At 41.4% G+C, this 68,026-nt stretch overlaps 1 protein-coding gene across 1 annotated transcript; it reads right to left on the minus strand.

Moving 5' to 3' along the window:
* Window positions 1-301: 301 nt before the first annotated feature.
* On the minus strand, window positions 302-55,580 carry LOC106579088 (speckle-type POZ protein). Its single transcript, XM_014158635.2, has 10 exons — window positions 55,469-55,580; window positions 16,857-17,050; window positions 16,622-16,743; window positions 16,226-16,377; window positions 15,161-15,288; window positions 14,078-14,255; window positions 13,900-13,955; window positions 11,435-11,557; window positions 4,417-4,559; window positions 302-4,270 (listed from the first exon to the last, which is right to left on the minus strand). Exons 2-10 carry the CDS (start codon window positions 16,932-16,934, stop codon window positions 4,126-4,128), a joined length of 1,125 nt encoding a protein of 374 aa, XP_014014110.1. The 5' UTR covers window positions 16,935-17,050; window positions 55,469-55,580; the 3' UTR covers window positions 302-4,125.
* Between the last annotated feature and the right edge of the window lie 12,446 nt (window positions 55,581-68,026).

Here is a 68,026-nt window from a genome sequence, read left to right on the forward strand (position 1 = left end):
GTACAATCAAGTGTGCAAAGCTCTTAGAGACTTACCCAGAAAGATTCACAGCTGTAATCGCTGCCACAGGTGATTCTAACATGTACTGACTTACGGGTGTGATCTTAAGTATTGGAGATATCTGTATTTTATGTTCAATAAATTTGCAAACATTTATAAAAACATGTTTTCACTTTGTCATTATGGGGTAGTGTGTGTAGATTGGATTAAATTGATTTGATCACCCTTTTGAATTCCGACTAACAAAATGTGTAATACAAAACATTTTATCACACAATGAACCAAGACTGTGCTGCATTCATTACAAAATAGCTGTGGTTTATTCCTTTGGGAAGGAAAAAAACAGCAATAACTAAGCATTACCAGACATGTCTACAGGAAAGAAACGGTTAATTTGCAGCCAGGTAAAAACCGTAGTGAAATATTAGATTTTATACTTAGTTTTCACATTCTGGTTATTCTCTCCCAGGGCTGAGCCCCCCCAAAAAAACTGCTTTTCAATTTTATGGTTGAAAATGTTTGTTTACATTGTTCAAAAATACTTTGTGTGTCTGTACAAATTCCTATGAAAAACAATGAGGACAGTTCTGAGGAAAAACAACTAGAAAGTAAATCACAAAAAAAATATATACAAGCCTGATTGAAGCCCAATGTAAAATTGTAACTGATGCACATCTTCTCTGGGTTGTTTTCCAACAGAAATCCTGAGATTTCAAGACAGATCCACACACAAAACTACAATTACATCATGACCCCCAAAAAACACTTTACGTTGTGCATTGCTCTTTTACAACCCCTCTACTTTCTTTTCTATTGATAAAATAAGATGCAGATCAAGCAACATTCCATATGGGAGAGAGTTTTCTTTTCTTTTTGTGTCTCTTGCAGAGAATTTAGCTTTAATCCGCAAGCTTCCATCATATTTTACATATGTGGATTACCAACTGCTAGCGAAACAATGGGAGTGGTAGGGGTTAATGCATGCTTAAAAGAGTAAGCCCAAATCCTCAAAGTCACATTAAATCAAATTGTATAGCAACCAAAATATCTTAACAAGTGACATGTACAATATTATACAGATGTAGGATCTTAATTTGATCACCCTGTTGTTGCAGGAAATGTCTTGCACAGCAGGTAATGTTAACTCGTAGTGTAATCGAGGTTTAAAAAGGATTCTAAAGTTTATAATTTACGCATAAAAATTCAGACTTTATTTGCTTTAAAACATTTATCAATCCCTACAAAAAATGTCCATTAATTATAATCCACATAATAATTCACATTTCCTGTTGCTGCAGGATCACTTTCCTGATGTAGCAAACTGTCTCAAATTAAGATCCCATATCTGTAGGAATTTATATAGCATTTCCATAGAATATTTTTTTTCTCCAGAGAATACACACCAATACAGCACTATATGTACATTCAGAGAATAGCTGGTTTCTGTATTACAGTTCTACCAAGTATTCATACCACTGACAGACTTTTATAAAAGGTGTTTTGACTGCAACTATATCAATTGTAATTTGGATACGCTCATACCTAGGAATAACCAGTTATAACCAAGGCAAGTACTTAAGGTGCTCCATCTCTGCAGGTGATCCGTCTTTCAGGACAAGATCACTGCAACAGGTCCCCCTCCACCCTCTGATGATATGCATTACTTAATATTATGTCTCTAGAGAAACCTGAAATCACAACTTTCTTAGATTTTCCCTACAATAACTACTTTTTGGATAATGCACCAATACAGCTCTCTGTGTAGATTCAGAGTATCTGAATTACAGTTCTATCAAGTATGTATACCATTGGCAGACTTTGTATACCATTGGCAGACTTGTATTATGCACAAAAATAAGGAAATTTTGGTTTGTACAGTCATAAGATATGTGGTATAGAAAAGTACAATCTTAGGTGAGTACATGGATATCTACAGGAAACTGTCAAAATAAAGGAAACACTTGAGCAAATGAGGAATACAAAGTATATTGAAAGCAGATGCTTTTACACAGATGTGGTTCCAGAGTTAATTAAGCAATTAACCGCCCATCATGCTTAGGGTATAAAAGGCCCAGTTGCCTATTATTTTGGCTAACATGGCTAGAAGAGATTTCAGTGATTTTGGGTGAGGGGTCTCAAAGGAGCATAGGACGATAAACCTAAAATTAGACACCGACATTGCTTTCCTCTTACTGAAGCATTTTGCATACGTAGGTAATTTTCTGCTTTTCTGTAGCTTGTTCTAAAATCATTATTTGGACAACAGTAATAGCCTGTGCATTATGCTGATTCCCTGCTATGAAAGTATCTGCCTGTCCACTCACTCTCCCCACTGTGCGCACGGAGGAAGGAGATGCATTCAGAGAAGCACAAGCATATGACCAATGCCCAAACTGCAATTGTGGGGGGGAAAAAAAAACAGTTTTCAAAGCATCTACTATCGTTCTAGTTAGAGAGGACAGCCAGAGCTTTGTGAGTATATCATTTATTTCTCACTTCTTAATATTGAGTTCAAGGCAACACTTTACAACCGGAGGAGGCTGTAGTATGGTTTCGATGCAGAGCACGTCATGTGCAGTAAACAGGCCAACATCACATAGCCTAGGCCTAGCGCTGGAAAGTGTTTGTAGGATATTACCTGATGTTTACTGCTATATTAATAAATAAGCCTAAATGGCTATATAGCAACAATATCATATTTAGAGTTAGCAATCTAGCTAAGTGTTTTGAGTTCCCCACTTCCTCAGGTGGTGATTAATATAGCCTATAAGCCAATATGCACAATAATGTCAGCAAATTCTCTGATTAGCCTAAAATAAATCTGATCGTTCGGGATCTTATTTTGACAGGTTGCAAATAAAAATATAAAATCATGCATTCCCTGGATGTTAAATGAAATAGCTTACTTTTCGAATCATAGGTTACCAAGAGAGACAACTGAGATGGTAGCCTATCTGTCTTGACATCCTATTAAGACACGTTATGTTGGCGTTTCCTTTATTTTGGCAGTTACCTGTATACAGCATCTCTGCAAATGATCTGTCTATCTGGTCAAAATCACAGATACAGGTCTCCCTCCACCTTCTAATGGTATGGCTAACTTGTTAAAAAAAAAAATGACTCCAAAGCAGTATACTTTTTTTTAAGAGTCCATATTGATACAGAAACACTAAACAATGACTTAGATTTATTAAGAACAAGTTGATTGACAAAGTCATGAAAAATTGAAAGAATTTAATAAACCATCTCTGGGCTATGATAAAAAATATGCCTCAGGGGTCAAAATGACCCATCGCTAGCTTGAAGGTTAAAGGGTATTTGTCCTTGGCAGTCCAACGGTTTCGCCCACTAAGCTTGCGTTATGTGTGCTTCTCTACTACAGTACTCTGTATCGCTGCTGCTGCAGCGGCATTTGACAAAGGGCTGACCTGTAACATTAGTGCAACATTTTCCCCACTACTTTAAAAACAGGGTTTCCAGTCTTTGAACAGGCCCTTGGCCCTGGGCTCCTAGGTCATCATGGTAAACAGGCCCATTCCTTCATGCTGCGTCTACTTAACCAGTCTATCAAATAGGACCTTTTCGCCCTTTTTTCGATTGACACCTGCGCCTATGGTTGTCAACCAATGAGAACAGAGAAAGGGACAGACAAAGCTAATCTACATATGTGCAGTGAAGGCCTTGCTTTGCGTTGCTCCACTTTGCTCTCTTGTATCCTCCATGTTCGAAAGAGTGTTTCTTGTGGGCTTGGTTGGATTTGTCAATTTCTTCCCCCCTTCAATCTCCTATGCAGTTGGTAGACTCCACATCATGGGATGTGGCTGACCCATGTCATCGAAGGACGCAGGTCTTCTTGTGGTTACGGGTTCACAACAACAAACACCGACCTCATTAAGCCAGAGCTGAGGAGAAAGAGGGTTTTTAGCGTAGCCTAGCAGCTCATTGTAAACAAAACATCCCCTTCTTATCCTGACTGTTGGCCCTCTCCTCCATTTCCCCCCTCTATCTCAGAAGACAAATACAGCAGGTTCAGATATGGGACGGAGGGGTTGAGGGAGATGCGTTAATTGTGGTGGGGAGGGATTTCCCCTGTGCGTGCGAGGAGGGCGGGTGGTGGTATGTGTGTTAAGACTGTTTGAGGCGTTTCCGGGGCGGTCCCAGGAAGGGGCACTGGGCCGAGGCCAGCGAGCGGTAGGCTTCGGCCACTAGGTGAGGATGGGATGCCACCATGGACTTCCAGCCCGCCGTCTCCATAACCTCGGCAGCATGGCTAGAGAGAGAGGGGGGGGGACAATTTCAAAAACTAAAAAATGTGCACTGGGTACCCTGGAACAAGATTAAGAAACACTGGTATGTATAGGAGACTGCTAGCTCGTTGTGCCCCCCCCCCAAACACACACAGTAGTTAAAACTCACTAGTTGATGAAGTCCACAGCCTGTGTTTTAAGCTGGTCGGCGCTGTGCAGGTCTGCCAGGATGAGGATCTCTGCAGCGTTCTCCACAGACAGACTGGTGCACAGTGCATCCTCACACATCACCTTCAGCCTCTCAAGAGCATACTGAGACGCACAGAAACACAGATGGATGAGGTGGATTAGGTAGAGAAGGAACATGAAAATGAGGACAAACAGATTAAGGAGTAGTATATCTATAATTCTTAAAATAATTGTTATATATTTTGTAAATGTTTATGATGAGTATTTTTGTAAATTGATGTGCTCATTCACCGGAGGTTTTGGTGGGAATACATTTTCTGAACATCACGCGCCAATGTAAAATGCTGTTTTTGGATATAAATATGAACTTTATCGAACAAAACATACATGTATTGTGTAACATGATGTCCTAGGAGTGTCATCTGATGAAGATCGTCAAAGGTTAGTGCTTCATTTAGCTGTGTTTTAGGTTTTTGTGACACATATACTTGCTTGGAAAATGGCTGTGTGGTTATTATTGTCTATGTACTCTCCTAACATAATCTAATGTTTTGCTTTCGCCTTACAGCCTTTTTGAAATCGGATAATGTGGTTACATCAAGGAGAAGTGTATCTTTAAAATGGTGTAAAATAGTCGTATGTTTGAGAAATTGAAATTATTCGATTTTTGATGTTTTGTATTTCGCGCCCTGCTGTTCCATTGGATGTTGGCTAGGCGTTCCGCTAGTGGAACGGCTATAGCCAACAGGTTAACCTGTCTGGGATAGGGGGCAGTATTTTCACGGCCGGATAAAAAAACATACCCGATTTAATCTGGTTACTACTCTTGCCCAGAAACTAGAATATGCATGTAATTAGTAGATTTGGATAGAAAACACTCTAAAGTTTCTAAAACTGTTTGAATGGTGTCTGTGAGTATAACAGAACTCATATGGCAGGCAAAAACCTGAGAAGATCCCATGCAGGAAGTGGCCTGTCTGACAATTTTTAGTCCTTCTGTTGCATCTCTATCGAAATTACAGCATCTGTGCTGTTAAGTGACACTTTCTAAGGCTTCCATTGGCTCTCTAAAGCCTTCAGAAAGCGGAATGACGCGTCTCCTGTCTCTGGGCAAAGTACAGCAGCAGAGTTTGTAAGTGGTCTGCCTGGGGACAGTGAGACTGGAGATGCGCCTTCACGAGACCTCGCCATTTTTTTTATTTTCCTCTTTGAATGAATACAACGTTGTCCGGTTGGAATATTATCGCTATTTTACGAGAAAAATTGCATAAAAATTGATTTTAAACAGCGTTTGACATGCTTCGAAGTACGGTAATGGAATATTTTGACATTTTTTGTCATGAAATGCGCTCGCGCGTTACCCTTCGGATAGTGATCTGAACACACGAACAAAACGGAGGTATTTGGATATAACTATGGATTATTTGGAACCAAAACAACATTGGTTGTTGAAGTAGAAGTCCTGGGAGTGCATTCTGACGAAGAACAGCAAAGGTAATCCAATTTTTCTAATAGTAATTCTGAGTTTAGGTTGCCCCGACGTTGGCGGGTGTCTGAATAGCTAGCCTGTGATGGCTGAGCTATGTACTCAGAATATTGCAAAATGTGCTTTCGCCGAAAAGCTATTTTAAAATCTGACATAGCGATTGCATAAAGGAGTTCTGTATCTATAATTCTTAAAATAATTGTTATGTATTTTGTCAACGTTTATCATGAGTAATTTAGTAAATTCACCGGTAGTTTTCGGTGGGTATGCTAGTTCTGAACATCACATGCTAATGTAAAAAGCAGTTTTTTAATGTAAATATGAACTTGATTGAACAAAACATGCATGTATTGTATAACATAATGTCCTAGGAGTGTCATCTGATGAAGATCATCAAAAGTTAGTGCTGCATTTAGCTGTGGTTTGGATTTTTGTGACATATATGCTTGCTTTGAAAATGGCTGTGTGATTGTTTTTGGCTATGTACTCTCCTGACATAATCTAATGTTTTGCTTTCGCTGTAAAGCCTTTTTGAAATCGGACAATGTGGTTGGATTAACGAGTGTCTTATCTTTCAAATGGTGTAAAATAGTCATATGTTTGAGAAATTGAAGTAATAGCATATTTGAGGTATTTGTATTTCGCGCCACGCGATTTCACTGGCTGTTGAATAGAGTGGGACGCTAACGTCCCACCTAGCCCAGAGAGGTTAATGCAACCGCTGTGTCAGATTTTAAAATAGCTTTACGGAGAAAGCACATTTTTCAATATTCTGAGTACATAGCTCGCCATCACAGCAAGCTATACAGACACCCGCCAAGTTCGGGGTCAACTAAACTCAGTAGTATTACAAATATTCTCTTACCTTTGCTGATCTTCGTCAGAATGCACTCCCAGGACTGCTGATCTTCGTCAGAATGCACTCCCAGGACTGCTACTTCCACAAGAAAATGTTCTTTTTGTTCGAAATAATCCATATTTATGTCCAAATACCTCCGTTTCGTTCGTGCGTTCAGATCACTATCCAAAGGCATAACGCGCGAGCGCAGTACCAGAGACGAAAAGTCAAAATGTTCCATTACCGTTCGTAGAAACATGTCAAACGTTGTTTGCAATCATTCTTTAGGGTATTTTTTACGTAAAATTGCGATAATATTCCAACCGGACAATAGCGTATTCATTCCAGGGGAAAAAGAAGGAACGGCGCGCTCGCGGGATCGCGCATACCAAGCCCTTTGTCCATAGGCAGTCCACTGATTGACTGAGCTACTATTATCTGCCCAGTAACAGGAGAAGGCTGAAAGAACTTTCTGAAGGCTGTTGACAGCCAATGGAAGCCTTAGGAAGTGCAACGTGACCCCACAGACAATGTAGTTTCGATAAAGATTAAAAAGAACTACAATTCTCAGATTTTCCACTTCCTGATTGGATTTTTCTCAGGTTTTTGCCTGCCATATGAGTTATGTTATACTCACAGACATCATTCAAACAGTTTTAGAAACTTCAGTGTTTTCTATCCAAATTTACTAATAATATGCATATTCTAATATCTGGGCCAGAGTAGTAAGCAGTTTAATTTGGGTACGTTTTCGTCCGGCCGTGAAAATACTGCACCCTATAGCGAACAGGTTAACAAAACACTAAGGAAGAATGTATCTTCTACGAAAATTGTTCTTCTAAGTGGCAGGCAATGTGCTCAGGTGGAGGCATAGGGTTTTTACAGACACAATCTTTCCATTAGAATCTTTCATGGGTATTGTACAGGGCTCGATAACCCTCCACAGCAGTCAATCATCCTTGTCAGAGGCCCGCCTGGGCTTGTAACATTTTGTTTTGTAATAATGCCATTTTCAATCTAGGCTAAATAATTTATGAAAAAAAAAAAAGAAATTCCTGAAGCCGTTAGTTCGTTAAGTAGATGATTTATTGCACTCGCGCCGCACACATAACCTAGTTTGAGCGGCATAATCTGTCAGGTAGCCAGAGAGTGCAGCTCTTAACTGGTTGTTGCGTGGAGCAGCTCACAGAATTCGAAAAGTTTGGTCTGAAGTCTTGGGTGAGTCTTTATGATGCGCAATTCAGTCATCATTCTCTGTTTGAATGAACATTTCTAAAGGCTTTCCCAACAAATCTTTCCAATGAAATGTTTTTTGCAAAGTAGGCCTACCTGGCAGAATGATACTACTATCAATCTTGGGGTATTGGTTGTGCAAACTCTGCCGTCACATGTAGCTTACACTTTTAGTGCATTGGCGTACAGTACAAAACACAGTACAAAAATACAGATAGCCAAACAACGGTCTCTTGCTAGGTGCAATTGAATTTAAGGACAACTACACCTCCTAAATGTTTATTTTTTATTGTTCCATGAATTTAGCAAAAGATATGATTTTATAGTGCCCTACAACAATAGACTGTTCAAATTCGCTAACAATAACACCCTTTTTATCCTCCAAAAAAAATCTGTTAATATGATATTGTCAAGTTAAAATGTAACTTTTTGTGTATGGAGGGTAGGTCATTATAGGCTATAGGCTACTTACTCAGCCAGAAAACTAAAGATAAAATGTAAATTATGCTCTGAGTTGGCACTGGCCCAGTGTACTGGCAAATTTACCTGAATGTCAAGCCCTGTTTTAAGAGTAGATTCAGCCCAATTGCGTAATTTTATATAATGGGGTACGCTGTAGATTTCACGTGTTTATAAACATCAGGTTTGAAACCTATCCTTCAATGTATTAGTGTTATTGAGGGGGAAGAAGGGGAAGGGAGGCATTTCAAGGACATTGTTAGAAGGAATATTTTGAACGGTGAGGAACTGCCCGATTCATTCGCAAACAGAAGAAAACCGACACACAGAGGGACTATCTGCATTTGTACAATAAGAAACACTTGAATTCATTTTCTGTGTGCCCTAATGAATACGACCGTGAACTTGTCCACAGAAAAATACAGTTTCGTTTTCCATTGTGAAACGTTGCTACAGTGGGCTCTACCAAAGATCACCCTCATTTTTTACTTGACACCACAATTTGCATACCACCCCAACAGATCCACGGAAGACGCAATCGCACTGCTCTCCCGCCTGGACAAGAGGATTACCTATGTAAGAATGCTGTTCGTCAATTACTACAGCTCAAGCCTTCAACACCATAGTGCCCTCCAAGCTCATCACTAAGCTCAGGGCCCTGGGTCTGATGCCCTTCCTGTGCAACTGGGTCCTGGACTTCCTGATGGGCCGACCCCAAGTGAAGGTAGGCAACAACACCGGGGTGTGTGATCCATCCCCTCCTACACTCCCTGTTCACCCATGACTGCGTGGCCATGCACATCTCCAACTCAAGTTTGTTGATGACAACAGTGGTAGGCCTGATTGCCAACAACAACAAGACAGTCTACAGGGAGGAGGCGAGTGCCTTGGCGGAGTGGTGCCAGGAAAATAACCTCTCCCTCAACGTCAACAATACGAAGGAGCTGATTGTGGACTAAAGGAGACGGAGAGAGCATGCCCTCATTCACATCGACGGGGCAGCAGTGGAAGGTCAAAAGCAGAGGTTGGGACTGGATCAAGGAACAGAACACCAGAAAATATCTAAATCAGAAAACGGGAACGAAAGTGATATCTATACTGTTCCGGAAACAAACAGCTTTTTTAAAAGCATGAGAACCGGTTAATGTTGTTTTACATTCCAGGCATTTTTTTCAGTCCCACAAAACACGGAACAAAGCCCTCACTCTGTCACTCAGAAAGGTATTCCAGTGTCTGCCTGTCAGTTGAAAATCTTGTGTGTGTGCATGTGTAGGCAACATGGATTAACTTTTTCCAATGCTAGTTATCGATACGATAGGTTTCATATTTCACATTGAATTTATTAACAATAAAAAGGCAAGTCGTGTTTTTAATTCTGGTTCCGCTCTGCACACACACAAGCTTGTTAGCTCTGGTCCAACTCTCAGAAGTTCAAAGACATTCAAAAAGTTCCCCCATAGAATCCACTCATTCCATAGGTATAATTCTATGGGCCTAATTAAGATAATGTATGTCATAACAAGATCCCCAGCCCTTCAAGCCAAGCCTCCTACTCCTCCCACCCTCTCTCGCAAACCGCAAAATTTCAGGCAGCCGATAGCGCCCATGCCTAGGCTAAAACAACTATAGTTAGCCCGCTCCATAGCAAGCTGTCCTATCCCCGGTGAAGTAATTTAAATGTTGAGCAAGTGTAAAAAAAAATAATTAAAAAAAGACACTTAAAAAGAACAGAAAGCAACTATATAAACCGGTACTTTTTTGTTGTTGTTGTTTGAACCAGTACAGAAATGCATTTTGTAGGTTGGAAGAGTGGAATGGAACTAAAAAAAATAAATGATTCTGTTCAGAACAAAATGATTGGAAAACTATTTTTGGTTCCAACCCCTGTTCAAAAGCTTCAAGTTCCTGTGTGCACATCACATCAATGGTCCCTTTACACAGACAGTGTGGTGAAGAAGGCACCTCGGGAGGCTGAAGAAATTTGTCTTGGTCCCCAACACCCTCAAAAACTTCTACAGATGCACCATTGAGAACATCCTGTTGGGCTGTGTCACCGCCTGGTATAGCAATTGCACCGTCCGCAACCGCAGGGCTTTCCAGAGGATGGTGCGGTCAGCCCAACACCCTGCAGGTTTGTAGTGTAACAACCGCAGGGCTTTCCAGAGGATGGTGCGGTCAGCCCAACACCCTGCAGGTTTGTAGTGTAACAACCGCAGGGCTTTCCAGAGGATGGTGCGGTCAGCCCAACACCCTGCAATTCTATCCATTTTGCTATGGGGGTTTGTAGTGTATTTATATACTGTATTCTTCACATAGCTCATTCTAATATTTCTACTACTGTAAATTGCATTTTAGTTACACACACACACACCACAAATGTAATGATATTCTGAATTCTTGAGCTTACTAATGCACTGTATCTACTGCTGTACATTTAATTCCTAGTACATCTGGTGTAAATGCATCTGGTGTAAATGCATCTGGTGTAAATGCATCTGGTGTAGATTGCATCTGGTGTAGATTGCATCTGGTGTAGATTGCATTTGGATTACTGTTAGTGCTATTCGGGTTGTTAAATTGGACTCGTTCCGACATTCGAGTTGTTGTTCTTTCTTTTTTTGTTATATTTAATTGCTTATTTGTGTACCTGTCTTGATATTTTACTGCATTGATAGGCGCTAGTAATAAGCATTTTGCTGCACACGCTATAACATGTGCTAAGCTGTGTACGTGACCAATAAACTTTGATGCTTCCATGTCGCTACGGGGTGAAGTTTCGCCTAGGTATAGATTTGGATCAGCTGCACATTTAGTTTTTGCCCTAGCAATACAGAGTGGATTCAAATAATAAAAGCTTAATAATGAGTTGATTATTTGAATCCGCTGTGTAGTGCTAGGGCAAAAACAACAAATGTGCGTGCACCCCTTAGGGTCCCCAGGACCAAGAATGGGAACACTAGTCAAGGGTCAACTTCACCCTACCTTGTCAGCGGCTGCTAGAAGGTCGTCAGCCATCTTGTCCAAGTTGGGGGCCTTGTCTGTGTAGATGAAACACATCATCTCCTTGAAGACCTCTGGCTCCACGTCATTGATCTCCACTCGGTTCTAGAGAGGTGGAGAGAGCAAGTGAGAAAAAAAGCGGTGAGGCAGAGAGAGAAAGGGGGAAGGAGAAAGCCAGAGAGAGAGATACAATACATGTAAATTGCACGTTTTTAGTAGTTTAATATTGATCCACGTGAGAGGAAGCCGAAGTGGAATAATATACAACATGTGCATGATACATGTTTGTGGGGAACTTTGAGAGCTGCCCTTTCAATTACAAAATAGGAAATACCACTAAAACATCAAAGAGAAAATAGATTTGGGCATCTTCCCCCTCCTTGCTGTTCATTGATCATTGTGTGTCTGAAATTGTAAGGTGGACCATTTCTTTCTCCGTTTCAAAAAAGTTCCATTTGAAGAAGAAAAAAAAACCTTGCTCCATGACTGAAAAATGGCCTTGTTTTCTAAAAAGGATTTCAGAATGGTTGAGGCATCACACACAATTTAATTTCTAAGAAATGCTAAGAAACGCAATTCCTGGGATCGTGCTGCTTTGACAGCAAAGGATGAAAATGTTGACCTCACATGTAGTGAGATGATTTTATTTTAGAAACCCTCTTGTTGGGTTTCGTCAAACAGCCTTGTGCAATAGAATGGTCTACGAAACGCCTTTCACTATGAACTGACAGTAAGTCGCTGCAGATACTATAAGTCTATCTGCATTCTATCTGTTAACCTGTTAGGGCTAGGGGGCAGTATTTGCACGGCTGGATAAAAAAAATGTACCCGATTTAATCTGGTTACTAATCCTACCCAGTAACTAGAATATGCATATACTTATTATATATGGATAGAAAACACTCTAAAGTTTCTAAAACGGTTTGAATGGTGTCTGTGAGTATAACAGAACTCATTTGGCAGGCAAAACCCTGAGACATTTTCTGACAGAAAGTGGATACCTGATGTGTTGTATTACCTTTAAACCTATGCCATTGAAAAACACAGGGGCTGAGGAATATTTTGGCACTTCCTATTGCTTCCACTAGATGTCACCAGCCTTTACAAAGTGTTTTGAGTCTTCTGGAGGGAGATCTGACCGAACAAGAGCCATGGAACGATGATGGCCCATTAGACACCTGGCGCGCGAGTTCATGTTGGGTACCCTCGTTCCAATACGTTATAAAAGAGTATGCATTCGTCCACCTTGAATATTATTCATGTTCTGGTTAAAAAAGGCCCTAATGATTTATGCTATACAACGTTTGACATGTTTGAACGAACGTAAATATATTTTTTCCCCTCGTTCATGAAGTGAAGTCCGGCGGGCTTAGATCATGTGCTAACAAGACGGAGATTTTTGGACATAAATGATGAGCTTTTTTGAACAAAACTACATTCGTTATGGACCTGTGATACCTGGAAGTGACATCTGATGAAGAGAATCAAAGGTAATGGATTATTTACATAGTATTTTCGATTTTAGATCTCCCCAACATGACGACTAGTCTGTATCGCAACGCGTATTTTTCTGGGCGCAGTGCTCAGATTATTGCAAAGTGTGATTTCCCAGTAAGGTTATTTTTAAATCTGGCAAGTTGATTGCGTTCAAGAGATGTAAATCTATAATTCTTTAAATGACAATATAATATTTTACCAATGTTTTCTAATTTTAATTATTTAATTTGTGATGCTGACTTGACTGCCGGTTATTGGAGGGAAACGATTTCCTCAACATCAATGCCATAGTAAAACGCTGTTTTTGGATATAAATATGAACTTGATAGAACTAAAAATGCATGCATTGTCTAACATAATGTCCTAGGAGTGTCATCTGATGGAGATTGTAAAAGGTTAGTGCACCATTTTAGCTGGTTTTATGGTTTTGGTGACCCTGTCTTTGAATTGACAAAACATTACACACAACTCTTGTAAATGTACTGTCCTAACATACTCTAAATTTATGCTTTCGCCGTAAAACCTTTTTGAAATCGTAAAAACGTGGTTAGATTAAGGAGATGTTTATCTTTCAAAGGGTGTAAAATAGTTGTATGTTTGAAAAATTTGAATTTTGACATTTATTTGGATTCAAATTTGCCGCTCTTGAAATGCACCTGCTGTTGATGGAGTGCACCACGGGGGGGACGCCTGCGTCCCACCTAGCCCATAGAGGTTAAATTATGCCATTACACCAGCAGATAGGGAATAAAATAGTGAAACAACCTTCTTTTACAGAAATGTTTTAAGCCAAGAACAAAAAAAACATGACTTTGAAGTCAATATTATAAAGAGCATGATTTACCTGGCTAAATAAAGCAAAACATTTTTTAAAAAGTTGACCTGCACTGATATATTTTTGGACGTACAAACAAGTGAAGGAAGATTGAGGAAAGGGGCCCCTGACTCACCTTTTTGCTCTCCTCCATCTCATGCTCAAACATGGCACTGAAGACAGGAGAGCGTGCTGAGGAAAATACAAATAGATCTTTAGATTAAAAGATTAGATCATGCCACTGGGCCTCAATAGAAATTGGAGGCGTCTGCATTTTATGAATGTGTGTGTGTGTGTGTGTGTTCTGTCTGTACCTGCTAATATGGCTTTGTGGGCCTGGAACTCCTGCCCGGCCACACACAGGGAGCAGTCGGTGAAGCGCGAGTTCTCCCACAGCCCACCCAGCTCATCAGCCAGTCTGCAGTCAGGCACCTTCACCATGTTCATGGTGTTCTGACCCGAGATGTTCACGGAGTCCTGCACCACACTCACCTTGAGAAAACAGAGGCTGCGTTTAGACAGGCAGCCCAATTCAAATCTTTTTTCCGCTATTTGGTCTTTTGATATCAGATCTGAAGACCAATTCTTGAAAAAAATAAAATTAAAATAATTTGCCTGCCTGCCTGTCTAAACGCAGCCAGAGAGTAAGCCCACCAAATCAACCTGGTCACAATTATCAACAATGTGAAGCCACTAAAGCTGCTCTGTCTACATGCATACTGCCTTAAGCATAAATCAAAGTCCACAGATGAAGAGAAGCGATAGTCCGGCGTCCCATTGTGACATATCTACGCGGCTCTGACACCACCATCCGTGGGGGACGCACAGCACGGACATGCACCTCCCCACAATTCCCAACCAGCATGGCTCCGGTAAGAGTCCTGTTAACAGCTGGAAAAATAGCTTGAGCTGCACTGAGAAATCTAAAAGTATGAAAACCAAAGGTCCAATATTCTAGAACATTGCTGTGCGTACATGTTTTGGACTATGATAAACGCTTTTCCCAACGATCAAACGGATCCCATCAAAAAGAGACGTTTATATGAACTAAGCCTTCCAATGTGCTCCAATGAAACAAAGACAACCACATCAACCCCCCAAAAACAACTAAATAATTTAAAACGATGACAAATCGCAGCAGCCCACCCAACCTCAGAGACATGAATAGCTGAGATACAGGGGGAATGTAAACCAGGCCACCTGAAATTAACACAAAGGACAGTCTGTACACTCTTGAATTTTCCCCATCTTGTTTAAAGGAACATTTCACTACCAAATCAAAGTTTGTCAGATGTATCCAGACCTGAAAAATAGCCTAATGTCTAAAGATGATTAATTGATTTGACATGAAAATTTCCCCTTTTAAGCTTCTCTCATTTAGTGGAATGGGGTCTTACCTCACAAAACAAGGTGAGCTTGTCATCAGGCAGAAGACCGTTGGCCTCGTCCAACAGGAAGTCTCGGCGGATGAACTTCTTAAAGCCCCAGTCCTTCCCCTGGACAAACCGATATGCTCTCTGGCTTTCTGCAGAGCCAAGGAGAGAGGAAACGTTTGTGAGAAACACTTCTATTTATACATAGACTCATGTGTTGAACTAGAGTAAGGGTTTTCAACAGGCAGGCGGCCGACGAGCCAAATTTGGCCGGTGAGCTGATTTGATCCACTAAAGGTTGTCTTGATAATACTTAAACAATTTGCAAATCTACTTTAGTTTATTTCATGATGTACACATTTGCAGCTAAAAGCTGAATTGCAATGCAGACAAGCGAGACCAATGACAAAAATGTTCAAGCATACTATTCTATAGGGGTTTGCCGATCTGGCCATTGTAATAGTATCGTATACTCGTAATAGGAAAAACGTAAGTGCTTCAGAATGGTTCTTGGCAATAGCCTAGACCGACCTAATAACCTCCTTGCATGTTTATAGACCGCAAAAAGCTCCAGGAACAGCGGAGGTGGGTGTGTTCTCAGAACTTGCAGCAGGCATGTTTGCTGTCACTCAGAATGCACATCCTGGTTTCATCTTTTTTCCCCTACATCCTCGCCCACTGATTTTTATCATATAAACAGCAACAATCTAAAATGACCGGTGCAAAACGTGCGAGAAGAACTGACTGAAGAAACTGTCATGCAACGAGGAGCTGAAGAGCATTACAGCTGCGCTCTATCCAATCGTAGCAGCAGCATCAACATACAGCCCACCCATTTCTTTTTTTAGACAGCTGAACTATCCAATTGAGTCTTTAAGAGCATGCAGCATCTCTGACTTGAGAAAGATGAGTGCTGGTGGCTGAAAATGACTTTTTTCCGATCACAAAAATACTTGTATCAAAATTGTATCTGGAAAATGTCCCATATATGTTACGATACTTGTTTTATCCGAGTATTCGGCACACCCATCCTATTCTTTACATTTCTCAGAGCTCTTCATCAGAGTGGCTACTGCTAACTCCACTCACCCATGGCCTTGGTCTCCTCTCCCTTGGCGTTGAGGATGGAGAACTTGAACTTGGCACGCACCTCAGCCTTGGGACAGCTAACCAGGAGCAAGTAGAGGGACAGGTAGTCTTTGCTCTCCTCATCCAGCCCTTTAGGGTTCACCCGCAGACACCTGTTAGAATTATGAGCGAGTAAACAGTCAATACTCAACAGTTAAACACAGCACACTCATCAAAGCGGTTAGCTACCACAAGAGTTGGGCTGCTAGCAGCAAAATTTGCACTGGTGCCAATGCTAACTCTCCAACCAACAACATCTGGTGATAATGCCTTAGTCATTGTGTAGAATTTTGATGGTCTTTCATAACAAATACAACATCTTGAAACATGTAAAGAAAACTCTTATCCACCACGCACCATTTGAGCTTGTCATTGGCTCCTGAGGAGAAGGTGGAGCTCTTAATGACCTCGCCCATCTCCTCGCGACAGAAGCTGAAGTTGTTGATGGTCCACATGTAGGAGAACTTTACCACTTTGATCTGTGGGGGGAACGCCGCCAGAGATGGGAGGCAATATAATGAAGAGATGCGTGCTTTGACCTGAGAAAATAATTATTCTAATCCCCAACCCCACACTTACACCCATCCCTTACCTGAGTGTAGCACCAGCTCTCCGCCACAGGCCCGCTGGACATTTCCGCAGGGGGAGGGGGACTCGGGACTCTTGACATCGCCAGGGTGGCAGCAGGTCGTGGCGGAGTGTGGGAGAATCTGTTCTTTCAGAGGTCCAGAATCACTCCAGAGTCTAAAATGTGTCAACAAACCTCAGGAGGTAACAATTTGTGCTCTGAAAAGACAGGGGACAGGTCTGAGCAGGACTTTCAAACTATGTTCCAAATCCTGACACAGCCTTATGTGAATTGAAAAATATCCATTTGTTTCTTTTTTAATTCCTGAATTATATGGAGCACTTCCCCATCTAAAAATGAATAAATAAATAAATGCTAGCCCAGGCAAGTCAGCAGTCTGGAAAAGAGGCAATTGTTTGGCCTCACCAGTAGCCTAACCACCATGCAAATCCTCCATAAAATGACCAACAAGGATAAATGCTGCCCATATCTCATTAGTCTAGACCAGGGTTTTCCAAACACGTATTAGTTTTTGCCCAAACACGACACAGATGATTTTAATAATCAACTAATTATCAAGACTTAACATTACACAGCTAATTCAAATGATTAAGGAAAAAAACAAAAATGTGCACCCCTTGGGGTCCCGAAGACAAGAGTTTGGGAAACGCTGGTCTAGACTCATGTAACGCTGGTCTAGACTCAATATAATATCAATTCATTCTCCCTAACTCTGTATGAGGCAGTGCTGCACACAGAGATTGCCAGTGAGGGCCATGGTTCAGGCTAGATAAATTGTCCATGACCCTTTGGGGACAGCGGACGATTGATGCCCATGGCCGGGTCACTCCAGAATCAATAACCTCCACAATGGCAATTAAGTCTCAAAATGAACTGTAAATAAACAAGGGAGAGAGCTACTCCTGTGTGGAATTCGCTGCCGACAGATTGTAGACCTCCCAAGCGCTAGCGAGCCACACAAACAGTTTGTTGGCGTACTGCTCATTGGATGAGAAATTATGGACAATTAGCCTAGCTAACAAATTGACTGTGTTTTCTTAGCAGTCTGACAGTATACACTACATGACCAAAAGTATGTGCATAACTGCTTGTCAAACATCTCATTCCAAAATCATGGGCATTAAAATGGAGATGGTCCCCGTTTGCTGCTATAACAGCCTTCACTCTTCTGAGAAGGCTTTACATTAGATGTTGGAACCTTGCTGCGGGGACTTGCTTCCATTCAGCCACAAGAGCATTAAATGCTGACCACACCGGGAGCGTCGCGTGCGCGAGCGTTGCAAAATAAATGTACACATACATGTTATTCAATCATTGCACCCACACTGCTCACGAGCGTCTGTGTTGCCAGATGCTAAAATAGAAGTGGATTCTATTTGTGGCGCAGAACGTGCTTCAAGTCCTGCCTCTCCTCATTGGCTTTTAGAAGCATATACCCACATGCCATCTCCTCATTGGTTATACCCACATGGGTGATTGAAAGATGAACTGAGGTCAGTTATGGTAATACACCTTATGAAAGTTAGTTGCCAATCGCCATATAAAGTCCAAAGGAGAAAAGGCCTGGAAGGACGTGAGATGACTAGAAACAAAGCAGTTGACCATTGTGTGTGGATTAATTGTTGGAGTAGAGGACCTTGTGCATTTCAGGTAAAATAACAAGTCAATGTGTAAATCCCAGGATAAATTAGCTAGCAACAGCAAGCTAGCTATCTAAATACAAGGTAGTTATGTGTCCATGGTATCGCAAAAGAACAAGTAAACCAAACATCTTGTTTGTATTTTCCTAGGATTCAATTTTCCTAGGATTCAAAGCCTATGTCAAAGACTTGTCAGTGTCCGCTAAAGTGACTCATCATCAGCAGGGCTCTACACTGACCTTTTTTTTAATAAGGAGCGAGCGTGCAACTAAGTTGAAAGACGTTGGCGCACCAAGAAATTTAGGAACAGAATAAAACATATTTGCGATAATTAAGCAAGAATTGTACATTTTTCTAGGTGCACTAGTGCTCCCAAATAAAATTCCAGGTCGCACAGCAAAATATTTAAGCGCATATGTGAGTAAAAGTCACACTGTAGAGCATCTTTCCCCAAAAAATGTTGGTGTCTGTTGAGCAAACGTGAATGTTGTGAAAACTCTGTGCAACTTCTGGTGTGCGTTTACTGTAAACACAGAGGCTGTACCGGCTTTAAATGTACTTTTAACAGTGGCCAATTAGGCTACTGTGGCTATTTGATCATAATGTAGGCCTACCAGATGTAGAAAATGTTCAGAACCGACACTGAATTGTAGGAGCTAAATTCCAGCTATATAGAAGATGGACGGAAGAACACCCAGTGCTGCTTACCTGAGATGCATTCATCACACAGTCCTTCTCGTAGGTGTCCGCTATGACTTCCATTGTGTCGGAAAGAATGGCGGTACAGTATTGGCTGTAGCCAAATTGACACTCAAATAATGGCTGACCAATGGAGAAGCATCATACACACCTCCCACTAAACGAGTGTTTCAATCCCCCCAAAAAGTTTAAAAAGCAACAACTACAAAAAAGCACTGCAAGCAAAGGGGGCAGTCTAGCCAAAAAGGAGGGTGGTTGATAGCGAAATAAAATTTGAGTTTTGTTTCCAAATACATTTTGTTTGAAATATTTTTTGGGGGAATAAAATGCATAAAGTTTAACGCTCTATTTTTTTACTTTGCAGCCTCTTTTGCTTTCAGAACAATTATTTTTGATTGAAAAGTTTTGCTCTCGACAAAAAGACACAAATGTACCTCCATAGAACATAGTCCTAGAGAGAGAGAGAATCAGAAAACTCACACACGCACACACCCCCGTAAAAGCACCCGTCAATCAAAAACCATCCGTGTACAGTCCCTTCGGAAAGTATTCAGATCCCTTGACATTATCCTGTTAGGTTACAGCCTTATTCTAAAATGTATTAAAACGTTTTTTTTTGTTGTTTTTTTTACTCTCATCAATCTACACACAATACCCCATAATGATGAAGCAAAAACAGGTTGTTAGAAAGTTTCGAATTTATAAAAAATAAATAACTTAAATATCACAAGTATTCAGACCCTTTACTCAGTACTTTGATGAAGCACCTTTTGCAGCGATTACAGCCTCGAGTCTTCTTGGGGATGACGCTACAAGCTTGGCACACCTGTATTTGGGGAGTTTCTCCCATTCATCTCTGTAGATCCTCTAAAGCTCTGTCAGGTTGGATGGGGAGCGTTGCTGCACAGCTATTTTCAGGTCTCTTCAAAGATGTTCGATGGGGTTCAAGTCCAGGCTCTGGCTGGGCCACTGTAGGGCATTCAGACTTGCCCCGAAGCCACTCCTACATGGAGTGGAGCAGGTTTTCATCACAGATCTCTCTGTTGTTTGCTCCATTCATCTTTGCCTCGATCCTGACTAGTCTCCCAGTCCCTGCCGCTGAAAAACATCCCCACAGCATGATCCTGCTACCACCATGCTTCACCGTAGGGATGGTGCCAGATATTCAGACCCCTTCCCAACATTTTGTTACGTTACAGCCTTATTCTAAAATGGATTTAAAAATTTCGTTTTTTTTTATATCCTCAATCTACACACATTACCCCATAATGACAAAGCGAACAGGTTTTTAGAAAGGTTTGCAAATGTATTAAAATAAAAAACCTTATTCACCTAAGTATTCAGACCCTTTGCTATGAGACTCAAAATTGAGCTCAGGTGCATCCTGTTTCCATTGATTATCCTTGAGATGTTTCCAAAACTTGATTGGAATCCCCCTGTGGTAGATTCAATTGATTGGACATTATTTGGGAAGGCACACACACCTGTAACACTTTATAGTAAAATATTTATAAAAACCCTGGAATGAGTAGGTGTGTCCAAACTTTTGACTGGTACTGTGTGTATATATAGCCACCCTTTGCCTTGATGACAGCGTTGCACACTCTTGGCATTCTCTCAACCAGTTTCGAGGTTGTCACCTGGAATGCATTTCAATTAACAGGTCTGCCTTGTTAAAAGTTAGTTTGTGGAATTTCTTTCCTTCTTAATGTGTTTGAACCAATCAGTGGTGTCGTGACAAAGTGGGGGCTGGTATACAGAAGACAGCCCGATTTGGTAAAAGACAGTCCATATTATGGCAAGAACAGCTCAAATAAACAAAGAGAAATGACAGTCCATCATTACTTTAAGACATGAAGGTCAGTCAACACGGAACAATTCAAGAACTTTGAAAGTTTCTTCAAAAGCAGTCACAAAAACCAACAAGACGAAACTGACTCTCATGAGGACAGCAACAGGAAAGGAAGACCCTGAGTTCCCTCTGCTGCAGAGGATAAGTTCATTAGAATTACCAGCCTCAGAAATTGCAGCCCAAATAAATGCTTCAGAGTTCAAGTACCAGACACATCAAAACATAAACTATTCAGGGGAGAATGCACAAATCAGGCCTTATGGCTGAATTGCTGCAAAGAAACCACCACTAAAGGACACCAATACAAAAAGATTTGCTTGGGCCAAGAAACACAAGCAATGGACATTAGACCGGTGGAAATCTGTCCTTTGTGATTAAACTGGTAGAAATAGCCTACTCTGTGTCTTTGTGAGAAGCAGAGTAGGTGAATTGATGATCTCCGCATGTGTGGTTTCCACCGTGATGCATGGAGGTGGTGGTTGCTTTGCTGGTGACAATGTCGGCAATATATTTAAATTAAGGCACACTTAACCAGCATGGCTACCACAGCATTCTGCAGCGATACACCATCACATGTGGTTTGCGCTTTGACATTTTTGTATTTACAGTCGTATGAAAAAGTTTGGGCACCCCTCTGAGGCTGCATAATAATTTACTCTGTCGTCACAGAAAATGATCACAGTGGAATGCCATTCATTTTCTAATAAAAGCTGAGTACTGGGGTATTGTCAAGACAAAGATTTTTAGTGTAGCAATATTAAGTTGTATGAAATTAAATCAGATGGGAAAAATAGGCTATGCAAAAATTTGGGCACCCTTGTCATTCTGTTGATTTGAATACCTGTAACTACTTAGCACTGATTAATTGGAACACACAATTGGTTTGGTGAGCTCATTAAGCATTGAACTTCACGGACAAGTGCATCCAATCATGAGAAAAGGTATTTATGGTGGCCAATTGCAAGTTGTTGTTCTCTTTGACTCTCCTCTAAAGAGTGGCAACATGGGGGCCTCAAAACAACTCTCAAATGACCTGAAAACAAAGATTGTTCAACATTATGGTTTAGAGGAAGGCTACAAAAAGCTATCGCAGAGATGTAAGCTGTCAGTGTCCACTGTGAAGAACATAGTGAGGAAATGGAAGACCACAGGCACAGTTCTTGTTAAGGCCAGAAGTGGCAGGCCAAGTAAAATATCGGAGAGGCAAAGGTGAAGGATGGTGAGAACGGTCAAAAACATCCCACAGACCACCTCCAAAGACCTACAACATCATCTTGCTGCAGATGGTGTCACTGTGCATCGTTCAACAATTCAGCGCACTTTGCACAAGGAGAAGCTGTATGGGAGAGTGATGCGGAAGAAGCCTTTTCTGCACACACGCCACAAACAGAGTCGCTTGAGGTATGCAAACACACATTTGGACAAGCTAGCTTCATTTTGGAATAAGGTGCTGTGGACTGATGAAACAAAGATTTAGTTATTTGGTCATAACAAGGGACGTTATGCATGGCGGCAAAAGAACACAGCGTTCCAAGAAAAACACTTGCTACCCACAGTAAAATTTGGTGGGGGTTCCATCATGCTGTGTGGCTGTGTGGCCAGTGCCGGTACTGGGAATCTTGTTAAAGTTGAGGGTCGCATGGATTCCACTCAATATCAGCAGATTCTTGGGAATAATGTTGAAGAATCAGTCACAAAGTTGAAGTTACGCCGGGGCTGGATATTTCAACAAGACAACGACCCAAAACACTGCTCAAAATCTACCTGGGCATTTATGCAGAGGAACAAGTACAATGTTCTGGAAAGGCCATCCCAGTCCCCAGACCTGAATATCATTGAGAATCTGTGGGATGATTTGAAGCGGCCTGTCCATGCTCTGCAACAATCAAACCTAACTGAACTGGAGATGTTTTGTAAGGAGGAATGGTCCAAAATACCTTCATCCAGAATCCACACACTCATTAGAGGCTATAGGAAGCGTCTAGAGGCTGTTATTTTAGCAAAAGGAGGCTCTACTAAATATTGATGTGATTTGTCTATTGGGGTGCCCAAATTTATGCACCCGTCTAATTTTGTTTTGATGCATATTGCACATTTTCTGTTAATCCAATAAACCTCATTTCACTACGGAAATATTATTGTGTCCATCAGTTATTTGATAGATCAAAATCAAATTGCTGATCCAAAACACCCAATTATTTATAAATGGAAATCATGGAAATTGTCAGGGGTGCCCAAACCTTTTTAACCATTATTTAACTAGGCAAGTCAGTTAAGAACAAATTATTATTTACAATGACAGCCTACACCAACCAAACCCGGACGACGCTGGGCCAATTGTGCGCCGCCCTATGCGACTCTCAATCACGGCCGGTTGTGATACAGCCTGGATGATACAGCGCTTAGCGGGACTATCATTTGTTTTAACAGGACAATGACCCAAAACACACCTCCAGGCTGTGTAAGACCTATTTGACCAAGAAGTAGAGTGATGGAGTGCTGCATCAGATGACATGGCCTCCACAATCACCCAACCTCAACCCAATTGAGATGGTTTGGGATGAGTTGGACCGCAAGTTAAAAAAAAAATATATATATATTTAACTAGGCAAGTCAGTTAAGAACAAATTCTTATTACAAATGACAGCCTACCGGGGAACAGTGCTTTGTTCAGGGGCAGAACGACATATTTTTACCTTGTCAGCTCGGGGATTCGATCCAGCAACCGTTCGGTTACTGGCCCAACGCTCTAACCACTAGGCCACCTGCCGCCCCCAAAAAAGCAACCAACAAGTGCTCAGCATATGTCGGACCTCCTTCAAGACTGTTGGGAAAGCAATCCAGGTGAAGAGTGTGCAAAGCTGTCATTAAGGCAAAGGGAGTCTACTTTGAAGAACCTAAAATATAATTTTGATGTTTAACACTTTTTTGGTTACTACAGGCTACTTCCGACAGAGATGGCCGCCTCGCTTCGCGTTCCTAGGAAACTATGCAGTATTTTGTTTTTTTATGTGTTATTTCTTACATTGTTACCCCAGGAAATCTTAAGTTTTATTACATACAGTCGGGAGGAACTATTGGATATAAGAGCAACGTCAACTCACCAACATTATAACCAGGGATACGACTTTCCCGAAGCGGATCCTCTGTTTGGTCCACCACCCAGGACAATGCATCGGATCCCAGCCAGCGACCCAAAACAATGGCGCCGCAGAAGGGGCAGACGGAGCGGTCTTCTGGTCAGGCTCCGTAGACGGGCACATCGCACACCGCTCCCTAGCATACTACTCGCCAATGTCCAGTCTCTTGACAACAAGGTGGACGAAATCCGAGCAAGGGTTGCCTTCCAGAGAGACAGAGATTGTAACGTTCTTTGTTTCACGGAAAGATGGCTCACTCGGGATACGTCAGAGTCGGTACAGCCACCTGGTTTCGTCACGCATCACGCCGACAGAAACAAACATCTCTCTGGTAAGAAGGGCGGGGGTGTATGCCTTATGATTAACGAGACGTGGTGTGATCATAACATACAGGAACTCAAGTCCTTTTGTTCACCTGACCTAGAATTATCTACCAAGAGAATTCTCTTCGATCATAATCACAGTCGTGTATATCCCCTCCAAGCAGACACCTCGACGGCCCTGAAAGAACTTCATTGGACTATGTAAACTGGGAACCCCATATCCTGAGGCTGCATTTATTGTAGCTGGGGATTTTAACAAAGTTAATCTGAAAACAAGGCTCCCTAAATGTTATTAGCATATCAAATGCGCGACCCAGGCTGGCAGCATTCTGGATCATTGCGACTCTAACTTCCACAACGCATACAAAGCCCTCTCTTGCCCTCCTTTCGGCAAATCTGACCACGACTCCATTTTGTTTCTCCCAGCCTATAGACAGAAACTAAAACAGGAAACGCCCGTGCCCAGGTCTGTTCAACGCTGGTCCGACCAATCTGATTCCACACTTCAAGATTGCTTCGATCACGTGGACTGGGATATGTTCCGGAAAGCCTCAGACAACAACATTGATGTATACGCTGATTCGGTGAGCGAGTTTATTAGCAATCAGTGATGTTGTACCCACGGTGACTATTAAAACCTTCACAAACCAGAAACCGTGGATTGATGGCAGCATTCGCGCAAAACTGAAAGTGCGAACCACTGCTTTTAAATCAGGGCAAGGTGACCGGAAACATGACCGAATACAAACAGTGTAGCTATTCCCTCCGCAAGGCAATCAAACAAGCTAAGCATCAGTATAAAGACAAAGTAGAGTCGCAATTCAACGGCTCAGACACGAGATGTATTTGGCAGGGTCTACAGTCAATCACAGATTACAAAAAGAAAACCAGCCCCGTCGCGGACACCGACGTCTTGCTCCCAGACAAACTAAACAACTTCTTTGCTCGCTTTGAGAACAATACAGTGCCACGGACACGGACCGCTACCAAAACCGGCGGGCTCTCCTTCACTGCAGTCAACGTGCGAAAAACATTTAAACGTGTTAACCCTCACAAGGCTGCCGGCCCAGACGGCATCCCTAGCCGCGACCTCAGAGCATGCTCAGACCAGCTGGCTGGTGTGTTTATGGACATATTCAATCAATCCCTATCCCAGTCTGCTGTTCCCACATGCTTCAAGAGGGGCACCATTGTTCCTGTTCCCAAGAAAGCTAAGGTAACTGAGCTAAATGACTAATCGCCCCATAGCACTCACTTCCGTCATCATGAAGTGCTTTGAGAGACTAGTCAATAATCATATCACCTCCACCCTACCTGACACCATAGACCCACTCCAATTTGCTTACCGACCCAATAGGTCCACAGACGACGCAGTCGCCATCCCACTGCACACTGCCCTAACCCATCTGGACAAGAGGAATACCTATGTAAGAATGCTGTTCATCGATTACACCTCAGCATTTAACACCATAGTACCCTCCAAACTCATCATTAAGCTCGAGACCCTGGGTCTCGACCACGCCCTGTACAACTGGGTCCAGGACTCTGACGGGCCGCCCCCAGGTGGTGAGGGTAGGAAACAACATCTCCACCCCGGTGATCCTCAACACTGGGGCCCCACAAGGGTGCGTTCTCAGCCCTCTCCTGTACTCCCTGTTCACCCATGACTGCGTGGCCATGCACGCCTCCAACTCAAATCAAGTGTGTAGACGACACTACAGTGGTAGGCTTGATTACCAACAACAACAAAAACAGCCTACAGGGAGGAGGTGAGGGCCCTCAGTGTGGTGTCAGGAAAATAACCTTACACTCAATGTCAACAAAACAAAGGAGATGATTGTGGACTTCAGGAAACAGAAGAGGGAGCACCCCCCCCTATCCACAACGACGTGACAGTAGTGGAGAAGGTGGAAAGTTAAGTTCCTCGGTGTACACATCACGGACAACCTGAAATTGTCCACCCACACAGACAGCGTGGTGAAGAAGACGCAGCAGCGCCTCTTCAACCTCAGGAGGCTGAATAAATTCGGCTTGTCACCAAAAACACTCACAAACTTTTACAGATGCACAATCGAGAGCATCCTGTCGGGCTGTATTACCACCTGGTACGGCAACTGCTCCGCCCACAACTGTGAGGCACTCCAAAGGGTAGTGAGGTCTGCACAACGCATCACCGAGGGCAAACTACCTGCCCTTCAGGACACCTACACCACCCGATGTCACAGGAAGGTCAAAAAGATCATCAAGGACAACAACAACCCGTGCCACTGCCTGTTCACCCCGCTATCATCCAGAAGGCGAGGTCAGTACAGGTGCATCAAAGCTGGGACCGAGAGACTGAAAAACAGCTTCTATCTCAAGGCCATCAGACTATTAAACAGCCATCACTAATATTGAGTGGCTGCTGCCAACATACTGACTCATCGCTAGCCACTTTAATAATGAAAAAATTGATGTAATAAATGTATCACTAGCCACTTTAAACAATGACACTTTATATAATGTTTACAGACCCTACATTACTCATCTCATATACTGTACTCTATACCATCTACTGCATCTTGCCTATGCCGTTCGGCCAACGCTCATTCATATATTTATATGTACATATTCTTAACTCCTTTACACTTGTGTGTATTAGGTTGTGAAATTGTTAGATTACTTGTTAGATATTACTGCATGGTCGGAACTAGAAGCACATGCATTTCGCTACTCTCGCATTAACATCTGCTAACCATGTGTATGTGACAAATAAAATGTGATAAATGACTACATATGTATTATTTCATCATTCTGAAGTCGTCACTATTATTCTACAATGTAGAAAATAGTCAAAATAAAAAATAAAAATAAAAAAAAGACTTTAATGAGTAGGTGTGTCCAAACTTTTAACTGGTACGCATGTATGTGTTTATGTATGTATATACAGTTGAAGTCGGAAGTTTACATACACCTTAGCCAAATACATTTAAACTCAGTTTTTCACAATTCCTGACATTTAACCCACGTAAAAATTCCCTGTTTTAGGTCATTTAGGATCAACACTTTATTTAAAGAATGTGAAATGTCAGAATAATAGTAGAGAGAATGATTTAGTTCAGCTTTTATTTATTTCATCACATTCCCAGTGGGTCAGAAGTTTACATACACTCAATTAGTATTTGGAAGCATTGCCTTTAAATTGTTTAACTTGGGTCAAACCTGCTGGGTAGCCTTTCACATTAACTTGGGTGAATTTTGGCCCATTCCTCCAGACAGAGCTGGTGTAACCGAGTCAGGTTTGAAGGCCTCCTTGCTCGCACAAGCTTTTTCATTTGTGCTCACATTTTCTATAGGATTGAGGTCAGGGCTTTGTGATGGCCACTCCAATACCTTCTAGAAAAAAAGAAACGCACACTTATAAAAGGCGAGGTGCTGGCTAGCGGAGTAGAAAACTAGAAAATAAGGGAAAGCCGCACACTCTAAGAGCTCAGATGCAAAAATGTAATAACCAACGTTTCGACAGCAAAGCTGTCTTCATCAGGGTATCATCACAAACACTGCGAGATGAGTCATTTATATAGTGTCAAGAAACACACAGGTGTTTGTAATGATTACAAACACCTGTGTGTTTCTTGACACTATATAAATGACTCATCTCGCAGTGTTTGTGATGATACCCTGATGAAGACAGCTTTGCTGTCGAAACGTTGGTTATTACATTTTTGCATCTGAGCTCTTAGAGTGTGCGGCTTTCCCTTATTTTCCACTCCAATACCTTGACTTTGTTGTCCTTAAGCCATTTTCTCACAACTTTGGAAGTATGCTTGGGGTCATTGTCCATTTGGAAGACCCATTTGCGACCAAGCTTTAACTTCCTGACTGATGTCTTGAGATGTTGTTCCAATAAATCCACATCATTTTCCTACCTCATGATGCCATCCATTTTGTTAAGTGCACCAGTTCCTCCTGCAGCAAAGCACCCCCACAACATGATGCTGCCACCCCCGTGATTCACGGTTGGGATGGTGTTCTTCGGCTTGCAAGCTTCCCCCTTTTTCCTCCCAACATAACAATGGTCATTATGGCCAAACAGTTCTATTTTTGTTTCATCAGACCAGAGGACATTTCTCCAAAAAGTACCTTTTTTGTCCCCATGTGCAGTTACAAACCGTAGTCTGGCTTTTTTTGGGCGATTTTGGAGCAGTGGCTTCTTCCGTGCTGAGCGGATTTTCAGGTGGTGTTGATATAGGACTCGTTTTACTGTGGATATAGATACTTTTGTACCGGTTTCCTCCAGCATCTTCACAAGGTCCGTTGCTGTTGTTCTGGGATTGATTTGCACTTCTCACACCAAAGTACGTTCATCTCTAGGAGACAGAACGCGTCTCCTTCCTGAGCAGTATGATGGCTGCGTGGCGTTTATACTTGCGTACTATTGTTTGTACAGATGAACGTAGTATCTTCAGGCGTTTGGAAGTTGCTCCCAAGGATGAACCAGACTTGTGGAGGTCTACAATTTCTTTTCTGAGGTCTTAGCTGATTTCTTTTGATTTTCCAATGATGTCAAGCAAAGAGGCACTGTGTTTGAAGGTAGGCCTTGAAATTCATCCACAGGTACGCCTCCAATTGACTCAAGTGATGTCAATTAGCCTATCAGAAGCTTCTAAAGCCATGACATTTTCTGGAATTTTCCACGCTGATTAAAGGCACAGTCAACTTAGAATATGCAAACTTCTGACCCACTGGAATTGTGATACAGTAAATTATAAGTGAAATAATCAGTCTGTAAACAATTGTTGGAAAAATTACCTGTGTCATGCACAAAGTAGATGTCCTAACCGACTAGCCAAAACTATAGTTTGTTAACAAGGAATTTGTGGAGTGGTTGAAAAACGAGTTAACTTCTATGGGATAGGGCGTGGTATTTTGACATCCGGATGAAAAGCATGCCCAAAGTAAACTGCCTGCTACTCAGGCCCAGAAGCTAGGATATGCATATAATTGGTAGATTTGGATAGAAAACACTAAAGTTTCTAAAACTGTTAAAATAATGACTGAGTATAACAGAACTGAAATGGCAATGCCTGGCACTTTTATAATAGGGTGAAATCGTCCCCGATTGCAGTTCATAGGGCTTCCACTAGATGTCAACAGTCTTTAGAAAGAGTTTCAGTCTGGTTTTTGGAAAAATGAGGGAGAAGTTGTAGTTTTTCTAGGTGGCTCCCATTTTGGCTGTAGTGTATCCAAGCGGATGGCCGAGACAGCACGTTCTTTTTGTTTATCTCCGGTAAAAACATTAATGATTCTCCGTCTTAAATTGTATTGTTTATTTGCGTATTAGGGTACCTAAGGGTTGATTATAAACGTTGATTGACTTGTTTGGATAAGTTTATTGGTAACGTTTGGGATTCATTTTGTATGCATTTTGAAGGAGGGAAACCGAGTGGATTATTGACTGAAGCGCGCCAGCTAAACTGAGTTTTTATGGATATAAAGAAGGAATTTAATCGAACAAAAGGACCATTTGTAATGTAACTGGGACATTTTGGAGTGCCAACAGAAGATCTTCAAAGGTAAGGCATATATTATATCGCTATTTCTGACTTTCGTGTCGCAACTCCCTGGTTGAAAATGATTTGTTATGCATTTGTGTGCTGGACGCTGTCCTCAGATAATCGCATGGTTTGCTTTCGCCGTAAAGCCTTTTTGTGACACCTTGGCTGGATTAACAACAAGTTAAGCTTTATTTTGATGTATTACACTTGTGATTTCATGAAAGTTTAATATTTATAGTAATTTAATTTGAATTTGGCGCTCTGCCATTTCACCGGATGTTGGCCAGGTGGGACGCTACCGTCCCACGTATCCATAAGAAGTTAATGATTCCAACATAAGTGTCTGTAAACTTCTGACTTCAACTGTATGTATGTATGTATGTATGTATGTATGTATGTATGTATGTATGCATGTATGTATGTATGTATGTATATTTACCCCAAAAATAAGGGGGATTGGAAATGATACTACAATATTAAAGTTGATTAAAAAGAAAATAATGAAAAATGCAATTATGTCATTCTGAGCCTTCATTCAACAGAGCAGTACAAACTTTTGTTGCACTTAATTAACCTGCAGTCTATTTGACCGAAGCACCTCCACCACTCGTTATATTTGTCCAGCTTAGGCTGCAGCAGAAGCAAACTCCTTTGTTGGAGACTTTCGCCCGCGTGCATTGGCTGGTGAACGGCTGGCTCACGCAGAAACTCGTAAAGGCTAAAATGTTTTATTATTACTATTAAGTATGCCATGTTAATATTATTTCACACCTTGATAGCTCTTCTTGGTCTATAAAAAATAAATCTCAGCTGAATGCGAAGTCACAGGAAGCATAAGCTGCATTCGTTCACATGTGCAGAATATTGTATAAAATATTCTGAAGGTTCAAGGCTGACATTTGGTCGTTTCAATTTTAAAAAACACTTTGTAACATGACTAGCTATAGAACTGGAAACATTGATTTTAGTGTGCGCAGAACAGCTGGCTGGGGAACTAATTTATATGCGCCTACAGGCCTACTATATCTAGGCCTGTATCTAGTTTCTACAATGTTGACAGAATAAATACAGGAAAGTGTACAGACTGTGTGCTGATTAGACTTGGGCAGTATCCAGATTGTCATGTCGACCTTGTGCCATTCTGGGATATTCGGTAATACCGGCACTGAACACAAGGGGCACCATTATCAAACCTCACTTTGCCTCTGTAATCCAAAAGGTCAGCAATGCTAACAAGTACATGTAAAATCCGACAGAGAATGCAAACTAAACGTTAATGAGCGTACCGAAAATGTTATAGTCTCTGACCTAAACTATTTGCAGGACCAACATCCTAGTTCCTAAAGTTATACAAGTAACAAACAAAATAATTCTACTCAAAAATTCGTGCCCATTTTAAACGGCCTCCTACTCAAACTCAGAAGCTAGGATATGCATATAATTAATACTTGTGGATAGAAAACACCCTAAAGTTTCTAAAACTGTTTGAATGGTGTCTGTGAGTATAACAGAACTCATATGGCAGTCAAAACCCCGAGACCAATCGTAACAGGATGTGGAATTCTGAATTGCGGACTCAACTTCATCACTTTGCCTATAAATCACACCGTGAGCAATGGTTCATTGAGCACTTCCTATTGCTTCCACTAGATGTCCCCAGTCTTTACAAAGTGGTTTGAGTCTCCTACTGTGAAAACTGACACAATGAGAGGCTGTGGAAAGTGGTCACATGAGGAGGGCCATCACCATTATGATGCCGGCGCCCCTGGCTACCCTCCCCTTTCGAAACGTTTAGAAAGACAATGCAATCGTCCCCCTTGAATCTTATTGGAGCTCTGGTTGAAAAAGGCCCTAAAGATTTATGTTATACATCGTTTGACATGTTTGAACGAACCTAAATTTAAAAAAAATGCATTTTATTGAAAGAGGAGTCCCGCGGCCGACGGAACTTTTGGAGCAGCCTTCAGAACGCGTTAACAAGAACAAGCTATTGGGACGTAAAGGATTAACTTTTTCGAACGAAAATACATTTGTTGTGGACCTGGGATTCCTGGAAGTGCTTTCTGATGAAGATAATCAAAGGTAAGGGATTATTGACAATAGTATACAAGAGTAGATTTGATATGCGATTGTTCCAAGATGGCGCTGACCTGTAACGGTAGCCTATTTTTCTGAGTATCGCATCCCCTTTTATCGCAAAGTGTGATTACCCAGTAAAGTTATTTTTAAATCTGGCATTACAGGTGCTTTCAAGAGATATTCATCTATAAATCTTAGAATGACAATATTACATTTAAAAAATGTTTTCGAATAGTAATTTAGTAAATTGTAGCGCTGTTTCACCGGATGCATTTGAGGGAAAATAGTTAGTCAACGTCACGCGCCGATGTAAAATGCTGTTTTTATATATAAATATGAACTTTATCGAACAAAAGAATGCATGTATTGTGTAACATGATGTCCTAGGAGTGTCATCTGGTGAAGATTGTCAAAGGTTAGTGCTGCATTTAGCTGTTTTTTGGTTATTTGTGATGCATGTGGTTGGTCGGAAAATGGCTACGTGGCTACTTTTACGATATACTCCTCTAACATAATCTAATGTTTTGCTTTTGCTGTAAAGCCTTTTTGAAATCGGACAACGTGGTTCGATTCAGGAGAGGTGTATCTATAAAATGATATAACATAGTCCTTCCTATATTTGAAAAAAAAAAAAAATAATTTTGTTATGCTAATGGCGATAGGATTTTTCTGGGCTGGAGCCCGCCCAGAGGTTAACGGCTACTGGATGTTTTCACGTTTCTAGGCGTCGGCTTGGACACCAAGTCCACTGTGCACAATTGTGTAGGCTATTGCGCAAAACCCAACAGTATTTTCCTTTCCATTATTCAGGACATTTAGAATGACAACAAATTAGTTGCCTTGTGGGCTTATAAACAAAATGATCTGGTAATCAAGTAATGAAATGTCATGACAAAGAAATATGAAATTATAGTCCTAGATCTATTGTTGTTAGACCTAATGTGTCTCTCTTCACTGATGTCAATGAATGAATGAATGGTGGGTGATCAAATTGTGCATGTGACTTGAATGAATTACGTGAATAGCCTGATGATGGTGAAAGCCTATTAAAAAAGGCCCTAATGATTTATGCTATACAACATTTGACATGTTTGAACGAACGTAAATATATTTTTTCCCCTCGTTCATGACGAGAAGTCCGGCTGGCTTAGATCATGTGCTAACAAGACGGAGATTTTTGGACATAAATGATGAGCTTTTTTGAACAAAACTACATTCGTTATGGACCTGTGATACCTGGAAGTGACATCTGATGAAGAGAATCAAAGGTAATGGATTATTTACATAGTATTTTCGATTTTAGATCTCCCCAACATGACGTCTAGTCTGTATCGCAACGCGTATTTTTCTGGGCGCAGTGCTCAGATTATTGCAAAGTGTGATTTCCCAGTAAGGTTATTTTTAAATCTGGCAAGTTGATTGCGTTCAAGAGATGTAAATCTATAATTCTTTAAATGACAATATAATATTTTACCAATGTTTTCTAATTTTAATTATTTAATTTGTGGTGTTGACTTGACTGCCGGTTATTGGAGGGAAACGATTTCCTCAACATCAATGCCATAGTAAAACGCTGTTTTTGGATATAAATATGAACTTGATAGAACTAAAAATGCATGCATTGTCTAACATAATGTCCTAGGAATGTCATCTGATGGAGATTGTAAAAGGTTAGTGCATCATTTTAGCTGTTTTTTTGGTTTTGGTGACCCTGTCTTTGAATTGACAAAACATTACACACAACTCTTGTAAATGTACTGTCCTAACATACTCTAAATTTATGCTTTCGCCGTAAAACCTTTTTGAAATCGTAAAACGTGGTTAGATTAAGGAGATGTTTATCTTTCAAAGGGTGTAAAATAGTTGTATGTTTGAAAAATGTGAATTTTGACATTTATTTGGATTCAAATTTGCCGCTCTTGAAATGCACCTGCTGTTGATGGAGTGCACCACGGGGGGGACGCTAGCGTCCCACCTAGCCCATAGAGGTTAACAGATTGACTGTAGTCCCCTTAAATCATAGGATATTGTTATATTGCATCTCTAAAATGACAATGTTGAAATTTCTATAGTCATGTGACAGTCTTTTTTAAATTGAAACATCCAAATGTCGGGGGGGGGTAGTACCTTCCAAAGTTTTGCTCGACAAAAATACACGTAAGCCTATTTGACAGATCCCATAAAACAATTAGAGGTTAGAGCAGTACTGCCGGAACAGAGTTTGCGTTATGAAAATGTGGTGCCTGTAGCATTTTAATTTACCCGACATTGAAGACATTTACCGGACCCATAGGCATTGGGTGCGTAACGTGATTAGGGCATCCACCCACGATGCTCAGAAAGACAGAAATCACATTTAGATTATGGTAATTCATCTTAATAGAACATGCAACTCGAGGGTGTAAAGGCGTGCGCCCTTCTTACCAAATTGTGATGCGCAATTTGAAAATCCAATAATTGTCCCGTTCACTTTTCCTCATCCAACAAGACAAGTAACCAACAGCAAAATAACTAGCCGGTCAATCTACTATCCGCCATAGTAGAAAAAAAGTGTACTTATTCTATTGGTCAGCTTGTCGTTCTGTGCAAATAATAAAATAGCCCATTGCAAAACAGACCCTGGGACAGTTGTGGGACGATGGATCCCAAATCCATAGGCTACATAAAAAAAAACATTAAAGCCTCCCGACTGGCCCAGCGGTCTAAGGCACTGCATCGCAGTGCTAGCTGTGCCATTAGAGATCCTGGTTCGAGTCCAGGCTCTGTCGCAGCCGGCCTCGACCGGGAGACCCATGGGGCAGCACACAATTGCCCCAGCATCGTCCAGGTTAGGGGAGGGTTTGGCCGGCAGGGACGTTCTTGTCCCATCACGCACTAGCGACTCCTGTGGTGGGCCGGGCACAATGCAAGCCGACACGGTCACCAGGTCGACTGCGTTTCCTCCGACACATTGTTGCGGCTGGCTTCCGGGTTAAGTGAGCATTGTGGCCTGGCTGTGCTTCGGAGGACGCATGGCTCTCGACCTTCGCCTCTCCCGAGTCCGTACGGGAGTTGCAGCGAAGGGACAAGACTAACTACCAATTGGATATTGGGAAGAAAAAGGGCATATTTTTGTAAAATACAAATTCAAAAAATAAATAAAAAATACATTAAAAGCAGTGAGGCTCATGCAACAGATCAGAACGTTTTGCTTAAAATGTTGATAAACTTATTTCTTATAAGCGCAGCAATGCGCAAAAGGCAATAAACACGCAAATGTTAGTTCCATAATACAATTAGCACCACACTTGCGAGTGGTTTTATGAGACAAAGATTAAAATATCGGTTCAAAATTTTAAGAGGGGAGAGCTAAAGATGCAACAACTAGCATGAGTTGCTAATATCACTAGGATTATGCCTTTGGCTACTAGACAATGAAAGAAAGTTGATTTTGAAAACGAATAGAACACGACAGAAATAGGCTACTGGTTTCAATGGCAGTCTGGTAGTCTTTATAAAAGAAATGCCCGCAGGTTTGGTTGGATTTTGCCAAGACTACTTTGAAGCAAGGTAAGACATGCCTCAATGTAGTAACACGTTCATGTTTCAAACAATTAAGTATATATTTTCAACTAATTGCAAAGGAGTGTGTGTCACGCTGAAGCCTGCTTAGTTGCCTATGCACATGAATGGCGAATGGGAAACATGCATCAATTGCCAGTTGACAAAATCAAAATATTAACTCTTTAAAAAACAGGACCATCAAAACTGTTAACACGCGATTGCATTCAGAATTGTTGCGCAATGACTCGACTTATAAAACACGTTTCACTCCAGCAGCAACAGGAGCTGTAGCAGCAGCTCTCACACTACATCGACTGGCATTTCAGTCAATAAATAGGTTCAAATGCATTATTTCAGTGATTTTTTTATTCTACCATGACAATTGACCGGCGCCAATTATATTTATCGGCTTTTCATTATTATTATTTTTGGCCAAAAGCCGGCTAACAGAAACCCTGCACCGGAACAGGTTTTGTGAGATATGTCTAAATCTGGGGTGGACAATTCCAGTCCTCAGGGGCCTGATTGGTGTCACAGTTTTGCCCCATCCCCAGCTAACACACCTGACTCCAATAATCACTTAATCATAATCTTCAGTTTAGAATGCAATTTGATGAAATTAGCTGTGTTTGCTAGGGATGGAGAAAAAGTGACACCAATCAGGCCCTCCCTTGGTCTAAATCAAGCAGCCTATATCAATGGCTGTGTTTACACAGGTAGCCCAATTCTGATCTTTTGTCCAATTATAGGCAAAAAATCTAGATCTGACAAAAGTAAAATTAGTGGCAAAAATATCCGAATTACGCTGCCTGTTTAAATGCAGCCAGAGAGACCTTGTGTAGGCTAATTCACAAACAGGTAAAATAATGTAGGCTAGTTTTGGTCACCTAATAGCCTATAGAGTTAGATTGCCTTATATTGAACCAATTCCTCCACTAAAACATTTTTAGGAGGAGAAAAGGTCCTTTCCTTCGAGCCCCAAATAAATATTAGTTAAAACATAGAAACGCTTCAAAAAAAGCAATAGTCAATTGATGTTGAGCAATTGCAATTAAATCAGGAACAAAATGCCATTTCAAAAACCAATTTCCTGCACAGATTAAAGAGTAGAAGTATACAGGCATTTCAGGTGGCAATGTCCAGCAAAAAAAAAAAACTAACTTGTCTAAGTGTTAGCGAACACAAGGTCTGTCAGTGTTCACGCTGCATTCATTTAGCTGTGGCGATACCCATAATTCTGGGCAGGTGGCCCACCAGTTGAGCAGAAGCCCACCATTTGAGCCCCACTTGTTTATCCCCCAAAATAATAAATTTGCCTGTTATTTTTTGGCATTAATACGTGCTCAGCGCTTCTGTGGGGGTGGGGCAGCCAGCAGATAATACGGAACGTATGGGTTGGTAATGTTCTTTAGTTGCGCCGTGATTGGATTAGTGTTCTGTCACTCATGGGGACACTACGTCGACCTGAATGCCAAGCATCAAGTCTGGAGGATGGTGATGACAGCATCATGCTGCGGGGATGTTTTTCAGCAGTAGGGACTGGGAGACTAGTCAGGATTGAGGGAAAGATGAACGGAGCAGAGTAGATCCTTGATGAAAACCCGCTCCAGAGCGCTCAGGACCTCAGACTGGGGTGAAGGTTCCCATTCCAACAGGACAACAACCTTAAGCGCACACATCTTTGAATGGCCAAGCCAGAGCCCAGACTTGAACCCAACCAAAAATCTCTGGAGAGACCTGAAAATAGCTGTGCAGCGATGCTCCCTATCCAACCTGACAGAGCTTGAGAGGATCTGCAGAGAATGGGAGAAACGACCCAAATACAGGTGTGCCAAGCTTGTAGTGTCATACCCAGGAAGACTCGAGGCTGTAATCGCTGCTAAAGCTGCTTCAACAAAGTACTGAGTAAAAGGTCTGAAAACGTATGTAAATGTGTAGATCGTGTGTTGATTGATTAGGGAAAAAACAATTTAATCAATTTTAGAATAAGACTGCAACGTAACAAATGTGGAAAAAGTGAAGGGGTCTGAATACTTTCCGAATGCACTGTTACTGTAGCTAAGAAAGTAATACTAAGTATGTTGTGTAGTAAGCTGTTAGTAGCCCATGTGCTTCACCCTAATAATTTGGTCCCTCAAAACTTAGCCTACTGTTCTGACTTGGTGGTGCACGTGTAGCCTATAGCCTGTGTTAGAGAAATGTAATCATTAGAGGTCGACCGATTAATCGGAATGGCCGATTAATTAGGGCCGATTTCAAGTTTTCATAACAATCTGAAATCGGTATTTCTGGCCGCCGATTTGCCCGATTTTTAAAAATGTATTTTTTAACACCTTAATTTAAACATCAATGCCTTTCTTAAAATCAATACACAAGTATATATTTTTAAACCTGCATATTTAGTTAATATTGCCTGCTAACATGAATTTCTTTTAACTATGGAAAATGTGTCACTTCTCTTGCAACAGAGTCAGGGTATAATGCAGCAGTTTGGGCCGCCTGGCTCGTTGCGAACTGTGAAGACTATTTCTTCCTAACAAAGACAGCCGACTTCGCCAAACGGGGGATGTTTTAACAAAAGCGCATTTGCGAAAAAAATCACAATCGTTGCACGACTGTACCTAACCATCAATGTCTTTCTTAAAATCAATACACAGAAGTATATATTTTTAAACCTGCATATTTAGTTAAAAGAAATCCAGGTTAGCAGGCAATATTAACCAGGTGAAATTGTGTCACTTCTCTTGCGTTCATTGCACGCAGTCTTGGTATATGCAACAGTTTGGGCCGCCTGGCTCGTTGCCAACTAATTTGCCAGAATTTTACGGAATTATGACATAACATTGAAGGTTGTGCAATGTAACAGGAATATTTAGACTTAGGGATGCCACCCGTTAGATAAAATACGGAACGGTTACGCATTTCACTGAAAGGAAAAACGTTTTGTTTTCGAGATGATAGGTCATTAATATGGTCGAATCCAGAAACTAAGGCTCGTATTTCTGTGTGTATATTATATTATAATTAAGTCTATGATTTGATAGAGCAGTCTGACTGAGCGGTGGTAGGCAGCAGCAGGCTCGTAAGCATTCATTCAAACAGCACTTTCGTGCGTTTTGCCAGCAGCTCTTAACTGTGCTTCAAGCATTGCACTGTTTATGACTTCAAGCCTATCAACTCCCAAGATTAGGCTGGTGTAACCGATGTGAAATGGCTAGCTAGTTAGCGGGGTGTGCGCTAATAGCGTTTTAAACGTCACTCGCTCTGAGACTTGGAGTAGTTGTTCCCCTTGCTCTGCATGGGTAACGCTGCTTCGAGGGTGGCTGTTGTCGATGTGTTCCTGGTTTGAGCCCAGGTAGGAGCGAGGAGAGGGACGGAAGCTATACTGTTACACTGGCAATACTAAAGTGCCTATAAGAACATCCAATAGTCAAAGGTATATGAAATACAAATCGTATAGAGAGAAATAGTCCTATAATTCCTATAATAACTACAACCTAAAACTTCTTACCTGGGAATATTGAAGACTCATGTTAAAAGGAACCACCAGCTTTCATATGTTCTCATGTTCTGAGCAAGGAACTTAAACGTTAGCTTTCTTACATGGCACATATTGCACTTTTACTTTCTTCTCCAACACTTGGTTTTTGCATTATTTAAACCAAATTGAACATGTTTCATTATTTATTTGAGGCTAAATTGATTTTATTAATGTATTATATTAAGTTAAAATAAAGGTGTTCATTCAGTATTGTTGTAACTGTCATTATTATTATTTTATTTTTACATCGTTCGATTAATCGGTATCGGCCTTTTTTGGTCCTCCAATAATCTGTATCGGTGTTGAAAAATCATTAAAAATAAATTTAAAAAAATTATAAAAAAAAAAAAAAAAAAAAATATAACAAAAAAATAATACAAAAATAAATCGGTCTACCTCTAGTAATCATCAAATATTGTAAGAACTTTCATTGTCTGCTTATATGCCCCCTTTATTTAACCTACAGTTCTGACTAGGGACGCACAATATATCGGAATCGGACGATATTAGCCAAAAATGCCAACATCGGCATTGGCACGATCTCTAGTTTAACGCTGATGTGCAAAACCGATGTCAAAGCTGACGTACATACCTATATAAAACGTAGGTCGATGACGTAATGACGCCACGAAAAATACAGCGCTACAGAACAGAACAAAAGCAGAAAAATACTAAGCGCAAACTTCTAACAACTAAGTTCAAGTCGAGCAGTCTTTTGAAAGAGTAAGACAATTTCAGCGAGACAACTCAAAAGGCGCAATCCATTAACGCCAAGATAATGGAATTCAGTGCCCTTGACAATCAAACATTCTCTGTCGTGGATGATGTTGGCTTCCCAGACTGGTCGAACAACAGTACACACTACCAAGTATTTTTCAGATGTTGCCCTAACAGAATTACACAGTATTGTTGAAAATCTATAAGCTACTCGCTATGGGCTTCACAACTGACATTTGGACCAGCGATGTCAGCCCCATGAGCATGCTGAGTCTGACAGCACAGTGGGTCGACAAGGATTTCGTACTGAGGAAAGCCGTATTGCATGCTCTAGAATCTGCTGGTTCTCATACCGCTGCAGCCATTTCAATGGCATTTGAGAACATGATTGAAACATGAACACACTCCTAGCTCCATTCCAACAACTGACTCAAGAAATAAGCTCAACTGCGTCTGCAGCGGACTTGATACCCTCAATCATGGCACACCCTCGATCATGGCACTGCTCAACAAAACTGCCGACACATATCGTGGGGTTAAAACTTGCAAAAGTACTCTACTAGAGGCTGTGAACAAGCGATTGGGTGACATTCTCTTTGAGCCTCTTTACTGTGTCGCCACCATGCTCGATGCTAGGTACAAGGATCGTTACTTCGATGCAGACAAGAAACAGGGTTTACGTGAAATGTTACAGACACAGCTGGGCAAGATGGAAACGGACACAGTAACAGTGCACACCGAGGAAGAGAATTCACAACTGAAGAGGCCACGGACAGACATGCTTGACATGTATGATGAAATCCTGGTTGAGACTGAACAAATGAACAACGAAACAGCACAGCAAGTAAGTGAAAGAAATGGGTTTGATTATGTTTTACTGGTAATGGGGATATGTAAATGCGAACAAAATAACATTTTGGTCAGTGTATGTTGGTTAACTATTTAACTGTACTAGAATGCTTAAAAGACTGCTAAAAATTTTAATATCAGTATTGTTTTTTTTGGCAAGGAAGATATCAGAATCGCCCAAATATGTCATATCGGTGCATCCCTAGTTCTGAGACTTAGTGTACAGGGAGAATACTGTAAGACTGGCCCATGTTCTGAATTGTGTCGCTGCTCCTCATTAATGTCTTAATTGAAATTATAGATTGCCTCTTATCCGCTCGTCGTAGCCTTACGCCATAGTTTGTACATCTCAATTGTCAGTAGAATCCACATTTGTTTAAGCAAGTCAGCCATATTAGCTATGGTTTTTAAAGTAAGTAAATGATGCTGAATTAACTGTTTCGCTGCCAGACAAGGCTCTACTGATAGCCAGGTGTAACTAAGGATTCACTCCATGGTGATGAAAAGACAACTCTGCTGTTGTGCCAGTTAAAGTTGAAGCTGGAAGTTTACATACAATTAGGTTGGAGTCATTAAAACTTGTTTTTCAACCACTCCACAAATTTCTTGTTAAGATACTATAGTATTGGCAAGTTTGTTAGGACATCTACTTTGTGCATGACAAGTCATTTTTCCAACAATTGTTAACTGACAGATTATTTCACTGTATCACAATTCCAGTGGGTCAGAAGTTTACATACACTAAGTTGACTGTGCCTTTAAACAGCTTGGAATATTCCAGAAAATTCTGTCATTGCTTTAGAAGCTTCTGATAGGCTAATTGACATAATTTGAGTCAATTGGAGGTGTACCTGTGGATGAATTTCAAGGCCTACCTTCAAACTCAGTGCCTCTTTGCTTGACATCATGGGAAAATCAAAAGAAATCAGCCAAAACCTCAGAAAAGAATTGTAGACCTCCACAAGTCTGGTTCATCCTTGGGAGCAATTTCCAAATGCCTGAAGGTGCCACATTCATCTCTACAAATGCAAGTATAAACACCATGGGACCACGCAGCCGTCATACCGCTCCGGAAGGAGACTCGTTCTGTCCCCTAGAGATAAACGTACTTTGGTGCGAAAAGTGCAAATCAATCTCAGAACAACAGCAAAGGACCTTGTGAAGATGCTGGAGGAAACAGGTACAAAAGTATCTATATCCACAGTAAAACGAGTCCTATATCGGCATAACCTGAAAGGCAGCTCAGCAAGGAAGAAGCCACTGCTCCAAACCCGCCTTAAAAAAGCCAGACTATGGAGGAAAAAGGGGGAGGCTTGCAAGCCGAAGAACACCATCCCAACCGTGAAGCACGGGGGTGGCAGCATCATGTTGTGGGGGTGCTTTGCTGCAGGAGGGACTGGTGCACTTCACAAAATAGATGGCATCATGAGGGAGGAAAAGTATGTGGATATATTGAAGCAACATCTCAAGACATCAGTCAGGAAGTTAAAGCTTGGTCGCAAATGGGTCTTACAAATGGACAATGACCCCAAACATACTTCCAAAGTTGTGGCAAAATGGCTTAACCTGTTATGGCTAGGGGGCAGTATTTTCACGGCCGGATAAAAAAACGTACCCAATTTAATCTGATTATTACTCCTACCCAGAAACTAGAATATGCATATAATTATTAGCTTTGGATAGAAAACACTCCAAAGTTTCTAAAACTGTTTGAATGGTGTCTGTGAGTATAACAGAACTCATTTGGCAGGCCAAAACCTGAGAAGATTCTGTACAGGAAGTACCCTGTCTGACCATTTCTTGGCCTTCTTGATTATCTCTATCCAATACAGGGGATCTCTGCTGTTACGTGACACTTCCTACGGCTCTCAGAAGGCGGCAAAAAGCTGAATGATATCGAGGCAGCCCCTGGCTGAAAAACATTAGCGAGTTTGGATAGTGGCCAGTCACAGTACTATGAGACTCAGGCTCGTGCACGAGGGGATCCCATGCTTTTATTTTCTCTCTCTTTTGTACGTAAACACGCTTTCCCGGTCGGAATATTATCGCTTTTCTACGAGAAAAATGGCATAAAAATTGATTTTAAACAGCGGTTGACATGCTTCGAAGTACGGTAATGGAATATTTAGAATTTTTTTGTCACGAAATGCGTCGTGCGCGTGACCCTTATTTACACTTCGGATAGTGTCTTGAACGCACAAACAAAACGCCGCTATTTTGATATAACAATGGATTATTTGGAACCAAACCAACATTTGTTATTGAAGTAGCAGTCCTGGGAGTGCATTCTGACGAAGAACACCAAAGGTAATAAATCTTTTCTAATAGTAAATCGGAGTTTGGTCAGGGCTAAACTTGGTGGGTGTCTAAATAGCTAGCCGTGATGGCTGGGCTATCTACTCAGAATATTGCAAAATGTGCTTTCACCGAAAAGCTATTTTAAAAATCGGACACCTCGTTCTGTATCTATAATTCTTAAAATAATTGTTATGTTTTTTGTGAACGTTTATCGTGAGTAATTTAGTAAATTCACCGGAGGTTTGCGGGGCTTATGCTAGTTCTGAACGTCACATGCTAATGTAAAAAGCTGGTTTTTGATATAAATATGAACTTGATTGAACAAAACATGCATGTATTGTATAACATAATGTCCTAGGTGTGTCATCTGATGAAGATCAAAGGTTAGTGCTGCATTTAGCTGTGTTTTGGGTTTTTGTGACATACATGCTTGCTTGAAAAATGGCTGTGTGGTTATTTGTGTCTATGTACTCTCCTAACATAATCTAATGTTTTGCTTTCGCTGTAAAGCCTTTTTGAAATCGGACAATGTGGTTAGATTAACGAGAGTCTTATCTTTCAAATGGTGTAAAATAGTCGTATGTTTGAAATAATTGCATTTGAGGTATTTGTATTTCGCGCCACGCGATTCCACTGGCTGTTGAATAGAGTGGGACGCTAACGTCCCACCTAGCCCATAGACGTTAAGGACAACAAAGTCAAGGTATTGGAGTGGCCATCACAAAGCCCTGACCTCAATCCTATAGAAAATGTGAACAGAAATGAAAAAGCTTGTGTGAGCAAGGAGGCCTACAAACCTGACTCAGTTACACCAGCTCTGTCAGGAGGAATGGGCCAAAATTCACCCAACTTATTGTGGGAAGCTTGTGGAAGGCTATCCGAAATGTTTGACCCAAGTTAAACAATTTAATAGCAACGCTACCAAATACTAATTGAGTGTATGTAAACTTCTGACCCACTGGGAATGTGATGAAATAAATAAATCACTCTTAACTATTATTCTGACATTTCACATTCTTAAAATAAAGTGGTGATCCTAACTGACCTAAAACAGGGAATTTTTACGAGGATTAAATGTCAGGAATTGTGAAAAACTGAGTTTAAATGTAATTTGGCTAAGGTGTATGTAAACGTCCGACTTAAACTGTACATGTAGACCCTAACAGTTTGTTGGCACAGTTTGTCACTGTTATAGTGCAATTAGTCAGACTGTTCTCTCTGCTACCGCACGGCAAGCGGTACCGGAGCGCCAAGTCTCCATCCAAAAGGGTCCTTAATAACTTCTACCCCCAAGTCATAAGAATGCTGAACAATTAATCAAATGCCCACCGCCTTTGTTTGTACACTGCTGCTACTCTCTGTTTATTATCTATGTATCGTCACCACCTCCTTGTACAAATTATCTTGGCTAACCTGTACCCCTGCACATTGACTCGGTACCTCCTGTATATAGCCTCGCTATTTTGTGTTACTTTTTAATTTATTTAGTAAATATTTGCTATACTATTGTCTTAAAACTGCATTGTTGGTTAAGGGCTTGTAAAGTAAGCATTTCACCTGCTGTATTTGGTGCATGCGACACATTTTATTTGATTCAGTTAGTGTTGTATTGTGTAGTGGCTTTGCTGGTATGCATCTAAAACAATTTTTTGAGTTTGCCCCATCAAGATGTACATGCTACAATCGCCACTGGCCGCCACGCCCCAAACAAATATGAAACATGAAAAAAATATTTCTGCCGAGGTGCACTTTGAAGATGCTAGAACAATCCACATTTTATTTTCATCTGCAATCAAAACGAGTAACGAATAGACAACCCCATAGTAGAATATTTATCTAGTCGGCTTGTTGTGCATTCTATGCAAGATAAATATTCCTCTTAAGGTGAATTCATGTTGTGAATGCCACAGGGAGGGAAACATGCATTCTGGACAAGCATTCAATGCTTGGGTCAAGGGTCAATTGTGTTACTTGAGGTAAAACACCCTAATCATATTTTTTTTTGTTAATCGAGATGAGACATGACATTTTTAGTTGTACAAGAGTAGTGGAAACCAGAGAATGTGTAGGGGGGACAAAGTGGTTTCAGTGAAAAGTACAGGCAGGGTGGCATTTACCCTAACAGTCAGGCCTACATTATACACTGCTCAAAGAAATTAAGGGAACACTAAAATAACACATCCTAGATCTGAATGAATGAAATAATCTTATTAACTACTTTTTTCTTTACATAGTTGAATGTGCTGACAACAAAATCACACAAAAATAATCAATGGAAATCCAATTTATCAACCCATGGATGTCATGATTTGGAGTCACACTCAAAATTAAAGTGGAAAACCACACTACAGGCTGATCCAACTTTGATGTAATGTCCTTAAAACAAGTCAAAATGAGGCTCAGTAGTGTGTGTGGCCTCCACGTGCCTGTATGACCTCCCTACAACGCCTGGGCATGCTCCTGATGAGGTGGCGGATGGTCTCCTGAGGGATCTCCTCCCAGACCTGGACTAAAGCATCCGCCAACTCCTGGACAGTCTGGTGCAACGTGGCGTTGGTGGATGGAGCGAGACATGATGTCCCAGATGTGCTCAATTGGATTCAGGTCTGGGGAACGGGAAGGCCAGTCCATAGCATCAATGCCTTCCTCTTGCAGGAACTGCTGACGCACTCCAGCCACATGAGGTCTAGCATTGTCTTGCATTAGGAGGAACCCAGGGCCAACCGCACCAGCATATGGTCTCACAAGGGGTCTGAGGATCTCATCTCGGTACCTAATGGCAGTCAGGCTACCTCTGGCGAGCACATGGAGGGCTGTGCGGCCCCCCAAAGAAATGCCACCCCACACCATGACTGACCCACCGCCAAACCGGTCATGCTGGAGGATGTTGCAGGCAGCAGAACGTTCTCCACGGCGTCTCCAGACTCTGTCATGTCTGTCACATGTGCTCAGTGTGAACCTGCTTTCATCTGTGAAGAGCACAGGGCGCCAGTGGTGAATTTGCCAATCTTGGTGTTCTCTGGCAAATGCCAAACGTCCTGCACAGTGTTGGGCTGTAAGCACAACCCCCACCTGTGCACGTCGGGCCCTCATACCACCCTCACGGAGTCTGTTTCTGACCGTTTGAGCAGACACATGCACATTTGTGGCCTGCTGGAGGTCATTTTGCAGGGCTCTGGCAGTGCTCCTCCTGCTCCTCCTTGCACAAAGGCGGAGGTAGCGGTCCTGCTGCTGGGTTGTTGCCCTCCTACGGCCTCCTCCACGTCTCCTGATGTACTGGCCTGTCTCCTGGTAGCACCTCCATGCTCTGGACACTACGCTGACAGACACAGCAAACCATCTTGCCACAGCTCGCATTGATGTGCCATCCTGGATGAGCTGCACTACTTGAGCCACTTGTGTGGGTTGTAGACTCCGTCTCATGCTACCACTAGAGTGAAAGCACCGCCAGCATTCAAAAGTGACCAAAACATCAGCCAGGAAGCATAGGAACTGAGAAGTGGTCTGTGGTCACCACCTGCAGAACCACTCCTTTATTGGGGGTGTCTTGCTAATTGCCTATAATTTCCACCTGTTGTCTATTCCATTTGCACAACAGCATGTGAAATTTATTGTCAATCAGTGTTGCTTCCTAAGTGGACAGTTTGATTTCACAGAAGTGTGATTGACTTGGAGTTACATGTTGTTGTTTAAGTGTTCCCTTTATTTTTTTTTAGCAGTATATTCACTGTGTTTATGCAAGTTTTTGGGAACATAAAATGTATCAATATAATGCTACTTAGTTAAAAGAACACATGTGGCGTCTAGCTAATGATTAGCTCAACAGCCTAAATGCAGATAGGCTGAAGCATAGGGATGCCCATTTATAGCCACTATGGTGCTATCAGTTGAATTTGTTAGTCGCTCTGGATAAGAGCGTCTGCTAAATGACGTAAATGTAAATGTACAGGTGATAACGTGTATTGCTAATAACATACCTGATAATATGGACCACGCATAGTAGAACTGGGCCACATGGACAAAAATCCATGTCGAGATAAATTGATGTGACAACGATAAAGAAAACTAAAAGTTTATAACATTAATGCGCACCAGTTTTTGTATTATCCTTTATACTACTACTGCACTGAACAAAACTATGAAACACAACATGCAACAATTATGAACATTTTACTGAGTTACAGTTCATAAGGAAATCAGTCAATTGAAATAACTTCATGGCCCTAATCTATGAATTTCACATGACTGGTAATACAGATATGCATCGGTTGGTCACACATACCTTAAAAAAAAAAAAGGTAGGGTCATGTATCAGAAAACCAATCAGTATCTGGTGTGACCACTATTTTCCTCATGAAGCGCGACACATCTCCTTCGCATAGAGTTGATCAGGTGATTGTCGCCTACTGAATGTTTTGCCACTCCTCTTCAATGGCCGTGCGAAGTTGCTGGATATTTGCAGGAACTGGAACACTGCCGTACACGTCAATCCAGAGTATGCCAAACATGCTCACTGGGTGACAGACCATGGAAGAATTGGGACATTTTCAGCTTCCAGGGGCTGTGTACAGATCCTTGCGACATGTGCATTATCATGCTGAAACATGAGATGAATTGCACGACAATGGGCCTCAGGATCTCATCACAGTATCTCTAAATTCAAATTGCCGTCGATAAAATTAAATTGTGTTCGTTGTCCCTAGCTTATGCCTGCCCAAACCATAACCCCACCATGGGGCACTATGTTCACAACGTTGACATCATGCAAACCGCTCACCCCCACAATGCCATATAGTCTCTCCTGTCTGCCCGGTACAGTTGAAACCGGGATTTATCCGTGAAGAGCATACTTCTCGAGTGTGCCAGTGGTCATCGAAGGTGAGCATTTGCCTACTGAAGTCGGTTACGACACAGAACTGCAGTCAGGTCAAGACCCTGGTGAGGACGAAGAGCACGCAGATGAGCTTCCCTGAGAGGGTTTCTGACAGTTTGTGCAGAAATTCTTCGGTTGTGCAAACCCACAGTTTCATTGGCTGTCTGGTCTCACATGATCCCACAGGTGAAAAAGCCAGATATATTGGTCTTAGGCTGGTGTGGTTACACGTGGTCTGCGGTTGTGAGGCCGGTTGGACATACTGCAGAATTCTATAAAACAACATTTGAAGTGGCCTATGGTAGAGAAATGAACATTAAAATGATCTGGCAAAAGCTCTGGTGGACATTCCTGCAGTCACCATGCCAATTGCACACTCCCTCAACACTGGAGACATCTGTGGCATGGTGTTGTGTGACAAAACTGCACATTTTAGAGTGGCCTTTTATTGTCCCCAGCACAAGAAGCACCTGTGTGATGATCATGCTGTTTATTCAGCTTCTTGATATGCCACACTTTTCTGGTGATGGATTATCTTGGCAAAGGAGAAATGGTCACTAACAAATGTGCACAGAATGAGAAGCTTTATGTGCGTACAGAATATTTCTGGGATCTTTTATTTAAGCTCATGAAACATGGGACACTTTACAGGTTGTGTTTATATTTTTGTTCAGTATAGTTTGGTGGTTGTAGCCATCAATTTTCCTGCCATAAGTGATTGGTATGGTTGGTGTCGATAATTTTTCGGTTTATCGTCCCAGCTCTAATGCATAGGTGTTAAGCATGGTTCATTATATTAAAATAATTTTACCAAGCCTATGTTATTGGGCTCATTTCTGGAGGTGGAAATTCTATTTTAGATAGTGCAGTGTTACGCTGACACTAAGTCACAGACAAAACCTTAAAACAATAAATTAGGAAATTCCACACCAGGAAGGCCAGGAAATAGTTTTGGTATCTCAGATTGTTCTGGCAATTTTCACATATAAACTTAATAGGGAGGTAGGGTGTTTGATATGCTTTTTATATTTAACACAAACCATTTTTAAACCTATACATGCCTCCTACATTAAACGTACATGATACAGACATCTTGGTATCATTATACTTCTAATAGTGTGCTCTAAAATATGTTTAGATTACGAAATACATTTTACTTTAATGTATTCAATAGTCAAAATATTCATATGAATCTCAAAAGAACCCTTTCTGAGTTAAATTTGTTTAAATATATTGTTTTAAAACATACTCTACAAGTAGGCTACATAAAACTTCCAAGGTGGGTGCTCTGATACTTTTGAAGTTAAGATCAGTTTTATGAGCACCACCAACACAGTGAATGGGAGAATGTATTCGAAGGAAACTTCCTCTGCTGGCGATTTGCTGAACATGATTGATTAAATGACCTATAATGTCAATTTCTATAATGGGTCAAATCTTCAAAAGTAGCAGAGCACCCACTGGAAATTTGAGGTGTTTGAAGTAGAGGTCGACTGATTACGATTTTTCAACGCCGATACCGATTATTGGAGGGCCAATGACAACAGATACCGATTATTTGAGGGCCAAAAAAAGACGATACCGATTAAAAATCGGCCGATTTGTTATATATATGACAATTACAACAATACTGAATGAACAATGGACACGTATTTTAACTATAATACATATATAAAATCAATTTAGTCTCAAATAAATATTGAAACATGTTCAATTTGGTTTAAATAATGCAAAAACACAGTGTTGGAGACAAAGTAAAAGTGCAATATGTGCCATGTAAAAAAGCTGACGTTTAAGTTCCTTGCTGAGAACATGAGATAGCTGGTGGTTCCTTTCAACATGAGTCTTCAATATTCCCAGTTAAGAAGTTTTAGGTTGTAGTTATTATAGGACCATTTCTCTCTATACCATTTGTATTTCATATATCTTTGACTATTGGATGTTCTTATAGGCACTATAGTATTGCCAGCCTAATCTCGGGAGTTGATAGGCTTGAAGTCATAAACAGTGCTGTGCTTCAAGCGTTGCTAAGAGCTACTGTTTGAATGAATGTTTATGAGCCTGCTGCTGCCTACCACCGCTCAGTCAGACTGCTCTATCAAATCATATACTTAATTATAATAAACACACAGAAATACGAGCCTTAGGTCATTAATATGGTCAAATCCGGAAACTATCATTTCGAAAACAACGTTCATTCTTTCAGTGAAATACGGAACCGTTCCGTATTTTATCGTACGGGTGGCAACCATAAGTCTAAATATTACAGTTACATTGCACAACCTTCAGTGTTATGTAATAATTATGTACAATTCTGGCAAATTAATTACGGTCTTTGTTAGGAAGAAATGGTCTTCACACAGTTCAACGAGCCAGGCGGCCCAAACTGCTGCATATACCCTGACTCTGCTTGCACTGAACGCAAAAGTGACAATTTCCCTAGTTAACATTGCCTGCTAACATGAATTTCTTTTAACTAAATATATAATAAAAAATATTTGTGTATTGATTTTAAGAAGGCATTGATGTTTATGATTAGGTACATTATTGCAACGATTGTGCTTTTTTAGCGAATGGTCTTTTGTTAAATCATCACTGGTTTGGCGAAGTTGAAGTAGGCTGTGATTCGATGGTAAATCAACAGGCAGCGCATTGATTATACACAACGCAGAACAAGCTAGTTAACCTAGTAATATCGTCAACCATGTGTAGATCACTAGTGATTATGTGAAGATGATTGCTTTTATAAGATAAGTTTAATGCTAGCTAGCAACTTACCTTGGCTCCTTGCAGCGACAAGGTCCTTTTGATGCTGCACACGCGTAACAGGTGGTCAGCCTGCCACGCAGTCTCCTTGTGGATTGCAATGTAATCATCGTCCAAAAAGGCCGATTACCGATTGTTATGAAAACTTGATATCGGCCCTAATTAATCGGCCATGCTGATTAATCGGTCGACCTCTAGTTTGAAGAGTATATTACTCCAAACAATATCTCTAAAAATAAGCTAAATCAAAAAGTGTACATTTGAGATATTGATTACGTTAAATAAATGAATGTGAACATTTTTATTTCAGAATCTAGACATACTCCCTATTTTGGAGCACACTATAAGGAGTATAATGACACTAAAATGTTGTTTGTATCATGTGCTTTTATCAGATCATAGGGTCTTACAAGAGGCATGCACAGGTTTAATAGGGGCATAAAATGGCCACTTTCCACATGTGGAATTGCCCAATTGGTACAGGGACCAGAAATCGAAAGCACAGTCCACATTGGACCTCTATGGGAGCGATTTTATATTATGCCCTTGCTCGTAGGACTTCTTTCCTAAAAATTCAATCTCAGAAAACATTTGAACTGTTGATTTTTTTAACTGCGATCATCTGGACTCTCATCCCTGACTTTGCGCAATTGTACTTCCTCACACAAATCCCATCACCTTTACCAAGAAAAGGAGGTTATGGGGAGGTGGAAGTTGAAATTGAATTGTATTTAAATTCTGGCTTCCCACCAACTGTTTTTGTGCAATACAATTGAAAGCAACGCTAGTGTATGTAAACACACCCGAGTTGCTAAAAGCACCTGTAGTAGTGGTGGTGGTAGAAGCAGTATCACAAAATAAATGTTACGATTTCAGTTAGTCACCTTTTCCTACAGTATATTCAGAAGGTATTCAGACCCCTTGACTTTTCCCACATTTTGTTATGTTACAGCCTTATTCTAAAATGTATTATCTAGTTCCCCCCCCCCCCCTTCAATATACACACAATACATCATAATGACAAAGCAAACACAGGTTTAGAATTTTTTGCAAAATTGGAAAACCTGTAAAAATACATTTACATAAGGATTCAGACCCTTTACGTAGTACTTTGTTGAAGCGCCTTTGGTAGCGATTAAAGCCTTGTGACTTCTTGGGTATGAGGCTACAATCTTGACACATCTGTATTTGGGGAGTTTCTCCCATTGTTCTCTGCAGATCCTCTCAAGCTCTGCCAGGTTGGATGGGGAGCGTCGCTGCACAGCCATTTTCAGTTCTCTCCAGAGATGTTTGATCGGGTTCAAGTCCAGGCTCTGGCTGGGCCACTCAAGGACATTCAGAGACTGCTGCGTCTACCTAGTCTCCCAGTCCCTGAAAAATATCCCACAGCATGATGCTGCTGCCACTACGCTTCACCGTAGGGATAGTGCCAGGTTTCCTCCAAATGTGACACTTGGCATTCAAGCCAAAGACTTCCCTCTTGGTTCATCAGACCAGAGAATCTTGTTTATCATGGTCTGAGAGTCCTTTAGGTGCCTGTTGTCAAATTCCAAGCGGGCTGTCATGTGCCTTTCACTGAGGAGTGGCTTCCGTCTGGCCACTCTACCATAAAGGCTGGATTGGATTGGTGGTTCTCCCATTTACAGAGTTCCTCTGTGGAGCTCTGTCAGAGTGACCATCGGGTTCTTGTACAACTCCCTGACCAAGGCATTTCTCCCCCTATTGCGCAGTTTGGCCGAGTGGCCAGCTCTAAGAAGAGTCTTGGTGGTTCCAAACTACTTCCATTGAAGAATGATGGAGGTCACTGTGTTCTTGGAGACCTTCAATGCTACAGAAATGTTTTGGTACCCTTCCCCGGATCTGTGCCTCGACATGATCCTGTCTCGGAGCTCTACAGACAATTCCTTCGATCTCATTGCTTGGTTTTTGCTCTGACATGCATGGCCAACTGTGGGACCTTACGTAGACAGGTGTGTGCCTTTCCAAATCATGTCCAATCATCTGAATTAACTACAGGTGGACTCCAGTCAAGTTGTAGAAACAGCTCAAGGATGATCAATGGAAACAGGATCCACCTGAGCTAAATTTTGAGTCTCATAGCAAAAAGTCTGAATACTTATGTAAATAAGGTATTTTTATTTTATTTTATACATTTGCAAAAATGTCTAAAAATCTGTTTTCACTTTGTCATTATGGGGTATTGTTTACAGATTAAATCTTTTTTTCTCATCAATCAATTTTAGAATAAGGCTGTAATGTAACAAAATGTCGAAAAAGTCAAGGGGTCTGAATACTTTCCGAATGCACTGTATCTAATGTCTCCAGTCACCTTCTATGTGATGCTATTACTAACAGTGCAGCTGCACCAAGAGGCAACACAGAAATCCATTTGAATTCATTGGATTTAAACAAAACTTTCCATACATGTTTTCCCATGGCAGAAGTAGTCAGAAAGTGATGTTTTGGACCCGAATACCAAAACATTCAGGAGATATAGGTTTCTTAGAAAGAATTGACAATTTACATTAAAGCATCTAAAAATGTGTAAACAGCAATTTTTTCCTGAGGTCTTTGTGTTGTGCCCGCCATCGGTTTAAACACAGCATGCTTTTGAATACAGGGTGGGTGTCATTTCAATCATATGTCCATTCTATGAATTCTATTTCTATCCATTCAGACCACTGCAATTTAGCTGGAACACCATTGAAATTTAAATAGCTGAAATTGTACTTCTAATTACTACCACAAAGATGGCCGCTGGACCATACACCGTTGAATGTCAACTTAAATGGACATGTCCATTTTATTATCTATATTTTTCAATGTTTGCAATAGTTTTCCTATGGAAGACAGAGTATAATTTAATACAGATATTCTCAATCAAGCCAACATTATCTGATGTGTGTATTCCCATTTTAGTAAATATATCAGCCAAAACATAACACCCTCCCTGTATTGAAGAGCATGTATCTCAACCGATGGCAGGCACAACCCAAAACCCTCAGACGATGTAAAATAGGGTCCAAGCTACAACATATGTGAATATGAAGAGAAAATTGTTTTCGTGTAATATAATTTATGTTTAAGGTAATGTTTAAGTTATTATGAAATAGTTTGACAATCTTGTTTGTAATCATTTAAAATGATACCAATCACAATCATTTAAGACATGGATGTCTCATGGTATGGTGGGGTATGCACAATACACTGAGTGTAGAAAACATTAGGAACACCTTCCTGATATTGCGTTGCACCCCCTTTTGCCCTCAGAACAGCCTCAATTCAATGGGGCATGGACTCTACAAGGTGTCAAGTGTTACACAGGGATGCTGGCCCATGCTGACTCCAAATGTTTCCCACAGTGGTTTCAAGTTGGCTGGATGTTCTTTGGGTGGTGGGCCATTCTTGATACACACAAGAAACTGTTGCATGTTCCAGTGCACCTGGCACCATACCCCTTTCAAAGGCATGTACATCTTTTGTCTTGCCCATTCACCCTCTGAATGGCACACATACACAATCAAGGCTTGAAAATCCTTCTTTAACCCATCTCCTCCCCTTCATCTACACTAATTGCTTTCAGCTTTCACCTGGTCAATCTGTCGTGGAAAGAGCAGGTGTCACAAATGCTTTGTATACTCACTGTGGCCGCCATCATTATCTCTTTATCTAAATGTTTTGGCATTTGGAGCTACCGGCCTAATTTGTCCCTTCATTTGAGGACTGTGGGCAGTTTTTAGGTCATATTGAGCTGTATAAACTGTCTAGTCTAGGAAGTTAGAGAAGAAAATGTGTTATTGAGGAATATGGGTCCAAAATATGAGTTAATTTCTAAATGTCATATTATCAAGATGAAACATTCCATGTCAATCTACTGCACTAACTAAGCCGCAACTATTGTTCTTGTGAGGTGCAATGCAGTACCTAACTGCACAATGGATGCAGGCTGGTACTACCTAACGTTAGGTCGTTCGTTAGATGGCCATGTACCTAATAGGTAGCTAGCTAAGTGCTAACCGTACTTTGGGTTGATTGATTAGCCAGACAGCCCCCCGACTTGTGTTGTGGACGAACATCTGCCATAAACTTTTCCTACAGTTATCATTTCATGTTGGCTAATGCACATGCCATTCTGCCTGTTTGAAATTGGCAAGTTGAAGATGGTGATTTAACACAAGACAGTATAGCTGAGAAGAAGGAAATGTATTCACTTTCAACTAGCTAACGTTAGGCTCATAGCTAGCTAATAATACTTGAACACCAAGCCAACGCTTTGGATGGATGGGTGGCTAGCTAACTAGCTAGCTAACGTTACGGATGACTAACACCATAACTTGAGGCGCAAGTTAGCTAACGTTAGCTAATTTAGAGCTAGCCATATGTCGATACGTCAACTGTTAAAAATAAAGTACCTTGCTGGCGTACTACAACATGGCGAAATTAGTTTTCATGCATTTCAAACTCTCATGCGATGTTAAGGTCATGCATGTATAACTTGGCTAACAAATAGCTGCGGTACATTGAATTAGCCCATTTTAAACCCCTACAGTTTGCTAGCCAGTAAGTTGGTGCTAGCTAACTAGCGGCAGTAGCTAACTTCAAATTCCCATACTAACGTAGCTACTGATTGCAACTCATTGTTTATTTTGGGAAATGGCAACATTGCTTTTAATTTCATAAAGACAAAGATGTGAATTCATATTTCCATTAAATCTTTGTAACATTCTGTCTTGTTAGCTACATTTTCTGTAAACTCACCTTTTAACTGGCTGTATTTGCGCAGATCTTATGTTATTAACGTTAGCTGCTGCAACATCGACAAGATTCCATCATTTGATTTCAGCCAAAGCTATTTGCATGCACAGCGCTATCTACTGTTTTGGAGTGGAAGTCCGAGGACTTTGCAACCAGGCCCTAATGTCCTTGTTTAGGACGAAGAAAATAGTACAAGTTTACAGTGTTGATTGATTGAAACACCAAGTTGCACTCAGAAAATTTGCTGAAAATGAATCAACCTTTCAGGTTTTGGTATACACTGACATTTGGGGGTCAGTGTTTTAATTTAATCGGACCAATTTATCTTAATTCAATCTGCAGACTTGGTGGGCTATTCCCTCACTTTAATTACAATGCCCCAAGATTAAAGCACTAAGAGAGGCTGATATGGGTGTATTTAATTTGCACATGGATTAGAATTAATAGCAGCATCTCCCCTCTGCGGACACTCAATTACTCAAATGTTAATGTTCAAGGTTAGCAACCAACTAAGCCTCAGGAAACTGAAAAGATTTTGCATGGGCCATATGATCCTCAAAAAGTTATACAGCTGCACCATCAAGAGCATCTTAACTGGCCGCATCACTGCTTGGTGCAGACGGTCCAGTACATCACTGTGGCCAAGCTCCCTTCCATCCAGGACCTCTATATTAGGCGCAAAAGGAAGGCCCAAAAAATTGACAATGACTTCAGGCACCCAAGCTGTAGACTGTTCACTCTGTTACCGTCCAGCAAGCGGTACCAGAGCATCGGCTCTCGGACCAACAGGCTCCGAGACAGCTTCTACTCCCAAGCCATAAGACTGCTAAATAGTTAATTAAATATGAACACATACTTTCATAATCATCATATGCTGCTGCTACTCTATTCTTTATTTTACTCTTATTATTATCTATCCTGATGACTAGTCACTTTACTCTGCAAATCAAATTGTATTTGATTTAAGCTGCATCTATGCTGATGGACTCCTGAGTGACACAGCGGTCTAAGGTACTGCATCTCAGTGCAAGAGGCGGCACTACAGTACCTGGTTCGGAACCAAGCTGTATCACATCCGGCTGTGATTGGGAGTCCCATAGGGCGGCGCACAATTGGCCCCGCATTGTCGGGGTTTGGCCGGTGTAGGCCGTCATTGTAAATAAGAATATGTTCTTAACTCACTTGCCTAGTTAAATAAAGATTAAATAAAATTATTTAAAAAAAATAATGTGTCCATTAGAATTCAAGCCCTGCACAATCTTGTGAAAATTACAAATCAAATCAAATTTTATTGATCACATACACATGGTTAGCAGATGTTATTGCGAGTGTAGCGAAATGCTTATGCTTCTAGATCCGGCAGTGCAGCAGTATCTAACAGGTAATATTTAACAATTCCACAACAAAACTTAATATCTAACAAATTCCACAACAAAACCTAATACACACAATCTAGTAAAGGAATGGGATGAGAATATATACACTACCATTCAAATGTTTGGGGTCACTTAGAAATGTCCTTGTTTTGAAAGAAAAGCAAACTTTTTGTCCATTAAAATAACATCAAATTGATCAGGAATACAGTGTAGACATTGTTAATGTTGTAAATGACTATTGTAGCTGGAAACGGCTGATATTTGATGGAATATCTACATAAGCGTACAGAGTCCCATCACTCCTGTGTTCCAATGGCACGTTGTGTTAGCTAATCGAAGTTTCTAATTTTAAAAGGCTAATTGGTCATAAGAAAACCGTTTTGCAATTATGTTAGCACAGCTGAAATCGTTGTCCTGATTAAAGAAGCAATAAAACTGGCCTTCTTCAGACTAGTTAAGTATCTGGAGCATCAGCATTTGTGGGTTCCATTACAGGCTCAAAATGGCCAGAAACAAAGCACTTTCTTCTGAAACTCGTCAGTCTATTCTTGTTCTGAGAAAGGAAGTCTATTCCATGCGAGAAATTGCCAAGAAATTGAAGATCTCGTACAACACGGTGTACAACTCCCTTCACAGAACAGCGCAAACTGGCTCTAACCAGAATGGAATGGGAAGGCCCGGTGCACAACTGAGCAAGAGGACAAGTACATTAGAGTGTCTAGTTTGAGAAACAGGCGCCTCACAAGTTCTCAACTGGCAGCTTCATTAAATAGTACCCACAAAACACCAGCCTCAACGTCAACAGTGAAGTAGCGACTCCGGGATGTTGGCCTTCTAGGCTGAGTTCCTCTGTCCAGTGTCTGTGTTCTTTTGACCATCTTAATCTTTTATTTTTATTGGCCAGTCTGAGATGTGGCTTTTTCTTTGCAACTCTGCCTAGAAGGCCAGCATCCCAGAGTTGCCTTTTTCGTTGTTGACGTTGAGGCTGGTGTTTTGCGGGATTGCTACAGGGATATAGTCATTTAGCTCAGTTACCTTTGCTATCTTGGGAACAGGAACAATGGTGGCCATCTTGAAGCATGTGGGGACAGCAGACTGGAATAGGAATTGATTGAATATGTCCATAAACACACCAGCCAGCTGGTCTGAGGATGTGGCTAGGGATGCCGTCTGGGCCGGCAGCCTTGTAAGGGTTAACACGTTTAAATGTTTTATTCACGTCGGTCATGGGGAAGGAGAGCCCACAGTCTTGTGGTGGCACTGTATTGTCCTCAAAGTGCGCAAAGAAGTTGTTTAATTTGTCTGGGAGCAAGACGTTGATGTCCGCGACGGGACTGGTTTTCTTTTTGTAATCCGTGATTGTCTGTAGACCCTGCCACATACATCTCGTGTTTGAGCCGTTGAATTGGGACTCCACTTTGTCTCTACACTGACGCTTTGCTTGTTTGATTGGCTTACGGAGGGAATAACTACACTGTTTCCAGTCGCCTTGCCATTATTAAATGCGGTGGTACGTGCTTTCAGTTTTGCGCGAATGCTGCCATCAATCCACGGTTTCTGGTTAGGGAAGGTTTTAATAGTCACAGTGGGTACAACATCTCCTATACACTTCCTTATAAACTCGCTCACCGAGTCAGCATATACGTCAATGTTATTGTCTGAGGCTACCCGGAACATATCCCAGTCCACGTGATCGAAGCAATCTTGAAGTGTGGAATCAGATTGGTCGGACCAGCGTTGAACAGACCTGAGCATGGGCGTTTCCTGTTTTAGTTTATGTCTATAGGGGGGGAGCAACAAGATGGAGTCATGGTCAGATTTGCCGAAAGGAGGGCGGGGGAGGGCCTTGTAAGCATTGCAGAAGTTAGAGTAGCAGTGGTCGAGTGTGTTACTCGCTTGAGTACTGCAATCAATATGCTGATAGAATTTAGGTAGCCTTGTTCTCAGATTAGCTTTGTTAAAATCCCCAGCTACAATAAATGTAGCCTCAGGATATATGGTTTCCAGTTTGCATAAAGTCCAGTGAAGTTCCTTGTAGGCCGTATTGGTATCCTCTTGCGGGGGGATATACACGTCTGTAACGATAACCGAGGAGAGTTCTCTTGGGAGATAATACAGTCGGCATTTGATTGTGAGGAATTCTAGGTCAGGTGAACAAAAGGACTTGAGTTCTTGTATGTTGTTACAATTACACCACGAGTCGTTAATCATGAAACATACACCCCCACCCTTCTTCTTACCAGAAAGATGTTTGTTCCTGTCGGCGGGATGCACTGAAAATCCCATTGGCTGTACAGACTCCAGACAGCATGTCCCCAGCTAGCCATGTCTCCTTGAAACAGAGTATGTTAGAATACCGCATATCTCTTTGGAAAGCAACTCTTGCCCTAATTTCTATGACTTTGTTAACTAGGGATTGGACATTAGCGAGTCATATACTCGGAAGCGGTGGGTGGTGTGTGCGCATCCGAAGCCTCACTAGAAGACCGCTCCGGCACCCTCTACTCCGACGGCGTTGTTTTGGTTTGGCCTCTGGAATCAGTTCAAATGCCCTGGGAGGTGCAGACAAAGGATCCGCTTTGGGAAAGTCATATTCCTGGTAGTAGTGCTGGTCGTGCTGGTAAGTTGACGTCTCTCTGATATCCAATAGTTCTTCCCGGCTGTATGTACTAACACTTAAGGATTTCTGGGCTCACAATGTAAGAAATACTACATAAAAAAAACAAAATAAAAACAAAATACTTCACAGTTTCCTAAGGGCTTGAAGCGAAGCTGCCATATCTATCGGTGCCATCTTGAAGAAGACCTTTGTTTGTTTGGTGATTTTACCCTAGGTTCACACTGTAGGTCATTTGAAATGAAGCTTAACCAGCTTCAAAGACATATTGCATGATGTGAACAGCATTTTCAGTCAGAAAATCACGATAGTTAAGATTAGTCATAGACTGAAATACATGACATGCCCTTTGTAGACAGACTGCAAGAGGGGACAGGGAAATGGCGTCATCAAATTGATTTAGTAAGAAAATGCGTAACATAAAAGTAAAAATGGAGAGGATTGCCACCAAGGAGCTAGGGTTCCAGTTTAGAAGCAGGTTTGAACTGCTCCTACAGTCTTGCTTCGGTACTGCAGTTCTGACACCCGGACAAAAAATACAATTTCCATAGGCCACATAGAGATGTCAGATTAGAAAATTCCTAATAAGACTCTTTAGTCATCACCTTTGTGCACAAAACATCCATTGAATTTTTCAAAATAACTGTTTCTGAGGCTGATTTTCCTCCCATCACTCACAGACAAAGATATTAATATTATATATTCATCCAATGTCTGCCATGTTTTTGGATAACTTTGTCGCTGCTTGCGGTACTCACTGAGTGCTAGTGCGCATGTGATGTTGGTCCGGATGCAGCCCATTCCAGTCATTACTATGAGCCCATCCTCCCCACATAAGGTGCCACCGATCAACTGTGGTGAGTACATTACCTTGAAAACAACGGTGGGACATCTTGCATTCTCCAGTTCTTTATACCTCGGTGATTGCCATAGATGAAGGGGGAAACCCAGATGGATCACATGGTGTCAAAACCTGAAGCTTCAGATTCTGTTAACAGCAGTGTTGGCCTATACGCCTACAGGAGGATACTGTTGAGGATGGATGGTTTATTGGCCAGTAATGTGGAGTGAATGCAACGTTGGTCCTCTGTGTTTTCAAGTATTATGCTGGCAGCATAATGTTATGGGTATGCTTGTCACTGGTAGGGACTGGGGAGATTGTCAGGATCAAAAGAAATATGAAAGGAGCAAAGCCCACATGAAAAGTAAAAGGTGTTTTGGTTCAAGTTGGTTCCCAGCGTAACCCTAAACACATTACACAAGGACTGCTTAGAGAGTCACAGCTGCATGTGAGCTCTCGCATTTTTCAACATGTTTTTTACAATAAGATAGTTTGGGATTTTTCAGCAGGGACATATACAGGATGCTACCCTCCACAACATAACCTTCACTTCAGATCAAAACTCCTTTTTCCAAGCTATACGGTGTGCCCCCCCCCCCCTTGACACGTTTCTCCTTTCCCCTTCTGACACCCAGGCGACAACACGCATCTCTGCGTTGGCCCACCACCTCAAACTCAACCTTGACAAGACGGACCTGCTCTTCCTCCCGGGGAAGGCCTGCCCACTCAAAGACCTCTCCTTCACGGTTGACAACTCCACAGTGTCATCCTCCCAGAGTGCAAAGAACCTTGGCGTGACCTTGGACAACACCCTGTCGTTCTCTGCAAACATTAAACCTGCGACTTGCTCCTGCAGGTTCATGCTCTACAACATCCATAGGGTACGATCTGACACAGGAAGCGGCACAGGTCCTAATCCATGCACTTGTCATCTCCCGTCTGGACTACAGCAACTCGCTGTCGGCTGTGCTCGCTGCTTTTGCCATCAAACCCCTGCAACTTATCCAGAACGCTGCAGCCTGCCTGGTTTTCAACCTTCCAAAGTTCTCCCATGTCACCCCGCTCCTCCGCACACTTCACTGGCTTCCAGTCAAAGCTCGCATCCACTACAAGACCATGGTGCTTGCCTACGAAGCAGCAAGAGGAACTGCCCCTTCCTACCTTCAGGCTGTGCTCAAACCCTACACCCCAACCCGAGCACTCCGTTCTGCCACCTCTGGTCTCTTGGCTCCTGCTCTGCTCAGCCCAGTCCAAGCTCTTCTATGTCCTGGCACCCCAATGGTGGAACCAGCTCCCCCTGAAGCTAAGACAGCAGAGTCCCTGCCCATCTTCTGAAAGCACCTGAAACCCTATTTCTTCAGAGTATTTTAAATAATCCCCCTCCTCACCTCGACTCCCCCACACCCAAAAAACATTACTTTCCTGAACCAGCACTTGACTCCCCCCCACCCCCCCTTTCTAGCTCTGACTTTGCAGATAGCTACATTATTGAGGAAAAGTGTACTTACTATGCCTGTGATATGTGGTTGTCCCACCTAGAGGATTTTCAGTATGGCTCAGATGTGATTACCACAAAATAAATTAAAAGGGACATTTTAGGTGCAGAATTGTATATTCCATCAAGGTGTGCCACGCTTCAAAAAAGGTTGGGAACCACTGCTCTACGGGCATATCAAAGTTCCAGAGAGGGATCTCTGCTAAGTTATGGCCCATTTTATACAGAGAAATTGGCATAGTAGGCAATGTAACCAACAACAGCCCTCCTTTTACTTGTATCATTGCACATCTTGCAAATCACCAGCAGATGGCGACCATTTTGAATCCATTTTCAATATGTTGACAAATTACGTTGAAACAATGTTGATTCAACCAGTTTCCATTGAACTGAAGCAGAAATTCAAGGTTGAAATTGGTCTGGGTTTGTATATCTCTGTGATCATAAAGGACTAGTCTGACTGGTTAAACAACAGTTTTTGATACACTATTATTGCAACTAATCTGTTATAAAAACATCAGATTTTCACCATGCAAGAGCTTTAGAAAAAAGACAATAATGCACAGATGACACACTGACTGCAGTGATGTAGCGCAGTGTTTTTTATGTGAGGGAGCACAATGTACCTTTTTAAATGACTCCATAATTTCCTCAAAGTTTGCACCAACAGATGTAGCCAATTGAATAGCCTATCAATATAGAACATGCATAAAATGCATGTTCTATATTGTAACGTCTGCCTATGCCCGCACATATTGTCTTTAATACCTTCAAACACCAAGTTAGGCATAGGCAAACTCATTTCAAAATAGGCCATCAATCATGAATGATAATACTTCACATTTTACGGTGAAACATCCAAACTGCTTCTCCATGCCAATCATGTGATTGGTCTCAATCAGTTTCATGGGAATATGCATTTAGATATTTTTTAATGACTGTTTTTTGAGTGAATTACAGCGGATGGTGTTAACAAACTATTAGCCTTTCTTGTATTTTGTTTCAATCAAAGCATATATCCTGCCTAGTGGTGCGCTCTGTTGAGTTTTGGCGCATGATTAAACAAATTTGACTATTCAGCTTCAGCTAACCATCATAAAATCTCATTAGAAATTAGGTGTTTTTGGTGCAATAGCAACATTATAGGCCTACTATGCAATGGTATTACAGTGCCTCCGGAAAGTATTCAGACCCCTTGACTTTTTCCACATTTTGTTCAGTTACAACCTTATTCTAAAATGTATTAAATACAGCGGCTTACGAAAGTATTCACCCCCTTGGCATTTTTCCTATTTTGTTGCCTACAACCTGGAATGAAAATGGATTTTGGGGGGGTTTGTATCATTTACACAAATGCCTACCACTTTGAAGATGCACATTTTTTTATTGTGAAACAAACAAACAAAAAAAAACTGAAAACTTGAACGTGCATAACTATTCACCCCCCCAAAGTCAATACTTTGTAGAGCCACCCTTTGCAGCAATTACAGCTGCAAGGCTCTTGGGGTATGTATCTATAAGCTTGGCACATCTAGCCACTGGGACTTTTGCCCATTCTTCAAGGCAAAACTGCTCCAGCTCCTTCAAGTTGGATGAGTTCCGCTTGTGTACAGCAATCTTTACGTCATACCACAGATTCTCAATTGGATTGAGGTCTGGGCTTTGACTAGGCCATTACAAGACATTTAAATGTTTCCCCTTAAACCACTTGAGTGTTGCTTTAGCAGTATGCTTAGGGTCATTGTCCTGCTGGAAGGATAACCTCTGTCCCAGTCTCAAATCTCTGGAAGACTGAAACAGGTTTCCCTCAAGAATTTCCCTGTATTTAGCACCATCCATCATTCCTTCAATTCTGACCAGTTTCCCAGTCCCTGCTGATGAAAAACATCCTCACAGCATTATGCTGCCACCACCATGCTTCACTGTGGGGATGATGTTCTCGGGGTGATGCGAGGTGTTGGGTTTGCGCCAGACATAGCATTTTCCTTGATGGCCAAAAAGCTCAATTTTAGTCTCATCTGACCAAAGTACCTTGTTCCATATGTTTGGGGAGTCTCCCACATGCCCTTTGGCGAACACCAAACATGTTTGCTTATTTATTTCTGGCCACTCTTCCGTAAAGCCCAGCTCTGTGGAGTGTACGGCTTAAAGTGGTCCTATGGACAGATACTCCAATCATCGCCGTGGAGCTTTGCAGCTTCTTCAGGGTTATCTTTGGTCTCTTTGTTGCCTCTCTGATTAATGCCCTCCTTGCCTGGTCTGTGCGTTTTGGTGGGCTGCCCTCTCTTGGCAGGTTTGTTGTGGTGCCATATTCTTTTTTTAATAATGGATTTAATGGTGCTCTGTGGGATGTTCAAAGTTTCTGATATTTTTTTATAACCCAACCCTGATCTGTACTTATCCACAACTATGTCCATGACCTGTTTGGAGAGTACCTTGGTCTTCATAGTGCCGCTTGCTTGGTGGTGCCCCTTGCTTAGTGGTGTTGCAGACTCATGGGCCTTTCAGAACAGGTGTATATATACTGAGATCATGTGACAGATCATGTGACACTTAGATTTCACACAGTTGGACTTTATTTAACTAATTATGTGACTTCTGAAGGTAATTGGTTGCACCAGATCTTATTTAGGGGCTTCATAGCAATACATATGCACACACCAATTTTCAGTTTTTAATCTTTTTGAATTTTTGGAAACAAGTTTTTTTTACTTCACCAATTTGGACTATTTTGTGTATGTCCATTACATGAAATCCAAATAAAAATCCATTTAAATTACAGGTTGTAATGCAACAAAATAGGAAAACCGCCAAGGGCAGTGAATACTACTGCAAGGCACTGTAGATTTTTTCCCTCATCAATCTACAAACAATATCACATAATGACAAAGTAAAAACCGTTTTTTATTTTTTTTGCCAATTTATAACTGATAATAAACTGAAATATTACATTTACATAAGTATTCAGACCCTTTATTCAGTACTTTGTTGAAGCACCTTTGACAGCGATTACGACCTCGAGTCTTCTTGGGTATGACGCTCCAAGCTTGGCATACCTGTATTTGGGGAGTTTCTCCCATTTCTTCTCTGCAGATCCTCTCTAGCTCTGTCGGGTTGGATGGGGAGCATTGCTGCACAGTTACTTTTAAGTCCCTCCAGAGATGTTAGATTGGGTTCAAGTCCGGGCTCTGGCTTGGCCACTCAAGGACATTCAGAGACTTGTCCCGAAGCCACTCCTGCGTTGTCTTGGCTGTGTGCTTAGGGTCGTTGTCCAGTTGGAATGTGAACCTTTGCCCCAGTCTGAGAGCTCTGGAGCAGGTTTTCATCAAGGATCTCTCTGTACTTTGCTCCGTTCATCTTTCCCTTGATCCTGACTAGTCTATCAATCCCTGCCGCTGAAAAACATCCCCACAGCATGATGTTGCCATCACCATGCTTCACTGTAGGGATGATACCAGGTTTCCAACAGACGTGACGCTTGGCATTCAGGCCAAAAAGTTCAATCTTGGTTTCATCAAACCAGAGAATCTTATCCTGTTATGGATAGGGGGCAGTATTTTCACGGCCGGATAAAAAACGTACCCGATTTAATCTGATTATTACTCCTGCCCAGAAACTAGAATATGCATATAATTATTAGCTTTGGATAGAAAACACTCCAAAGTTTCTAAAAATGTTTGAATGGTGTCTGTGAGTATAACAGAACTCATTTGGCAGGCAAAACCCTGAAAAGATTCCTTACAGGAAGCGCCCTCTCTGACCATTTCTTGGCCTTCTACACTCTCTTTATTGAAAACTGAGGATCTCTGCTGCAACGTGACACTTCCTACGGCTCCCATAGGCTCTCAGAAGGCGGCAAACCGCTGAATGATGTCTTTGCAGGCCCTGGCTGAAAAACACTAGCGCATTTGGATAGTGGTCGATCAGAGAACAGAGACTGGAGGCACGTGCACGAGGCGACACCATGTTTTTATTATTTCGTCTTTGAACGAAAACAACGACTCCCGGTCGGAATATTATCGCTTTTTTACGAGAAAAATCGCATAAAAATTGATTTTAAACAGCGGTTGACATGCTTCGAAGTACGGTAATGGAATATGTAGAATTTTTTTGTCACGAAACGCGTCGGGCGCGTAACCCTTCGTCACCCTTCGGATAGTGTCTGGAACGCACGAACAAAACGCCGCTATTTGGATATAACTATGGATTATTTTGAACCAAACCAACATTTGTTATTGAAGTAGATGTCCCGGGAGTGCATTCTGACGAAGAACAGCAAAGGTAATCCAATTTTTCTTATAGTAAATCTGAGTTTGGTGAGGGTCAAACTTGGTGGGTGTCAAAATAGCTAGCCCGTGATGGCGAGCTATCTACTCAGAATATTGCAAAATGTGCTTTCACCGAAAAGATATTTTAAAATCGGACACCTCGATTGCATAAAGGAGTTCTGTATCTATAATTCTTAAAATAATTGTTATGTTTTTTGTGAACGTTTATCGTGAGTAATTTAGTAAATTCACCGGAAGTGTTCGGTGGGAATGCTAGTTCTGAACGTCACATGCTAATGTAAAAAGCTGGTTTTTGATATAAATATGAACTTGATTGAACAAAACATGCATGTATTGTATAACATAATGTCCTAGGCGTGTCATCTGATGAAGATCATCAAAGGTTAGTGCTGCATTTAGCTGTGGTTTTGTTTTTTGTGACATTATATGCTAGCTTGAAAAATCGGTGTCTGATTATTTCTGGCTGGGTACTCTGCTGACATAATCTAATGTTTTGCTTTCGCTGTAAAGCCTTTTTGAAATCGTACAGTGTGGTTAGATAAAGGAGAGTCTTGTCTTTAAAATGGTGTAAAATAGTCATATGTTTGAAAAATTGAAGTTTTGGGATTTTTGAGGAATTTGTAATTCGCGCCACGCCTATCATTGGATATTGGAGCAGGTGTTCCGCTAGCGGAACGTCTAGATGTAAGAGGATTTATTTCTCATGGTCTGAGTGTCTTTAGGTGCCTTTTGACAAACTCCAAGTGGGCTGTCATGTGCCTTTTACTGAGGAGTGGCTTCCGTCTGGCCACTCTACCATAAAGGCCTAATTGGTGGCGTGCTGCAGAGATGGTTGTCCTTCTGGAAGGTTCTCCCATCTCCACACAGGAACTCTAGAGCTCTGTCAGAGTGACCATCGGGTTCTTGGTCTCCTACCTGACCAAGGCCCTTCTCCCCCGATTGCTCAGTTTGGCCGGGCGGCCAGCTCTAGGAAGAGTCTTGGTTGTTCCAAACGTCTTCCATTTAAAAATGATGGAATCCACTGTGTTCTTGGGGACCTTCCATGCTGCAGAAATGTTTTGGTACCCTTCCCCCAGATCTGTGCCTCGACACAATCCTGTTTCGGCGCTCTACGGACAATTCCTTTGACCTTACGGCTTGTGTTTTGCTCTGGCAAGCACTGTCAACTTATATAGACAGGTGTGTGCATTTCCAAATCATGTCCAATCAATTGAATTTATCACAAGTGGAATCCAATAAAGTTGTAGAAACATCTCAAGGATGATTTTGAGTCTCATAGCAAAGGGTCTGAATACTTATGTAAATAATCTGTTTTTCATTTTTAATACGTAAAAACTTCAATAAAATCTGTTTTTGCTCTGTCATTATGGGGTATTGTGTGCAAATTGATGAGGAAAACAATTATTTAATCAATTTTAGAATTAGGCTGTAATGTAACAAAATGTGGAAAAAGTCAAGGGGTCTGAATATTTTCAGAATATATTCGTTTCTGTTAAATGCAAAATGAATCATTGTAATCTTGCAAGACATTGATTCAGCTTTGATCTAACTTTACTAAATGAGAAACATTGTGAGAAGTGATAATCTTCTATTTATATGTCACGGTTGTCGTCTGGAATGGAGGATCAAAACGCAGCAGGAATGTGGATGCTCATCTTGATTTATTTATAAACTAAAGTGAACACCAAAATAATAAACAACGAAGAACTCACAAACAACAAAACAGTCTTGTAAGGCTCACACACGCAAGACAAGAAACAATCTCCCACAAACACTGTCAGGACGTGACAGTACCCCCCCCCCCCCCAAAGGTGCAGACCCCGGATGCACCTCATAAATAAACAAAACCCAAAACAACAACAAAAAAATGGGAGGGAAGGGACGGTGGCTGCCGTCACCGACGGCACTTGTGCTACACCCCCCCTCCCCAACCCACCTATACA

The sequence above is a fragment of the Salmo salar genome, chromosome ssa19 (genome assembly GCF_905237065.1).
Source record: "Salmo salar chromosome ssa19, Ssal_v3.1, whole genome shotgun sequence".
In the NCBI taxonomy this organism is placed as follows: domain Eukaryota; kingdom Metazoa; phylum Chordata; class Actinopteri; order Salmoniformes; family Salmonidae; genus Salmo; species Salmo salar.

Excerpts from the sequence above, each read along its gene's own strand:
- LOC106579088 (XM_014158635.2), bottom strand. The coding sequence starts at position 16,934 with ATGTCAAGAGTCCCGAGTCCCCCTCCCCCTGCGGAAATGTCCAGCGGG. Across the intron at positions 16,744-16,856 it reads AGAGCTGGTGCTACACTCAG|ATCAAAGTGGTAAAGTTCTC; the intron begins GTAAGGGATGGG and ends TTCCCCCCACAG. Across the intron at positions 13,956-14,077 it reads CCACAAAGCCATATTAGCAG|CACGCTCTCCTGTCTTCAGT; the intron begins GTACAGACAGAA and ends TATTTTCCTCAG.